This window comes from Taudactylus pleione, unplaced genomic scaffold, assembly GCF_031769625.1.
Source record: "Taudactylus pleione unplaced genomic scaffold, aTauple2 ptg000116l, whole genome shotgun sequence".
Taxonomy (NCBI): domain Eukaryota; kingdom Metazoa; phylum Chordata; class Amphibia; order Anura; family Myobatrachidae; genus Taudactylus; species Taudactylus pleione.
This window is the reverse complement of record NW_028284518.1, coordinates 18,599,384-18,671,472: the sequence shown is the minus strand read 5'-3', so window position 1 is coordinate 18,671,472 and position 72,089 is coordinate 18,599,384. Positions and strand designations below refer to the sequence as shown.

The following is a 72,089-nucleotide window of genomic DNA, read 5'->3' as shown; positions in this document are numbered from 1 at the left end:
TCCCACATGTGTATTCAAGAGAACCATCCTAACTGCCATCATTCCCTCCGTGTGGGGAATCACAGTATACAACGACGATACATCGAGACTGGCCAAAAAACCATTATGTATTAAAGGTAAAGACCTCAATTTAGTAATCAGATCTTGTGTATCCCTAAGGTAGCTGTCAGTCCTAATGACACATTTCTGGAGAAAGCTGTCAAGATACTGGGCAATTGGAGAAAACAAAGAATTGCGTGCCGAAATTATCGGACGTCCAGGCGGATGATCAAGGGATTTATGGATCTTGGGCAGTAAATACAAAATCGGACATATCGGATATTCCGTTGTCAAAAAGCCAAAAACAGCTTCATTAATCCAACCATTCTTTAACGCACCATCCAAGACCAAATCCAATCTGTTTTTAAAACCCACTATCGGGTCACCAATTAACAATCGATAAGTACCAGTATCTGACAACTGTCTCCTTACTTCAGCGTCATAATCAGTAGTGTTAAGCACAACCACTGCCCCGCCTTTATCCGCTGTTCTAATCGTAATTTGCTCATTTTTACTGAGATCGCGTAAAGCGATTCTTTCAGCTAAAGGCAGATTGTGTCTCACTCTTTGTTGTACACTGAGAGATTCTTGTATACTTTGATCCAATAACCTAGAAAACGTTTTAATGCTAGGGTTTTGCGATGGTGGATCGAACGTGCTCTTCCTTTTAAATACATTACATTGTGTACTAGTATTCTCATTAAATCTCTCCTTCAATCTCAATTTCCGGTTCATTTTATATTTGTCAATACTCCACCTAAAATCGTTATGATAGGTGGTGGGGACAAACGATAAACCCTTCGATAGAAGGTTCATCTCATCTATATTCAATTTATAAGAAGACAAATTTATGGCCGAATTTTTTGCGTTTTCGTCGGTTTTCTCCCTCCCTTTGTATTTGCCCCGCCTCGGGTGGGGCCTTCTGCGTTTAAAGCAATGTCAAACTGGGAGCGAGTATTAACCCGTGGTAAGGGTGGTTTAGTGTTGGTTTGCGTGTCAGAGGAGTCCCTATCAGAGGAAGTATAGCTATCAAGTTGAAAATGGGGATTTCTAGATCTTATATTTCTAAATCTATAGGTCTGGTTATCAGTACCTGTCAACCATCGATAGACACGATGTTCCTGATAGTCCCTACTAACTTTTTCAAGTTTAACCCGCTTGAAGGCTATCAAATCTTTCTGATATTTATCTAGTTGTACTTTTAATTTATCAATCCACTGCTCTGAGATATCACCCTGCAAAGTTGTCACTATATTAGGTTTAATGCTTGCAATTTCACCTCTGACTTTTTTTTAAATCTACTCCAACCTCTTCAATCACCAACAAAAGCAAATCAAAGGAGCACTTATTAAGTACTGTACACCATTTACTACAAAATATGGGGTTATTTCTTCCAATCGTGGGAATATTCTTTATTCTAAAACCACGAGGGATCTGCTTTTTTCGAAAGTAATCAGATAAAAATTGCCCATGGAGTAATAGATCTATTTCTCTTTTCTCTAAGTGTAAAAGTTTGTGGAAAAGGTCAAGAGCACTCTCAGCAGGCAATTTACTGAAATCATTAACCCCAAATAGCACACGCTCAGCATCCTCATCTGTCAGAACCAATTGATCATGTTCAGCACTAAATAACAATTCGGCAGAAACCAAATTTTCCATATGTTTAGCAAAACTACAGTCACCGCTATGGCTGGCTATGGCAAAAAAAAAATTAGCAGCAAAAAAAGAAAAAATATAGAAAAAGAAAAACAAACATGAAAAAATCCTTTTTTTTTTTTTAAAAAAAACCACACGAATGTTCTTTAGATGCATATACTCCTTGTTGAAAAAAAACTTTGATTTATAAATCACAAGTCTTGAAAATATCCAAAATGTAACAAACACTACGGGTGCAGGACAATGCAAAAAATTTTTAAAGTCCAGTATTAGTCCACACTCACGTCTGAAAATCCAATTGCTGGGGTAGCCACCCAAAAGGGATCACCTGTATCCCTGCATACAAAAAATGAACAAAGGGGGTGCACTCACCAGTCTTCTAAAATGAGTTTTTATTTCATCTTTTTAAAAAAAAATTTACAGCATCATAGTAAAGCTCCGACGTTTCGGTCCTAGCCATGGACCTTTGTCAAGGTACAATTCCAAGTAGTACTTTGCATCAATATATACCTGAGTCCAATTAAGAGACTCCTCCCTCACAATCATGTGAGTACAAACAATACAAACATATAGAGACATGAAGACATCATTTGTAATTGTGCAATAATACCAATCAAAGACTAACTAAAAAATGAAAAGTAATGAAAAAAAACATGTTAACAGACACATATATAAAAACAAACCTTAATATATATATAATATATAGCAAAATATATATAAACACAGTACTGTGCAGTATTTTTTCCACACCTGCCTAAAACTTTTGCAGAGTAAGAATGCTTTCAAAAAATATGTGTTAATAGTTTTTTTTTTTTCAATAACAAAATGCAAAGTGAATGAACAGAAGAGAAATTCAAATCAATATTTGGTTTGACCACCCTTTGCCTTCAAAACCGCATCAATTCTTCTAGGTACACTTGCACACAGTTTTTGAAGGAACTTGGCAGGGAGGTTGTTCCAAACAACTTGGAGGCCTAACCACAGATCTTCTGTGGCTGTAGGCTTGCTCAAATCCTTCTGTCTCTGTCTCTCAAATCTCTTCATGTAATCCTAGACAGATTCAATGATGTTGAGATCAGAGCTCTATGGGGGCCATATCATCACTTTCGGGACTACTTTTTCTTCTTTACGGTGAAGATAGGTCTTAATGACATTGGCTTTGTGCTTGGGGTCATTGTCCTGCTGCAGAATATATTTGTACCTGCCTGTATTTCTCAGCATTGAGGACACCATTAATCTTGACCAAATTCCCAACTCCATTTGCTGAAATACAGCACCAAACTTGCATGGAACCTCCACCATGCTTCACTGTTGCCTGCAGACGCTCATTATTGTACCACTCTCCAGTCCTTCGGCGAACAAACTGCCTTCTGATACAGCTAAATATTTAAAATTTCTACTTCAGGGTCCATAGGGTATCCACAGGATACCTTGGGGTATAGGTGTGACGTCAGTCGCAGGGCACCAAAGAGTTAAGCTTTCAGCCTCCCAGGATGCACTAGGTCCCCCTCCTATACCCCGCCCCCGAGCCAAGGCACCTCAGTTTAGTTTGGTGCCCGGCCGGAGTCGGGTGCACCTGTTGGAGTGGGGGCTAGAAGAGCCCCTGAAGCTTTTTCTTCATGCAGCTGTGGCTGCACATCTGGATGAACAGCATGGACAGTCAGTCCTGACGTCCATGCTGTCTTCCCTACACCCCGCCGGAACCAGAACGCCGGTACTGATCCGGGGATGCTGGTGGGCATCTGGGGTCATGGCTAGCGGTGACCCCAGATGTTCCGGACCATGGCCGGATTCAAGGGGGACAGAGGTAAGCAGCGGGGTCCCACAGTGGGTCCCCACTGATCACATGGTCCTAAGTCCCCAGGCAGGGGGCTCCCTGGGGACTGGCTGCAGCGTGGAGCCAGGCGACCAACCTGCGCTTCCACTACCCCCTGGGACAGCGGACCGCAGCAGAGCGGTAGCGCTGTGGCGTCCCAGGGGTTAAATGCATGCCAGGGGAGCGCGCCTTCCCTGTCTCACAGCCGGCGCCTCCCCCGCTGCACACAGCCCTCTCTGCACTGTGCTGACTGGCCCTGTGTCAGCGCTCCTCCCCCAGGCCAGCCTTCTCTCTGCTCCTCGGCGGCCATCTTTTCAGAAGCATGGTGAACGCTGCTGGAAGCCTGCATTGGAAGCATCGTGGTCTGGGTCCCCCCGCATACCTCTCCTCCGCTGTGGTAAGGTCTGTGTATGCAGCGCTGTGTCCTACCAGGCCCTGTGTCTGTGTAGTTGAGTGATCAGTGCTGTTAGTGCAGGAATTGATTTTCTTTGCATTGTATGTGACTGTGCTAGCGCTGCTGCCTGTAACTTTTCTTCTCTAAACTGTCAGCTTTATTACTGTCCCTGTTCTTTCTGCTAAGCCCTTGCGGTGCTGCAGGGTGGTCTCTCGCCTATTTAATATATAATTGGTGAGAGGGGTCACATACGTGGTGCCATCATGTCTGAAAGTGATTTTCCCCTCTGGCTACAGTGTACCACGTGTAAAGTACTGTTAGCGGAGGGGGAGGGTAGCGTGGAGGGCCTTTGCCGGCAGTGTTTGTCCATGGCGCGGCCTCTTACGGTTACAGCACCGGTACAGGAGCCGCCCTGGGCTTGTTTCGCTCAGGCGCTAACAGCTTTAGTGGGCCAGTTAGCTCCGCAGCCCGCGTTTACTCCGATGGGTTTGTCCCAGCAGTCTGTGGTGTCATCACCCATGCAGGGTTTCCCACGACAATTGGTGGTACCCCACAGTCTCCCTATTTCCCCGCTCCCGGTTTCTCAGGAGCCAGCGAGGGTTAACTCCCTGACGAGTTCTGTACAGCACTTGTCGGATGTGTTGCAAGGGGAGTCTGTGATGCGGCCTCATAAACGGCTGGTGGCGTCTCTGTCCGCTCCTTATGAGGATGACGAGGGGACGTCTGATGATGGGGAGATTCTGGATCCTTACGATCAGGAACCTCTCCATACTAAGGACGCTGATGCTAAGTCCAAAGTATATATTCCTGGACTTATTCAGGCGGTCCGCACAGCCTTGGTGATTGAGGACGAAGTTCCCCCAGCGGCTAAGTCTAAGTATGCCTTTTTCAAAGACGTGAAGGGCGATGCCACAGTCTTTCCTCTTTCGGGTCAGTTGGTGGACCATTTAGAGGAGGCGTGGAAACAGCCTGGCAAAAGATACCTGCCGCAGCGACGCCTGGCGGTGGCTTAACCGTTCGCGGATAATTATTTTGCTAAGTGGGAATCCCCTCCACAGGTGGATTCTCACGTGACCCGTCTTGTCCGTAGTGCCACATTGCCGATGCCATCCATGTCCTCCCTTAAGGATGCTACGGACCGCAAGGTGGAAATCTGCCTGAAGTCCGCTTATTCCCTTGCGGGTTGGCAGCACGACCGGCTATGGCCATTTGCTGGGTTGCCAGAGCGATGGAGCGCTGGGCGGATTCATTAGAGGCTTCTTTTGATTCCGACTGTCCGGCCGAAAAGGCGGAGTTGATTGGCAATCTCCATGATTCGGCCACCTACATCAACGAGGCGGCTCTAGACATTAGTACTCTGGTGTCTAGAATTTCTTCAGCAGCGGTAGCTGCTCGTCGCACCTTGTGGCTGCGATCCTGGAAGGCGGATGCAGATTCCAAGAAGGGTCTGGAAGCGTTGCCGTTTACCGGAGAAGTTCTCTTCGGTCCGGATCTGGATAAGATTGTGGCCATGCTGGTGGCAGCCAAATCGGCTTGTCTCCCGTCGGCCGCTGCTCCTTCTGGTTCTGGACCATCGTCCTTTCGGTCATCTAGGGCCCAGGGCAGGCCCAAACCACAGTCGTTTCCTCATCAGGCTGGCCCTAGGAAATCGGTCAAGCCCCGGAAGCAGGCATGGAGTACCAGACGTCCGGCCCCCAAGCCAGATGACAAGCCTGCGGCCTGACGGTCCGGGCCTCCCTTTGGGGGATCCCAGGGTGGGAGGCCGCCTGCTGCAGTTCGCCCAGTGTTGGTCGGTCACTACGACAGACACTTGGGTTCTGGAGGTGGTCTCCCACGGGTACGCCCTCTCCTTCCGGCACAGACCCCCGGCTCGATTCTTCACCACGGGTCTACCAACAGACCGAAACAAGGCTACGGAGCTGCGGAAGGTATTGCACACTATGCTCCAGGCTGGAGTTATAGTGCCTGTTCCATTCTCCCAGAGGGGCCAGGGTTTCTATTCAAATCTTTTTTTGGTACAGAAACCCAATGGGTCGTATCGTCCGATTCTCAACCTCAAAGCACTCAACAAGTCTTTGCGGGTACCGAAGTTTCGGATGGAGACCCTAGGTCCATCATTCTGGCACTGGAACCTGGGGACTACATGGTGTCATTGGACATACAGGACGCTTACCTGCATGTCCCTATTCTTTTGCGCCATCAACAGTTCCTCGGGTTTGCAATCCACAGCGACCACTTCCAGTTTCGGGCGTTATCTTTTGGCCTGGCGACAGCACCACGTGTTTTCACCAAGGTGATGGCGGTCATGGCGGCTTCTCTGCGGCTGCAGGGAGTCCGCATGTTGCCATACTTGGACGACCTGTTATTGGTGGCGGGATCTCCAGAGCTCCTGTTACGCCACTTGGACCTGACCATTGCCCTGCTGCAACGACATGGCTTGCTAATCAACTGGCAGAAGTCCACTCTAATCCCATCTCGGAGGATTCTGCATCTTGGAGCCTTATTGGACTCGGGACAGCAAAAGATCTTCGTGACGGAGGAAAAGATCTCTGCTTTACAGTCAAGGGTGCGCAGTTGTCTGCACAGCCGCCGGGTGTCTCTACACTCGGCGATGAGGTTACTGGGCTCCATGGTGTCGGTGTTCGACATGGTGGAATATGCCCAGTTTCACTCCAGACCTCTGCAGCACCTGATCCTGTCAAAGTGGAACGGGCTGCCTCAGTCTCTGAAGTCCCAGACGATTGTGTTCACCCCGGAGGTTCGCCTGTCCCTTGCTTGGTGGTTACAGACGACCCACCTCAGCGAGGGACGTCCGTTCTGGGTTCCAACTTGGGTCCTGTTGACAACGGATGCCAGTCTTCGGGACTGGGGAGCAGTTTCGGGTCCACATCTGTTCCAGGGCAGGTGGACACCGACAGAAGCGGAGCTTCCAATCAATATCTTGGAACTCCGTGCGGTCTTCAATGCTCTCCAGCAGGCACATCGGTTTCTCCAGGGTCACCCGGTACAGGTCCAGTCGGACAACGCTACCACCGTGGCCTACATAAACAGGCAAGGAGGAACCTGAAGCCGGGCGGCTCTCGTAGAGGTGTCTCGGATCCTGGTTTGGGCGGAGCGCAATCTTCCGGCCATATCAGCGGTCTTCATCCCGGGAGTGCTCAATTGGGAGGCGGACTTTCTAAGTCGCCAGGACGTTCATCCGGGGGAATGGTCCCTGCACCCGGATGTTTTTCAACTACTGGTGGGCAGATGGGGTCTTCCAGAAATCGACCTCATGGCGTCCCGGCACAACAACAAGTTGCCGGTGTACGGGTCTCGCACAAGAGACGAAGGGGCGTCTCTGGTGGATGCTCTGTCCGTCCGATGGACGTTCCGGTTCGCATACCTGTTCCCTCCGGTCTCCCTTCTTCCACAGGTAATCCGGAAATTCAAACAGGAAGGAGGGACGCTCCTGTTGATAGCTCCCGCGTGGCCCAGACGGCACTGGTTCTCAGACCTTCAGGGTCTGTCCGTGGACAGTCCTCTGCGTTTGCCGCTACGACCGGACCTCCTGTCTCAGGGTCCTTGTCGTCACCCGGACCTGACTCGGCTGTCTTTGACGGCGTGGCTGTTGAGACGGCCATGCTGAGGTCTCGGGGGTTTTCCAGCTCTGTGGTGCGTACCATGTTGCGAGCTCGGAAACCGTCTTCCGCGAGGATATACCATCGCGTGTGGCATACGTTCTTCCAGTGGTGTCGACCGAGAGGTTATGCACCGCGGGAGTTTCGTCTGTCTCGGATTCTCGCCTTCCTGCAAGCGGGACTAGATCATGGGCTTCGCCTTGCTTCTTTGAAGGTACAGGTTTCGGCCCTGTCTGTCTGGTTTCACCGTAGGATTGCTATAATCCCGGATGTGCGCACCTTTATGCAAGGTGTTGTCCGCATTCAGCCGCCCTTTGTTCCACCTGTGGCGCCTTGGGATTTGGCTGTGGTTCTGAGGGCTCTCCAAGGACCGCCGTTTGAACCACTGGGATCAGTGGATCTTAAATGGCTAACAGCTAAGACTGTTTTCCTTCTGGCTATTGCTTCGGCCAGACGTGTTTCTGAGTTAGGGGCTCTTTCTTGTAGACCCCCTTTCTTGGTTTTTCATGGGAACAGGGCAGTACTCTGCGCTCGGCCCGACTTTCTTCCCAAAGTTGTTTCCCAGTTTCATGTTAACGAGGAAATCGTTGTTCCGGCCTTTAACTCACCGGGTCTTTCCGTGGGTGAGGCCTCTTTGGATGTTGTGCGGGCCTTAAGGACTTATGTTGACCGCACTTCTTCGTTTAGGAAGTCGGACGCTTTGTTTGTCCTCTATGGCTTCCGTAAAAAGGGTTGGCCTGCTTCAAAGCAACCTTTGGCAGCCTGGATCTGTATGGCTATTTCTGAAGCTTATCTTCATGAAGGCCTACCGGTTCCTCCTTCTCTGAAGGCTCATTCCACTAGGTCTGTGGGTCCTTCGTGGGCCGCTCGACGTGGTGCCTCTGCAGTCCAGATCTGCAAGGCTGCTACGTGGTCCTCTGTCCATACCTTCGTGAGGTATTACAGGTTTGACACCTTCGCCTCTCAGGATGCTTCCTTCGGGCGGCGGATTCTCCTTTCTGCACAGGAGCGTCCCCACCCTTAAAGGATACTGCTTTGGGACATCCCCAAGGTATCCTGTGGATACCCTATGGACCCTGAAGTAGAAAATATGAGATATGGTAAGAACTTACCCTTGTTATCTCTATTTCTATGAAGTCCATAGGGTTCCACAGGACTCCCGCCCTGTCGCACCTGTGCTGCAGATGGGCTTTGCTCTGGTCACCGGTTTTCCGTCTCCCTCTGGTGAGAATGTGATTCTTGTATGTGTCCAGATCTTTGTTCTCTCTCTTCCTTCTCCTCCTCCAGCCTATGGCTTGGTAACTAACTGAGGTGCCTTGGCTCGGGGGCGGGGTATAGGAGGGGGACCTAGTGCATCCTGGGAGGCTGAAAGCTTAACTCTTTGGTGCCCTGCGACTGACGTCACACCTATACCCCAAGGTATCCTGTGGAACCCTATGGACTTCGTAGAAATAGAGATAACAAGGGTAAGTTCTTACCATATCTCATATTTTTGACTCATCAGTCAAGAGCACCTGCTGGTATTTTTCTGCACCCCAGTTCCTATGTTTACACACTGTCACGCTGGGAGGCGGGTTTCTGAAAGCTGAGGCCTGAGGCTGTGGGAGGAAACGGAGGCGAGGGGCCTGAATGTACGACCTCGCAATGCACGGGTCTTGGTCGTTGGCGAGACCTAGTCAAAGGTGCGGAATCTAACCCACGAGATGGTGTTCGCCAGTGACCCTACCAATTGGGATATGGGCTTGAGCTGCACCTCGTAAGCAGGTCGCGGTCCTTTGACTAGGTGATGAAAGCCTGCGGGAAAAAGGAGAGACGAACACTCGTGGCCCAAAGGGTCGGTGCCAGTAAGAGGCACGTAAGGACAGGGGTGGAACCCCTATTTCGGGATACTGTACTTGAGGTACAAGGAAGTGTGCACTACGGACACATTCTACTGGGTTGCCGGTCAGAAGGAGTGCACCGCAATACTGTAGCACGTAGGTAGGGACCACAGAGTCCAGTACGAGGTGGGTAGTGGTGCTGGGGCCAGCCAGAGATGATGACACTGGAGAGGTGGGTACGTATACTACACTCAGGCTGTGATGGTAAAGCACTGGTGAAATGGATAGTATACTGCACACAGGCGGCGGTGGTAACGCACTGGTGGAATGGAGGTATACTGCACACAGGCAAGGTGGTAACGCACTGATGAGATGAACAATATAACTGCACACAGGCTGAGGTGGTAAAGCACTGGTGAAATGGACGATATAGCTGCACACAGGCTGAGGTGGTAAAGCACTGGTGAGATGGACAATATAGCTGCACACAGGCTGAGGTGGTAAAGCACTGGTGAGATGGACGATATAGCTGCACACAGGCTGAGGTGGTAAAGCACTGGTGAGATAGACGATATAGCTGCACACAGGCTGAGGTGGTAAAGCACTGGTGAGATGGACGATATAGCTGCACACGGGCTGAGGTGGTAAAGCACTGGTGAGATGGACGATATAGCTGCACACAGGGATAGATCACTGGAAGCAAGGGAACCTGGAACGAGAGACCACTAGTAACACTAGCAGCGACAATGGTTGTTCAGGCAACTACCTGATACACAGGAGCCGGATGTATACCCCTGGAAGCCACTGATTGGTCCACAGCGTCAGCTGACCGGCCAGACTGTCAGGGAAGGAAGGTCAGTCAGAGAAGGAAGTATCATGGCGGCGCCCATGACGGAGACTCCGAACCCCGCACACCAGGCCGCCCGACACCAGCATCAGGGAGAATGCTCAGCACCTCCCACGTTGCCGCACCAGCCGCCCGACTGCCCGGGAAGTCAGAGGAAGCCGGCGGGACGGTAAGGGATGGCCGATCCCCGGCTGAACGCTGACACACACATAGTTGAGTCACGTGGCCTTATTTCCATGTTGAAGGTATGGCTTTTTGGCCGCAATTCTTCCATGAAGACCATTTCTGGCCAGACTTCTCCAAAGAGTAGATGAGTGTACCTGGGTCCCACTGGTTTCTGCCAGTTCTGAGCTGATTGCACTGCTGGACGATTTTGAAGAGAAGTAAGCATAATGTGTCTTTCATCTGATGCACAAAGTTTCCTTGGCCGACCACTGCATCTACGGTCCTCAACATTGCTTGTTTCTTTGTGCTTCTTCAAAAGAGCTTGAAAAGCACATCTCAAAACCCCAGTCTGCTTTGAAATCTAGCAGAGACCTTGCTGATGCAGTATAACTACCTTCTATCTTGTTGCCGTCATCAGTCTTGCCAAGGTGTATGACCTGTGACCTAAAACGGTCTTCCACAACCTCACCTTTGTAGCAGAGTTTGGCTGTTTCTCACCATGTTTTAAGCCTCCTGCGCAGCTGTTATTGTTTCAGTTAATGACTGTGTTTCAACCTACATATGAAAATGATGATCATTATCTCCTGTTTGGTATGATTGGGTAATCATACACCTGACTATAATCCTACAAAATCCCTGACTTTGTGCAAATGTACCTAGAACTGATGCTGTTTTGAAGACAAAGGGTGGTCACACCAAATATTGATTTGATTTTGATTTATTTTCTGTTCATTCACTTTGCATTTTGTTACTTGATACAAATAAACTATTAACACTTTTATTTTTTAAAGCATTCTTATTTTGTAGCATGTTTTCTCAGGATGCTTTACTGTTTGCATGACACACAACTGATGGTAGCGCTCACCTTTTCTTCTCCAGACAAGCGTTTTTCCAGATGCCCCAATCAAACTGAAAGGGATTCATTAGAGAAAATAACTTTACCCCAGTCCTCAGCAGTCCAATCCCTGTACATTTTGCAGAATATCTTTCTGTCCCTGATGTTTTTCCTGGAGAGAAGTGGCTTCTTTGCTGCCCTTCTTTACACCAGACCATCCTCCAGAAGTCTTCGTCCTGTGTCATGCCAACAGTAAAGCATCATGAGACCATTAATGTGTGGGGTTTCTTCTCAGCCAAGGGAGTGGGATCACTCACAATTTAGCCTAAGAACACAGCCTTGAATAAAGAATTGTACCAAAACATCCAAGAGCAACTTCTCCCAACCATCCAAGAACAGTTTGGTGATGAACAATGCCTTTTCCAGCATGATGGAGCACCTTGTCATAAGGCAAAAGTGATAACTAAGTGGCTCGGGGAACCAAACACCAAAATTTTGGGTCCATGGCCAGGAAACTCCCAAGACCTTAATCCCATTGAGAACTTGTGGTCAATCCTCAAAAGGCGGATGGACAAACGAAAACCCACAAATTCGGACAAACGAAAACCCACAAATTCGGACAAACTCCAAGCATTGATTAGGCAAGAATGGGCAGCCATCAGTCAGAATGTGGCCCAGAATTTGATTGACAGCATGCCGGGGCAAATTGCAGAGTTCTTGAAAAAGAAGGGTCAACACTGCAAATATTGATTCTTTGCATAAACTTAATGTAATTGTCAATAAAATCCTTTGACACTTATGAAATACTTGTAATTTTACTTCAGTATACCATAGTAACATCATTCTCAAAACTCTTGGCCATGGTTGTATGTAAACAAGACAAGAAGGCGCTGATAGTGTAGTATTTTCAAAACCTGTTCAGTTATTATGGTAAGTATTGTGCATACATTAAATAAGAATATTTAAGCTTATCTCAATTCCACTTTGATCCAAAGTATGATGATGTAAGACCCAATACTCCATTAAAGCCTCCAATATCAGAATACAGCCCAGCACCAAAAACAAGATAAGAAAAAACTCATAGGGTAGTATGTATCGACTTTATCAAAAAAGTAAGGATTAAAAAAACGTACATGAAAACCACTTGACACAATGCATGTAAACAAATATGAATCGCCCAACCCGGGATCTGGGTAGTCCAACCAAAATGGTACCGAATTCTGGGAACTCCAGACAGCTGTGGTATTTCTTCAATGGGTGCAAGCTTTGGAAAACCGTGAGCAGAAACCTCCAATGCATTTAGTTTGAACCAAACTTCCTCAGGGATCTATATATTATATATATAATGCAAACAGTCAGCTCTCTCTATTACATTTGATGGTTGCATTTGTCTGCAAAATGGCTTTGCCATTCATTATGAGAATTTTTCTGGAAAATACACAAGCACAGTAAAAATCATAATTTATCTACAGGACTCATTGAATGTGCCTCTTATTACTGTATAGTCGGACATTTCAGATATTTGCAATAAGTATTCTCAGAGGATGTACAGTACACAGAAGGATTAATTTTGCTAGACATGAAAACTTTAATTTCAATAATTTTTCTTCCATGTTTGAGCTATCTGACAGTAATACATTTTAAACTGGTGGTATGAAGCATTAAGAAGTAATAATGAGTGTGAGAACTAAAGTATGATCATTGTAGTCCTGAGAAATGGTCTGTGGCATCATGAAACCACAGGATGTCTAGAAGCTTTCAGTGCTCCTGATTGTCTCAATGTTTCCGCACACATTTAAAGGCAATCTACCAGCTTGCGAGCGGGTCTGAATCAGGCCCTATGTACCTATGTATGAGTGCATCTGGTATATGTATTTAGCTATGAACCTATGTATGTGTGCATCTGGTACATGTAAATGTGTGTCTGTATGCATATACCTATGTATATATGTACCTATGTATGTATAATGTAACTATGTACCTATGTATGAGTGCATCTGATATATGTAAATGTGTCTGTATGCATGTACCTATGTATGTACTGTATGTGTGCATGTACCTATGTATATCTGGTATATGTATGTACCTATGTATGTGTGCATCTGGTATATGTAAACATGTGTATGTATGCATGCATGTACCTATGTCTATTTGGTATATGGATGTGTCCATCTGGTATATGTGTGTGTATGTATGTATATGTGCATCTAGTATCTGTATATGAGTATGTATGTACCTACTGTATGCATCTGGTATTTGTATGTGTATGTATCATACTTGCCAACTCTCCCTCATTGTCAGGGAGACTCCCTGAAATAGTAGCAATCTCCCTGAACAGCCTAGTAATCTCCCTGATCGCACCATACCCCCATTATGAACTGTTATATACAGGTTGAGTCTCCCATATCCAAAATGCTTGGGACCAGGGGTATTTTGGATAACGGAATATTCCGTATTTTGGAATAATTGCATATCATAATAAAATATCTTGGGAATGGGACCCCAACATACACACAGAATGCATTTATGTGCTATATACACCTTATACACACAGCCTGCAGGTCATTTTATACAATATTTTCAATAATTTTGTGACTCAAGCAAAGTTTGTGTACAGAAATGAAATTCATTTATGTTTCATATACACCTTATACACACACAGCCTGAAGGTAATTTTATACAATATTTTTAATAATTTGCGCCTTAGACAAAGTTTGTGTACATTGAACCAGCAAAAATCAAAGGTTTCATTATCTCAGCCATGCCAAAATAATTCCGTATTTCGGAATATTTGGATATCGGAGACTCAACCTGTGTATGTGTGCATGTATATATGTATATATATATATATATATATATATATATATATATATATATATATATATTAGGGATGTGCAGGCTCGGATAGGTTCGAGTTTGCACGTGGAGTTCGGATTTTTCCCTCCAAAAAAACGGAACTCAGAACGAGGCAAAACGTCATCTTACATGGACGAACATCATCATTCCTGGTCTTTTGTCCAGGAATGATGATGTTCGTCCATGTAAGATGACGTTTTGCCTCGTTCTGAGTTCCGTTTTTTTGGAGGGAAAAATCCGAACTCCACGTGCAAACTCGAACCTATCCGAGCCTGCACATCCCTAATATATATATATATATATATATTAAAAAACAAACACATATATAGAGTACATTCAATTGGGATAGTTTGTATAATTTCCCTGCATTGGTTATAACTTATAAGGCACAATGATCCATCCATTTGTGCCTTAGACAAAGTTTGTGTACATTGAACCATCAAAAACCAAAGGTTTCATTATCTCAGTCATGCCAAAATAATTCCGTATTTCGGAATATTTGGATATCAGAGACTGCTTTGGGGCTCGTTTAAATTTGGATGTAAGTCAATTTTATAACACACCTCTCAGATGTAGCAGTACACGTCCACTTTACTGCCGTGCTCATATGTGTTGCTTACACAATCTCCCTGACATGCTTTTTCAAAAGTAGGCAAGTATGGTATGTATGTACCTGTGTAAATGTGTATCTGATATCTGTATATCAGTGTGTATGTACAGTATGTACTTACTGTATGTATCTGTATTTGTGTATGTGCCTATAAATATACTGTATATCTATATGTGAGTGTATGTAATAAAGCATGTACAGTATAAAGAAACAAGAGGCAGCATGTGTTCTCCTAGAAATGGGAATATACAGTCAGGTCCATAAATATTGGGACATTGACAGAATTTTCAGATTTTGGCCTCTATTCACCACCACAATGGTTTTGAAATGAAACAAACAAGATGTGCTTTAACTGCAGACTTTCAGATTTAATTTGAGGGTAATTACATCCAAATCGGGTGAACGGTGTAGGAATTACAACAGTTTCAATATGTGCCTCCCATTTTTTAAGTGGCCAAAAGTAATGGGACTATCAACTCAAAAGCTATTTCATGGACAGGTGTGGGCTATTCCCTCATTATTTCATTATCAATTAAGCAGGTAAAAGGTCTGGAGTTGATTCTAGGTGTGACATTTGCATTTGGAATCAGTTGCTGTCAACTCTCAATATGAGATCCAAAGAGCTGTCACTATCAGTGAAGCAAGCCATCATTAGGCTGAAAAATCTAAACAAACCCATCAGAGAGATAGCAAAAACATTAGGTGTGGCCAAATCAACTGTTTGGAACATTCTTTAAAAGAAAGAAGGCACTGGAGAGCTCAGCAACACCAAAAGACCCGGAAGACCACCGAAAACAACTGTGGTGGATGATAAAATAATTATTTCCCTGGTGAAGAAAAACCCCTTCACAACAGTTGGCCAAATCAAGAACACTCTCCAGGAGGTAGATGTATATGTGTCAAAGTCAACAATCAAGAGAAGACTTCACAAGAGTGAATATAGAGGGTTCACCACAAGATGCAAACCATTGGTGAGCCACAAAAACAGGAAAACCAGATTAGAGTTTGCCAAACAACATCTAAAAATGTCATTACAGTTCTGGAACAACATCCTATGGACAGATGAGGCAAAGATCAACTTGTACCAGAGTGATGGGAAGAGAAGAGAAGGAAAGGAACTGCTCATGATCCAAAACATACCACCTCATCAGTGAAGCATGGTGGTGGTAGTGTCATCGCGTGGGCATGTATTGCTGCCAATGGAACTGGTTCCCTTGTATTTATTGATGATGTGACTGCTGACAAAAGCAGCAGAATGAATTCTGAAGTGTTTCGGGCAATATTATATACTCATATTCAGTCAAATGCTTCAGAACTCATTGGACTGCGCTTCACAGTGCAGATGGACAATGACCCGAAGCATACTGCAAAAGCAACCAAAGAGTTTTTTAAGGCTAAAAAGTGGAATGTTATGCAATGGCCAAGTCAATCCCCTGACCTGAATCCGATTGAGCATGCATTTCACTTGATGAAGACAAAACTGAAGGGAAAATGCCCCAAGAACAAGCAGGAACTGAAGACATTTGCAGTAGAGGCCTGGCAGAGCATCACCAGGGATGAAACCCAGCGTCTGGTGATGTCTATGCGTTCCAGACTTCAGGCTGTAATTGCCTGCAAAGGATTTGCAACAAAGTATTAAAAAGTGAAAGTTAGATTTAGGATTGTTTAGTTTGTCCCATTACTTTTGGCCCCTTAAAAAGTGGGAGGCACATATAGAAACCATTGTAATTCCTACACCGTTCACCTGATGTGGATGTAATTACCCTCAAATTATATCTGAAAGTCTGCAGTTAAAGCACATCTTGTTCGTTTCATTTCAAAGCCATTGTGGTGGTGAATAGAGGCCAAAATATGAAAATTCTGTCAATGTCCCAATATTTATGGACCTGACTGTATATGTATATGTGAATTTCTATGTATATGACTGTACAGTATGTACCTATGTATCTGTGTATATTTTCATCCCTATGTATGTTAGGGTCTTTATGTGTGTGTTTATGTATATGAGTATATGTATACCTATGTAATAATGCATGTACAGCATAAATAAATAAAAGGCAGTATGTTTTCCACTCTAAAAGGGAATATACATGTATATGAGTGTATGTGTGTGTATCTATGCATAGTTCTATGTACCTATATATATGACTTACGTTTATGTATGTATGTATATGACTGTCTGTTACAGCCCCAACCTCATAATTGGTGACCTCTCTGATGGACGGGGACGTGGCACCACTTTCCTGTCATTCTGGCCCTGCCCCCTGCAGTTTAAAGCTACAATTTGCTGCAGTTTACAGTCGGTGGGGCCAGAATGACAGGTTTCAATGCGTCATTCATGTCATCCCAACTCCCAGCCACCGCCTTCAGTCAGGAAGTGGCTGACACCAGGAGACAGGCTAACTCTGTCAGGAGACCGGGAGAGCCCCCAAATTCAGGACTCACCAGGACCTTCCGGAAGGGTTGGAAAGTATGCCCTACATGCTCTCTAGTGGTCCTTGTTTGCCCATTGAAAGCTCAAACCTGCTTCTTTCTGCTGAGGGCACTCACGACTTGAGCTTGCATATGACCATTGTTATTCCATTGGCAATCTTATCAGGGAGAATGCACTATTCCATCTCACATTTTTTATCTCATATTTATGAGCTGATACTGAGGACTACGATTGTGAACACTGCACTAATTCTAATGTTTCCTGTGATTGCCATTGACGGTAGGGTGGCACCAATATTTGTTATTCTGCTGGCAGTCTGTCTCTTTGTGCTAAGTATGTTGCCATCCATAGATATGCAGAAGGGATGTGTGGCACATACTAACTGTTTTATGGTTGTGGGGGGCGCGTGACAACAGCACATACTGGGGAAAGCAGGGGCAGTTGAGTGAAGCTTTGCCTAGGGTGCCTAGAAACCTAGCACCTACTGATACATGCTGACTTCCTGGCTGCCCCCTACATGAGGGGGCAACAAGGTCGGCGCTGCAGAGGTCATGGTGGCGGCAGTGGTGCGGGGGCGTGCCTCCCCCTTGCTATTCAATGCTGAGATTTGCATGTTTACTACAAAATATAGCTGAAGTCAACAAGATAGAACGTGTGTTATAACTTAATGTTCAGTACACACTTTCTTTAAATTTAAAAACAGTTTGGAGTAAAAGACTACATCTAATTGAGAAGCCAATTTCTCAAAGACTAAGAAATGTATGAGGCTATTAAAAGTGCTGCTTTATTTACTGGCAAGGGGACTAATGGGGAGTCCTTCATTTAAACCCACCCCCCTCTACTGTAAGAGCTGCTTACACACCACACGTCTGACATGCAGTCTCACTACCAAGTTCCCAATGCCAGTGGGGATCCAACCTTAGGTATATATAATAAGCTGAGGGCCTTGTGTGCATATACATTGTATAAAACAGAAACATCACTTTATAGCAACCACAAAACATACATAACACTTTTCACACATATAGATATATGCACACGCAAGGATTCTCTCATTTAAACAATTGTATTTATTTTTCTGCACAATTAGTAATTTCACAATGCAAATAGCTGTCAGTTGCAGAATTCTTATGACAAGTGTAGGATTCATCTAGGGAAACTTATGAGGTCCTGAAGAGTTCAACATATGAAATACATTTATGACACACACATATTTTAACATATCTTAACTTCTTACATGGGTCACTCTGCCAATAAAATATACATATATTATGGTGACATAAACATTTTAAGTGATCATTCTTTCTCAGTAAACATGAGATACTGTAACACATGGGTGCTGAATGAGGGTACAGAGAAACTGGGCCAAATCTGACAAAGAAACAAGTGTTCATGCTCCCGTCAGCACCACACTACTGTACCTTACATGCTGCCTGGGTTTCACAATGTGGCATGGCCACACCCACACATACCTGGGTCTGGCATTCCCTTAGCCGCCATGTAAGAACACAGTTTGCTCTATTGCAGAAAGATAGAGGAAGACTAGTGATTATTGGGTCATGTTCCCACCTATTTACACTCTAGTACATAAAGGGCCTACATTACAGCAAGGAGTCATTCCAGTTAGATAGTGCAGTTTTGCAGAAGTTGGTTGGATTTATAACGTGTGAACAGATATAAAGTTGGGAAAGGAGTCTATACTATGACCTCTAAATCGCAGTGTTAAAATTAGGGTGGGGCGCATGACACATCGCATTCAGTTTACGATGCATCCCGCCGCTGTTTGCATGAATGCCTGGTGTTCATTATGCTGTTATGCATGAAACAGTGTGCAAAGAAGCGCTAAATCATTAAGAGTGGTCCTGCTAATGAGAGACTTCCGGGTCAATGATCCAGAAGTCCCTCTGGCAGTGGCGTCACAAGGGGGGTGTGGGCCGCACCCGGGTGTCACCCGCCGTTGAGTGACACCAAGGTGTAGAGCCGGGTGCTGCAATGTGGTATTAAGTGACACTGTGAGGTAATCGGCACTACACATAGGCAAGTCCGCACCTCCTGCACCCCCCTGGCCCTCCCAGTAAAAAGCACGGGAGTCGGGACCACGTCCCGTTCCCGCATGGCCTCCCCCCTGTCCGCGAGACTACACTCCTTTTCGGCGGCACTCGGCTTCACCGCGAGCACAGTATCCCTCCCCGCACCAGGTGACACCACGGGGAGGGACGCCACTGCCCTCTCGTATCCTGTGCAGAATGACAGCACTCTCCCAATAGAAGGCCATAGGCTTTTATAGGGCAACACCATCTGAATATGGCATTACCCACTGCATCCAAGCCTAGGAATGCAACGCATACATTACATTACAGTATAGTGGGACCACAATCATAGTGTTGTGGATGTGGCAAACTGGGGTGCACTATCCAGGGATATTTGGGAAGTTGCCTAATTATTTCAGATACTGGTATTGTGGTCCATTACATATTTGTACTTTATCATGAGGTATTAGGAATGAATAATGAAATGTTATGTGTAATAAGAAATGGTAGATCATGTTTCATTAGACAACTTTAACATTTAGAATTACTGTGACTAAAATAAATAACTGTTGTTATCATTTTACCCCCAGCATCCCTTTATAACCTTCACATCATAATTAGCAGCATACAATATAAGTAAATGAGGTCACATGTACTATTATTTCTAAAAAAAATATATATATATTTTTCCCTGAGCTTCTAATATTTGATATACAACATAATATAAGGTCACGTAACAACATATTCTAGGCATATCATGAACTCCTGCATCTTCAGGCTTTATTGTTAACATGTATTATTACAAAGAAAATAATATTTTAATATTATTTAGATTGTAAATTACTGTACAGTAGGAGTACAGGTGAGCTTTACAGAACTAAAAAGCTTGGTCACCCATGACAGAAATGGGCACCTTCTGGCAAGCCTGGATCTGTGGATAGCCCGCATAGGCCCAGCCCAAGGCTACATAGTGGCAGGCAGCCTGCTTCTTCTTTCATCATTTTAGCACATTTTGCTTTATATCTTTTTTAATAATGTATAAACTGATCAATTAATAACTGGGGGAATACATGTATTTCTTCAGTGTAGAAGCATACTTGCCACTCTCCCTCATTGTCAGGGAGACTCCCTGAAAAATGTAGCATTCTCCCTGATTGCACCTTACCCCCATTAAGAAGCTGTTATTTAAAAATAAAAATAAAAACAGAGATATACTGTATACATTCAAATGGGATAATTAGTATAATGCATACTTGCCTACTCTCCAAGGAGTTGTGGGAGGCTCCTGATTTTTGTCAGGTAACCCCCCGCACCCCAGAAACAGTAGGCAAATCTCTCGCATCCCGCCCATTCCTAGTGAAGTGGGCAGGATGGAGAGATTTTCAGAGACGTTTGTGGGTCTGTATGGAGGGGAATGGCTAAATGGGGTGAATTGTGTCATTTAGCCCCGCCTCCTCCTCGCGGAACCGCGAATCGCAGGTGTTTCCTGTAAAGGGGCAGGGCTTAAAGCCGGCTATTGTCTAGCCCCGCCCCCCCGAAGATGAAAGAAGCAAGTCCTTGCCGGCTGCTTCCGGAATGCTGCCCTGAAAATTCGGTAAGTATGGTATAATGTCCTTGCATTGGATATAAGGCACAATGGCCCTCATTCAGAGCCGGACGCTCTGAGCAGAGCGCTCGCTCTGAATGAAGGCCGTCCTCCATAAAAATGGAGCGTCCTCCTGGATGCTCGTATAGCTGTGGGTCACCACCCACAGCACATACGAGCGTGCAGGATGATGGTCGCGATGGTCTTGACCATCGCGACCATCGCCAGTGCGACCAGAAGCCTGTGGTCGGGTTTTTCGACCACAAACCCTGGAGTGATTTTGGCTCTATCAGAGCCAAAATCACTCCCACTGACATCACTAGTGATGTCAGTGGGGCCGGCTTCTGACGGTAGGCGTTCCCTTGGGAATGCCTCCGTCTGGCAGGCACGCCCCCGGCACGCCCACCAAAGGGGGCGTGCTGTCAGTCAACATCGACAGCACGCCCCCTTTGATCAGACACAACGAGCGAAGGAAAGTCCTTCGCTCGTCGCGTCTGGCGCACGCATACGACGGAGCTCCCTCCATCGTGCGCATGCGCAGTGCACACCATCGACCCACTTGCGAGTGGGTCTGAATGAGGCCCAATGATCCCTATGGCTACATCCATTTCCTAAAAAGTATCAGTGCGTTTTCATGAACAAATAGATCTTACTAACTGCTTTGGGGCTTGTTTACATTTGTATGTAAGGTAATTTTATGACACGTCTCTCAGATGTAGCAATACATGTCCACTTTAATACGCTCTCATAGGCGGTGCTTTCACAATCTCCCTGAAATGCTTTTTCAAAAGTAGGCAAGTATGATAGAAGTGATGTGGAGAAGATCGAGGCCATGGATATTTATCGCAATGGGAATGAAGATGCACAAAGTTAAATCCAGGCCTCCTATTTGGTTTTATATTAATGATGCCCACTATTAAAAAAAGAAAATGAAATAATGATATGGATAATTAATATGCATTAGTTTCCAGCTACAAATAAGCAGGTTCCAACAGCATTCTGTAGCTGACATAAGGTCTAATGCAGAGAGAGCACTCCCACAGCACAGCTGATATAGGGGCTGAAGCAGAGACCACTCCAACAGCACAGCTGACATACAGTGCCTTGCAAAAGTATTCACCCCCCCCATTGGCTTTTTACCTTTTTTGTTACATTACAACCTGTAATTTGTTTATTTTTTTAATCTGAATTTTATGTGATGGATCTGCACAAAATAGTCTAATTTGGTGAAGTGAAATGAGAAAAATATATATAAAAAAGAATCTTTATAAATAAAATTCTGAAAATTGCCATGTGCATATGTAATCACCCCCTTTGCTATGAAGCCCCTCAAAAGTTCTGGTGCAACCAATTACCTTCAGAAGTCACATAATTAGTGAAATGAAGTCCATCTGTGTGATATCTAAATGTCACATGATCTGTCAGTATAAACACACCTTTTCTGAAAGGCCCCAGAGGTTGCAACACCACTAAGCAAGAGATCTCACACATGAAGACCAAGGAGTTCTCCAAACAAGTCAGGGACAAAGTTTTTGAGAAGTACAATTCTGGGAACATACTACCACAACAAACCTGCCAAGAGGGCTGCCAAAACTCGCAGACCGGGTAAGGAGGGCATTAATTAGAGAGGCAGCACAGAGACCAAAGGTAACCCTGAAGGAGCTACAGAGTTCCACAACAAAGACTGGTGTATCTGTGCATGTGACCACAATAAGCCGTACACTCCATAGAGCTGGGCTTTATGGAAGAGTGGCCAGAAAAAAGCCATTACTTTTAAGAAGACACTATTTGAGTTTGCCAAAAGGCATGTGGGCGACTCCCCAAATGTATGGAGGAAGGTGCTCTGGTCAGATGAGACTAAAATTGAACTTTTCGGCCACCAAGGAAAACGCTATGTCTGGCACAAACCCAACACATCCAATCACACCAAGAACACCATCCTCACTGTGAAACATGGTCATGGCAGCATCATGCTGTGGGGATGTGTTTCAGTAGCGGGGACTGGGAAACTGAGTCGAGGGAAAAATGGATGGTGCTAAATACAGGGATATTCTTGAGCAAAACTTGTTTCAGTTTGCCTGTGATTTGAGACTGGGACAGAGGTTCACCTTCCAGCAGGACAATGACCTGAAGCATACTGCTAAAGCAACACTGGTTTAAGGGGAAACATTTAAATGTGTTGGAATGGCCTAGTCAAAACCCAGATCTCAATCCAATTGAGAATCTGTGGTCAGACTTGAAGATTGCTGTTCACAAGCGGAAACCATCCAACATGAAGGAGCTGGAGCAGTTTTGCCTTGAGGAATGGGCAAAATTCCCATGGCAAGATGTGGCAAGCTCATAGAGAGTTGTAATTGCCGCAAAAGGTGGCTCGACAAAGTACTGACTTTAGGGGGGTGAATAGTTATGCACACTGAAGTTTTCTGTTATGTTGTCATAAATGTTGTTTGATTCACAATATAAAAAAAACCTAACATCACAGTTGTAGGCATGTTTTGTGAATGAAATGATGCACACCTTCAAACAATCCATTTTATTTCCAGGTTGTGAAGCAACAAAACATGCAAAGGGGGGCGGGTAAATACTTTTGCAAGGCACTGTAGGGGCTGAAGCAGAGAGAGCACTCCCACAGCACAGCTGACATAGGGTCTGAAGCAGAAAGAGCACTCCAACAGCACAGCTGACATAGGGGCTGATGCAGAGAGAGCACTCCCACAGCACAGCTGCCATAGGGTCTGACGCAGAGAGAGCACTCCCACAGCACAACTGCCATAGGGGCTGATGCAGAGGGCCTCTGACAGCACAGAAGGCATAGGGTCTGACGCAGAGAAAGCACTCCTACAGCACAGCTGACATAGGGGCTGATGCAGAGAGAGCACTCCTACAGCACAACTGCCATAGGGCCTGATGCAGAGGGCCTCTGACAGCACAGAAGGCATAGGGTCTGACGCAGAGAGAGGACTCCAACAGCACAGCTGACATAAAGGCTGATGCAGAGAGAGCACTCCCACAGCACAGCTGACATAGGGTCTGACGCAGAGAGAGCACTCCAACAGCACAGCTGACATAGGGTCTGACGCAGAGAGAGCACTCCCACAGCACAGCTGACATAGGAGCTGACACAGAGAGAGCACTCCAACAGCACAGCTGACATAGGGTCTGACACAGAGAGAGCACTCCAACAGAACAGCTGACATAAGGGCTAATGCAGAGAGAGACCTCCAACAGCACAGCTGACATAGGGGCTGACGCAGAGCGAGCACTCCAACAGCACAGCTGACATAAAGGCTGACGAAGAGAGAGCACTCCCACAGCACAGCTGACATAGGAGCTGACACAGAGAGAGCACTCCAACAGCACAGCTGATATAGGGTCTGACACAGAGAGAGCACTCCAACAGCACAGCTGCCATAGGGTCTGACGCAGATAGAGCACTCCAACAGCACAGCTGACATAAAGACTGACGCAGAGAGAGCACTCCCACAGCACAGCTGACATAGGGTCTGACGCAGAGCGAGCACTCCCACAGCACAGCTGACATAAAGGCTGACGCAGAGAGAGCACTCCAACAGCACAGCTGACATAGGGTCTGACGCAGAGAGAGCATTCCCACAGCACAGCTGACATAGGGGCTGACGCAGAGAGAGCACTCCCACAGCACAGCTGACATAGGGTCTGACGCAGAGAGAGCACTCCCACAGCACAGCTGACATAAAGGCTGACGCAGAGAGAGCACTCCAACAGCACAGCTGACATAGGGTCTGACGCAGAGAGAGCACTCCCACAGCACAGCTGACATAGGGGCTGACGCAGAGAGAGCACTCCAACAGCACAGCTGACATAAGGGCTAATGCAGAGAGAGCACTCCAACAGCACAGCTGACATAGGGTCTGACGCAGAGAGAGCACTCCAACAGCACAGCTGACATAAGGGCTAATGCAGAGAGAGCACTCCCACAGCACAGCTGACATAGGGTCTGACGCAGAGAGAGCACTCCCACAGCACAGCTGACATAGGGTCTGACGCAGAGAGAGCACTCCAACAGCACAGCTGACATAGGGTCTGACGCAGAGAGAGCACTCCCACAGCACAGCTGACATAAAGGCTGACGCAGAGAGAGCACTCCAACAACACAGCTGACATAGGGTCTGAAGCAGAGAGAGCACTCCAACAGCACAGCTGACATAAAGGCTGACACAGAGCGAGCACTCCAACAGCACAGCTGACATAGTGTCTGATGCAGAGAGAGCACTCCCACAGCACAGCTGCCATAGGGCCTGATGCAGAGAGAGCACTCTGACAGCACAGAAGGTATAGGGGATGACGCAGAGAGGGCACTCCCACAGCACAGCTGCCATAGGGCCTGATGCAGAGAGCACTACGTTGGTTTGTGTACAGTACCTTTAGTGAAATCGCTAATCACATGACCAGAAAACAGACGTACACACAATCGCCTGGGCAGATCATCTGCATGTGGAGAAGTGGAGCAACTGAAAATAAGGGGCTTTTTAACTTATGCCAAGTACAATAAGGGCATGTTTGTGTGCTTGTAAGCACATGATGATCCTCAACCAGATGCATATACACTATGTCTGATAAAAAGCCGTACGATGAAGACCTGCATTAGCACTAGTGATTGGCTGCATGTGAATGTACTGCTGACACTGATCAGTGCTTTTTTCGCGATCAGGCATACTGTATATATTGCTTTATATGTGTGCGTGCGTGTGTGTATATGTGTGTGCGTGCGTGCGTGCGTGTGTTTAACTTTTAGCTAAATGTTTAATGCACAAAACGGAGAGTTGTTTATGCTGTATTAGAGAGGGTTGGTTATTTGCTTTATTAATGCATAATAGCGAATGCATATTTCACAAACAAAACCAATGGTAAATCAGATGTGACGTATGCCTGGCCTAAACTGGGCACTTGAGACATGTACAGAATCAGATCAGCATATGGCCAGAAATACACTCATTTTTAAATGATGTACATTTACCAGCACTGCATCAGCCCCAAAGTTCTCAGTAAAAAAAAGTGTAAACTAAAAGAGCAAACAGTATAGGTAATAACATATTTTCATTGTTGTTTGAAGTATAGACAACTAATTGTGAGATATTATATCCCAAAAGGTTACATCTGTGAGATGCATATTTGTAAACCTAGCAAATGTATTTAAGAAATCATAACAAGGCAGAGGACTGAAACCCTTCATGTCAGTGTGGTGTGCGGAGCTGGGGATTGCCCAAATTATAGCATTATTTACACAAATAAAACAAATAAAAATAACTTTCATAGTAGCATGTTTTAAAAGGCACATAGATTATTGAATGATATTTTATAATCATTTATTAATATCTCAATAAGAAAATTTAATATATGAACACATGACCAGTTGATATTTGGGGGTTAATCCAATTAGGTGTAAATTTGCGAATGCGAGTTTGTATCATGAGGCTCACAAACATCGTATGAATGTGCGCACCCAAGAAATGCGAGATCCAATTATAAATGGTAATGCATAGTAGCCATGGCGAGGATGCGCGACTTTTCTACAAAATGTCACCTGGGAGAAGTGTGTGGAATAATTGGGAAACCACCCTGGACCCCAAAAAAGAGGCAGTCATACAGAAGGCTGCTAGTGGACATAAGGAACGTACAGGAGGTTTTTAAAAGGTGTCGAATGGCTGATTTTTGCAGTTTTTGTTATTGGTTGAGTCATTTTTCAGTGTTTTTATACAAGTTTCTAAAAATTTGGATTAAACACTTTTATCTCTAATTTACAATTTCAAAAACCTATCTCCCATCGAGATAACACCTCCACATACCTGTCCCACATCATTTACACCTTCACATACCTGTCCCACATCATTTACACTTCCACATACCTGTCTCACATCATTTACACCTTCACATACCTGTCCCACATCATTTACACCTCCACATACCTGTCCCACATCATTCACACCTCCACCTACCTGTCCCACATCATTTACACATCCACGTACCTGTCCCTCGACATTTACACCTCCACATACCGGTCCCTCATTATTTACACCTTCACGTACCTGTCCCACATAATTTACACCTCCACGTACCTGTCTCACATCATTTACACCTTCACATACCTGTCCAACATCATTTACACCTTCACATACCTGTCCCACATCATTTACACCTCCACATACCTGTCCCACATCATTCACACCTCCACCTACCTGTCCCACATCATTTACACCTCCACATACCTGTCCCACATCATTCACACCTCCACCTACCTGTCCCACATCATTTACACATCCACGTACCTGTCCCTCGTCATTTACACCTCCACATACCGGTCCCTCATTATTTACACCTCCACATACCTGTCCCACATCATTTACACCTCCACATACCTGTCCCACATCATTTACACCTCCACGTACCTGTCCCACATCATTAGCACCTCCACATACCTGTCCACATCATTTACACTTCCACATACCTGTCTCACATCATTTACACCTTCACATACCTGTCCCACATCATTTACACCTCCACATATCTGTCCCACATCATTCACACCTCCACATACCTGTCCCACATCATTTACACCTTCACATACCTGTCCCACATCATTTACACCTCCACGTACCTGTCCCACATTATTAGCACCTCCACATACCTGTCCACATAATTTACACTTCCACATACCTGTCTCACATCATTTACACCTTCACATACCTGTCCCACGTCACTTACACCTCCACATACCTGTCCCACATCGTTTACACCTCCACATACCTGTCCCACATAATTTACACCTCCACATACCTATCCCACATCATTTACACCTCCACATAGCTGTCCCACATAATTTACACCTCCACATACCTGTCCCACATCATTTACACCTCCATATACCTGTCCCACATCATTTACACCTCCACGTAACTGTCCCACATCATTTACACCTTCAAATACATGTCCCACATCATTTACACCTCCACGTACCTGTCCCACATCATTAGCACCTCCACATACCTGTCCCACGTCACTTACACCTCCACATACCTGTCCCACATCGTTTACACCTCCACATACCTATCCCACATCGTTTACACCTCCACATACCTGTCCCACATAATTTACACCTCCACATACCTGTCCCACATCATTTACACCTCCATATACCTGTCCCACATAATTTACACCTCTACATACATATCCCACATCATTTGCACCTCCACATACCTGTCCCACATCATTTACACCTCCACATACCTGTCCCACATCATTTACACCTCCACATACCTACCCACATAATTTATACCTCCCAATACATGTACCACATTATTTACACCTCTACATACCTGTCCCACATCATTTACACCTCCACATACCTGCCCCACATCATGCACACCTCCACATACCTGTCCCACATCATTTACACCTCCACATACCTGCCCCACATCATGCACACCTCCACATACCTGTCCCACATCATTTACACCTCCACATACCTGTCCCACATCATGTACACCTCCACATACTGTACATATCCCACATAATTTGCACCTCCACATACCTGTCCCACATCACTTAACCCATTATTGAACTTGAAAACTGACATTTCTTTATTGGCCAAATTATGCTATTTAAAGAACCCCTCAAGTGCATGTATTATTCATTAGGCAGAGGTTCTTCACTGTGTCCTGCAATTTTTTACCTAAAATAAAGATTTTCCCTACTATTTAATCTGCTCAGCAGCTGCGCACAAAAAACTGCAAATTTCCTCTGAAAAGCAATGCGATTTGGAATTGGATTGCAAATGTAATTGCAAATGTAATTCGCAAGCTGTGAGAACGGCTCACAGGACCAGGGACACCGACAGCCGCGCTGGGTCTGGGGGAAGAAGGGGGCGTGACCATGTCCCCTTTGAAGACGGGGAGGGGGTCGCTGTGAGTTCCTCAGCCCGGTGCATAGCCAGTGGGGGGCGCGATCAGTGTGATCGGTCTCCCCACAGGCATAGGAGACTGCTGTGGCTTCTACTTAGAAGCTGTGAGCAGTCTCCCAGTGCAGCCCCAGCAAACAGCAGCGTGTGCTGGGCTGCTTTAATGTAATAGTAAGGGGGGCAGCACCGGACCCCTCCAGCAAGCCCAGGCCCAGGTAATTAGTACCCGCTGCCCTTCCCCCTCTCGGCGCCCCTGCACAGGACCCAACTCCCACCTAATGGAATTGACCCCTTGGTATGTGTCTGCTGATTTCCTAAATTGGGCTCCTTGTATTGCAACATTTACCGCTTATTATCTCTTTTTGAAATTGTTTAGAAGATGGGACATAGCTGGTGTAATTAGATATTAGCATGCCATGCAACTGGATCTGTCCAGAACTGCATTGTGGACAGATCCAGTTGCATGGCATGGTAATACCTAATTACCCCAGTTATGTCCCATCTTGTAACCAATTTCATAAAGAGATAATAAGCGGTAAATGTTGCAGTGCAAAGGATATACGAGTGTTTGCAAGGGGAAAATAGGTGCATTGCCCCTTTAAATCCTTAATTTCATTTTTTTCTTTTAATCTAGTTTCAAAGCGCATGTAAACAATAATATGTTGTGAATGGATTACAATCTGTAGCCAATCTGAGTTGTAGTCACATTTTTGTCTGGCTATATTATCATGAATATATGTGTCAGTTTGATACTAATTTACATATTTATTTTATACAAATACCTTTTATACAAAAATATATATATATAAAAATAATGTTTGATAACAAGTGACCCAAAACATCATTAGTTTTATAAGAACGTTTCTCAGAAAAAAAATGGAAGCTTTAGCTTTGTTCTGTTCCCCGCCAAAGAAAAGTCTATTGCAGCATATCAGCAATGGACGGTGTTCATGTCAGCGCTGGGCTCGTATAAATGGCACTGCTCTACTTATCAGCAAGTGGTCTTCATTCTTGGAGTGGGATATGGCGAATTGGCCGATGATAATCTTCTGAGCTGCTAATGAGATCTGAAAATTCATATCCTCTCATAAAATGTCCTCCATTTTGTTCTGCAAAACCAATTAGCTGCCTGGCAAACACGGGCTCAATCTAGAAATCAAATAAAGTATTTACTGCGTCAGCCGTACAGATGTGAATACTTACTCCCCACAATAGTTTAGAGGTGCAGCTTAGCAGCATCAGTTATATGTGCAAATGTTGCATCACTGTAGTCTATTTTAAAATGTAATGTAATAAAGTGTCATATGCACAAGAGAGACAACAGTGTTGCATTTTATATATATATATTAAACAAATACAGTAAATTCAGTGCGCAAATCATTCAATCAATCAATGCATAAACACATATAATACTGTGAAGTATGTGGCCTCCCTTCTTTCTTGCCTCTATTCACCACCACAATGGTTTTGAAATGAAACAAACAAGATGTGCTTTAACTGCAGACTTTCAGATTTAATTTGAGGGTAATTACATCCAAATCGGGTGAACGGTGTAGGAATTACAACAGTTTCAATATGTGCCTCCCACTTTTTAAGGGACCAAAAGTAATGGGACTATCAACTCAAAAGTTATTTCTGGACAGGTGTGAGCTATTCCCTCGTTATTTCATTATCAATGAAGCAGGTAAAAGGTCTGGAGTTGATTCTAGGTGTGACATTTGCATTTGGAATCAGTTGCTATCAACTCACAATATGAGATCCAAAGAGCTGTCACTATCAGTGAAGCAAGCCATCATTAGGCTGAAAAATCAAAACAAACCCATCAGAGAGATAGCAAAAACATTAGGTGTGGCCAAATCAACTGTTTGGAACATTCTTAAAAAGAAAGAACGCATCGGAGAGCTTAACAACACCAAAAGACCCGGAAGACCACGGAAAACAACTGTGGTGGATGACAAAATAATTATTTCCCTGGTGAAGAAAAACCCCTTCACAACAGTTGGCCAAATCAAGAACACTCTCCAGGAGGTAGATGTATATGTGTCAAAGACAACAATCAAGAGAAGACTTCACAAGAGTGAATATAGAGGGTTCACCACAAGAAGCAAACCATTGGTGAGCCACAAAAACAGGAAGACCAGATTAGAGTTTGCCAAACAACATCTAAAAAAGCCATTACAGTTCTGGAACAACATCCTATGGACAGATGAGACAAAGATCAACTTGTACCAGAGTGATGGGAAGAGAAGAGAAGGAAAGGAACTGCTCATGATCCAAAACATACCACCTCATCAGTGAAGCATGGTGGTGGTAGTGTCATGGCGTGGGCATGTATGGCTGCCAATGGAACTGGTTCCCTTGTATTTATTGATGATGTGACTGCTGACAAATGCAGCAGAATGAATTCTGAAGTGTTTCGGGCAATATTATATGCTCATATTCAGTCAAATACTTCAGAACTCGTTGGACGGCGCTTCACAGTGCAGATGGACAATGACCCGAAGCATACTGCAAAAGCAAACAAAGAGTTTTTTAAGGCTAAAAAGTGGAATGTTATGCAATGGCCAAGTCAATCCCCTGACCTGAATCCGATTGAGCATGCATTTCACTTGATGAAGACAAAACTGAATGGAAAATGCCCCAAGAACAATCAGGAACTGAAGATATTTGCAGTAGAGGCCTGGCAGAGCATCACCAGGGATGAAACCCAGCGTCTGGTGATGTCTATGCGTTCCAGACTTCAGGCTGTAATTGCCTGCAAAGGATTTGCAACAAAGTATTAAAAAGTGAAAGTTAGATTTAGAATTGTTTAGTTTGTCCCATTACTTTTGGCCCCTTAAAATGTGGGAGGCACATATAGAAACCGTTGTAATTCCTACACCGTTCACCTGATTTGGATGTAATCACCCTCAAATTAAATCTGAAAGTCTGCAGTTAAAGCACATCTTGTTTGTTTCATTTCAAAGCCATTGTGGTGGTGAATAGAGGCCAAAATATGAAAATTCTGTCAATGTCCCAATATTTATGGACCTGACTGTATATATATATATATATATATATATAATTATATATATAAGACAATTACACCACATATCTCACTTACTACACAACAAACCCAGAGGGATTTTGTTTCTTGTAGCTGCCAGGATGGAAATGACAAATTATACTTCAAACAGTTGGCTGTAACCTGACATAATATATACAAGATGCTAATGAAGTACTAGAGTGGTCCATACTCCAACAACCAATCAGAACAGATAATGCTGCTGGTGTCATAATATCTGTATCTTTACACCAGGTTAAAATAATGGTAAAATAAATGGCTCATAAGAAGCGTATCTATGGATGGGACCAAGTCTAATTAGGTTGTATCTCTAGCGGATATTCTGCACTTACTTGTACTTGCCCTCACTTTAACAAAGTTACACTTACTTACTCCTATTCTGCCTCTAGGCGTAAGGGACTGCAGGTCTAATATACATTAAAGCCTAATTATGGACATTTTCGTTTGCATACACAGTATTGACATGTTAAATAAACTTACATGAGCTGTAATCAGTTTCCTTCCTCTCTGAGCATCAGGAAATTCTTCCCCAAAACACAAAATAATCTGAAATCTTGGAACCGGACGTCCATGGTGAGCAAATGCCTGTAATTCTGGTAAATTCAGAAAAATAAGTAATCACATTATATACAGCATGATGACGTCTTGGCAACTAAATGCTTAGGGTGGCCTCCCACACCTTGTTGCAGTGTGCTTTGCTTGAACTGCCTTGGAAGATTTGTGGCTCAACTTGAGCTGGTGGACCTCGTTGTGTGTGGAGCTGATGCAGACAACCCCAGTCAATTTGGGGTGTTCAGATAAGCTGTATTTTAATTATGAACAGTGTATAAAATTGCTACAGATTAGGGATGCTAACTATGGAGTTGAGGAGATGTATGTATGTATGAAAACTATTTTCCTGCATCCTTACCTGCCAAGCATCTCGAGTTCATGGGGAAATTTATTTGAGGGCTCTGGGCTGCATTGTCCCGATCGCCAGGCAATTGGACATATGCAAGGCAGGGGTGAATGGGTACCATACCCATTTGACACTGATCCATGCAGCAGTGAAAGAGTGGTAGGAGGGGGTGTGAAGGGTGTTAATATGCTGTCTAGCACTTTTGAGACACCTATCTCGATCAGCTCACATCCAATGTTAGAAAGCATCCCCATCTATACAATGTCAGAGAAGTTTGGAGGGCTAAGTGGCTAGAGCACTGTCTGAGCCAGTGCTTTCTCTAGGCACAATAGCAGCTTGCTACACCACAGAAAGCAACACTAAAACATTGAAGTAAGACCATTACTGGAGTTTTTACACCGGAAAATGTGATCAACAGTACATATATACAGTATACTATATACAATATCAGTATGAAAACATTAGCATGCATAAGATTACCTATGAGAATTTTATACATGAAGACCATGTACTTTTCATTCCAGAAAAATTGCTGTTAGCTTTTATTAATATTAGACATACTTATGTGAGAATACAATAGGGTTATTCTCTGTGTGACGTACAGGACATTTGCATACATATAAGTATGTGAACTGTTTCTATACCACAATTTTTTTTCTGAGTCCCGTCCATCATGCAGAGTTTTTAAAAATTCCGGGAGGAACGATTTACTGCAGTGAAAATGTTCTGGTGTATATTTTCTACTAGCAAAGTATTTAAGACTTGGGCACCAGAAAAATAATAATTGTGGTATAGAAGCAGTTCACGTACAGCATGATGTCCCGGGACTTGAATGTCCCATTCAGCACACAGAGATTCACCCAATATTAGATATACAAACTACCTAACAAAAATGGAAACCAACATTTTGTGTGCTATATTTTAGTCATTTTTAACACATTTTCTTTAAATGTAGCTCAGTGTCTCTTTGCTATCACCATGACTACGATTGGCAGAAGTGTCATACAAAGCAGTGCACCATGGGAACTAGCGTCAGACTGACATATGATCAAGGCGACGGGGAAAAACACGTATCGTCTTTTTGGCACAGGAGATCGCACTCAAAAGTTCTCTGCTCACACCAAGCACATCCCTCTTCTTTTTAATTTACTGTTCTCTCATCCAAGAAGCACCTGAGTCCCTGCAATGGCTTTAATATCAGAGACCATCTAACTTCCATTATCGACAGCTGAACCAACCACTTAATCTGTTTTTCCTTCAGAATGTCGACAATGACAAATAAGATAGAGGTATGTCGAATCTGGCATGCCAACATGTTTGTAATGCAATGTAAAGCATCATAAGCATGTCTGCTTTAAAACTAAGGGGTCTATGTAGCAAGCAGTGGAGAAGCGAACCAGTGAAAAAGTTGCCAATAGCAACCAATCGGCTTTGAAGTAGCATTTATCAAGTACAGTCTATAAAATAATAAGTAGGAGCTGATTGGTTGCTATGGGCAACTTCTCCACTGGTCCACTTCTTCACACTTATCACTGCTCGATAAATAGATCCCTAAAGGTTTGAAACAGCAACGTGCACTCTTCCATCACATTATTATATAGAAACATGCGTTCGCTTCCCCATTCCACATAATGCTGTTCCACACTTAGAGCCATAACTAGACTTTTTGGTGCCCTGTGTCAGAAAGAGCATTGGCACAAGCCCCCCTATATTTCAAATAGGGATATAAGGCACGCACCCGAAAAAAGGACCAGGGCCAGGGAAGAGATGGGGGAGGCCAGGAGATGCTGGGGATAAAAGAAGAGGAAGCTACAAGTGAGAATGATAATAAACAGAAAATTGACAGGCCCAAACAGCACCCCCTGCCCTGCAGTGACCTGTGCTATGGCACAGATCGTACCACCCTAGCTACTCCCCTGTCCACACTCTGGGGCTGAAGCACAGTTGGACACTAGCATACACAACTATAGATGACATTCAGTCATCTCCAGTTGTGACTGAAGGGGCATAATGGTTCTGTAACAGCACGCTCTCATGTAATCTTAGTTCAGAAAGGGCGTGTTGATGGAATTGTGGGCTCTGCCGAGTTGTGCATACATGTAAATATACATATTTTCAAATCATTCTTTTGCACTGATAGTGGTGATGGCTATGAATCCAAGCACAAGGATAGGGGCGTCCGGCCACAGAGATGCGTACAACTCAGCATTCAGGAATATATACGGATTTAGGTCCTGATTCAGAGGCGCTCGCTATTTGCGAGCGCTCGCTCTGAATCAGGACGGATTTAAAGAAAAAAAAATCTGCCTCCAGGCTGCTCGTATAGCTGTGGGTGACCACCCACAGCTTGTGCGGGCAGCCTGGCCCTGGTCGCGATTATCACGACCATCAGGCTTGTGACGAGACCCTTGTGGTAGGGTCTCGTCCACCGCAAGCCCCAGTGAGCTTCATGCTCTAATAGAGCAGGAAGTTCACTACTGACATCACGTGTCAGTAGTAAATTATTTATTCCTTCGGGAACGCCTCCACTTGTGCAGCCAAACCCCCCCCTCCCCCCCCGACCCGCCTACAACACGGGGCGAGATGTCAATCAACATTGACAGCCGCCCCGCCTTGTAGCGAGCCCTGGAGCGAGTGATTTCTCATGATGCTGCCCGACCATCGACTCGCTTGCGAGCAATATGCACTCGCGAGTGGGTCTGGATCAGGCCCTTAGCCCCATGCACGCAATGCAGGAGCAATTACCGCCAGCTTTTGTTCAACTATGCATTAGTCCTTCTATCTGTAGCTTCTCTTTTCCTGGGATTTATTGTCTTTGAATACAGCTGGATGGAAAATGGCCAATTTATTCAGCTGTGATGTGTGGTTGGGATAGGACCGAAAACACTTATAGGCAAACTAAAACATACAAGTTGTGTGTATAATGCTGAATACGTTTTTTCAAATATCGCTATAGGTCACTATGAAGCCTATGCCCATAGAATGCATGACATAATGGATATATTCATTTTTCATAACTATATTCCAACTACATTGGGCAGCACAGACAATGTAATGGTTAGCATTACTGCCTCACAGCACTGAGGTCATGGGTTCAATTCCCCCTATGGCCCTAACTGTGTGGTGTTTGTATATTCTCCCTATGCTTGTGTGGGCTTCCTCCTGGTACTCCGGTTTCCTCCCACACTCTAAAAATGTACTGGTAGGTTAATTGGCTTCTAACAAAAATTAACCCTAGTGTGTATGTGTGTGAGCATGTTATGTGAATTATAGATTGTAAGCTCCATGGGGGCAGGGACTGATGTGAATGGCCAAATATTCTCTGTAAAGTGCTGCGGAATATGTGTGCACTATATAAATAACTGGTAATAAATAAATAAATAATTTAAGGAACAATCAGCCAATAAGTGACATCCCTCTTGGAACACGATTCTTTTCATACCGCATGGAACAGAACATATTGGAGAGTCGGGGAAGCTCAAAGCACAGGTTTCATAGTTCTCAAGCATCCCTTTTTGTGCCTCATTGTACCCATCCTTAAAACCAAACCAGATTATTGATATTACATTTTTCATTACGTATATAAAATAATAATGTAAGTAATGTACCTGTTAAAAACTGCTGAGTATCAAATAATTTGCATGGCAGGTCTCGTTCTAGCTTATTGGGACGGTCACTGTACATAGACAAAGGTCCCTCCCAGTATATTCTGCTTTGGCACAGTCTCTTGGCGTATATTCCATCAGAAGCCATCCATAGAATAACACCTCGTTCCAAGTGACTCAGCAGCTTCTCAATGTTTTTCCGCAGACTATTATCTTCAGGGTAAGGAAACAGGATTTGATCTAGACGACTTATTTCCAAGCACTGTCCATGTGAAATCCTGCATCCTTCCGGGTTGGATGTTGTTCGCTCGCCAACCAGGGTATCACGGTAATATAGGCTGATGTGAAACCGGCAGTCTATATGTAAGACAATATCACATATAAACAGACATCCTAACAACCTTTTTACTGTACTGTTAAAAATGACTTATCTAAAATTATTTATTTTAAATTATTGCCTCTTCGGAAACACGGACTAACTCGCCGGATCACACCCCTGGCTGCATCATGCAGGCAATTAGATAAGGCACACAGAGTCAAGAAGACAGACCACTGTGTAGTAAAAAAATCTCTTGAGAAAGACAGCACTGATGAGCTCATACTAAAGGCCCCCATACACGTGCGATATGCACCTTGCGACGCATTGGCCGATCCGATGGCCGACATATTGGGTGATCCCCACACACGGTCCGCCCAATATGCTGGCACCCCCTTCCCACACCCGCATAGCGCTGCATGGGATCGTACATCGCATCCTCAGATCAAATGAACATGCAGTAAGATCTGAAGGTGTAATGTACGACCCCACGGGAGCGCGCACTGGCCAATATCATGCCCACACACGGTACCATATAGTCAGGGGCGCCGAGAGGGGGGGCGGGTACTAATTACTCGAGCCCGGGCTTGCTGGAGGGGCCTGGGTCCGGCACTGCTCCCCCCCCACTTACATCACAGCAGCCCAGCACACTCTGCTGTGTGCCGGGCTGCACTGGGAGACTGCTCGCAGCTGCTAATAAGCAGTCACAGCAGTCTCCTTTGTCTGTGGGGGGAGCAATCAAGCTGATCACGCCTCCCGCGATTAGGCCACGCCCCCTTTTTTACCGGGGCCCGGCGCAGCTCTTGGCGGGTCTGTAGCCGATCCGACGTACCAATATGTCGGATCGGCTGCTATATCGCACCGTGTATGGGCAGCATAACTGTTACAATCCACACAATCCAGTCACAATGCACCATTATGTAAATACCTGCAAAACAGCCACAGGCAATTTGAAATAGGAAGTTGTGGGGTGGGGGAAGCATCATGGATTTGTGTTGCATTTCACTGGAGGCATGGGAACAGTTGTAAATAAATAGTAAAGTTGCAAATAAGGAATAAATAAACATTGCCTGTGACTTCCTAACTTATAATAATTAAAAGTGTTACAGTCACTAAAAGATGTTATAGTCACTAATTTAATTTCTATAGACTCTTGCCTCCATATATGCTACTCATTTTCCTAATGTGTAAAACATGTTAACAGCTTTTAGAAGCAACTTGTTATAGTGTATCTGCTTGTAAATGGTCCAAAAATAAATGAATGAATTATTCATGGTTACAGTGAAAACCACATATATGACAAGACACCATGGGACTGGCTAATAAGTGACAATCATTTCAGCTCACCTGACAATGCAATGGCCTCTCCGCACCGTATACTTGGCTCTATTGGAAGGCCAGGAGTTTGGGACTCTGATGGTGGGCAGGCGTAAAATGATCCAGTAACTTGATAGCCTGATTAATAAAAATAATGACATTTCTCATTGATTTTAATTGTATGATTAGAATAAATTATACATTTATTGCACACATCAGTGGTTTCCAAACTGTGCGTCGTGGCACCCTGGGGTGCCTCGGGACATTTGCAGGGGTGCCTCATGTTGGTGGTCCAGCACCAAATCAAAGTATTTATGGTCAATGTAATGTAAATATGTGGACAAACAGAAGCACAAACCTGTCCACCACCACCACATAACTGACCCTAAAGATGACAGATAAGCACAATTTACTTCACTTTACTACTTTACCAAATATTTTTCTGAATTTATCAATATCCAATTTTTGGCTTAGGGGTGCCGTGATAATAATGCTGATACTCTAGGACGCAGTGATTCAAAAAAGTTTGGGAACCACTGGCATACATAATATTATAAAACAAAACAAAAACCAGCACAATATATTTGACTTAGCAGACTGCCTAAAGAGCACAACATTCTCACACATCATGAGTATCTAGCACTTATGTTGGGATGTGGTTACCCAATAAGCCTACAGGCACAATGAATAACGTCTGTTCTTAGTGCACACCTATAGTATGTGAATCATACAGTATTCATTCATGACTTTTAAGTAAAACAGTTTAGAAAATCTTCTGATAATCTCATCGTAAATGTTTCCTATTTTGACATGAATATTACCCTTGTTTGCATATCAGCAAACTTTACTTTTGCTGCATTTAAGAAATGGAACATGCAATATACTGTCTTGGACCACTACAGTCCCGTTCATGTCATACAGTAGCTACTATATAGGATTATTACATACAGTTTTGCAATTTAAATACTCCCATATAAATATTTACTGATAAAACCCAAGTAATATGAGGAAAAATAAACATTTTGTGGTTACTGGTCAGTCAATATTGAAAAAAACGGACATTTTAGAGACGAATCAAATATGCATTTGCAGCACATATGGCTCTTGAACATGATAACTACAGGGTGTCTCACTCACTATTGGCCCCAAAGTTTTTCTTATAATTATTAAAGTAATTGACGTAATTTTGTGAAATTTGACACTGCGCCACTTCATGTCTGTGGGTTACGTGCACATATAAACCGGTACACAGCTGAGCAACACTTAGCTATTGTCCAGACGTACTCGAAAACTGAGTCAATAAAGGTTCATATCGGCACATAACACACAGATATGGTGAATGCGGGTGCCTCAGTACACAACACCACTGTCAGAATACCTACTGACCAGGAATACCTACTGAACAGGGCCGGATTTAGGTCTGTGGGGGCCAAACATAGTAGTGCCCCCTATGCCCCCTATGCAATTCTCCCATTAGTAATACCCCCAGTAGTTATGCCCAAGTAGTAATGCCCTTTGTGGTAGTGTCCCCAATAGTAATGTTCCCTGTATAAATACCCCCAGTAGTAATACCACTGTAGTTGTTCCGCCCCAGTAGTCATGCCCCCCTGTGTGTACCCAATAGTAATGCCCCCTGTATAAATGCCCTCAGTAGTAATAGCCCTGTAGTTGTGCCCCCAGTAGTAATGGCCCCAGGAGTCATGCCCCCTGTGGTAGTGGCCCCAGTAGTAATGCCCCCTGTAGTAGCACCCTCTGTATAAATGTCCCCAGTAGTAATGCCCCTGTATTAGTGCCCCTAATAGTAATGCTCCCTCTGTAGTAGTGCCTCCAGTAGTAGTGCCCTAGTAGTAATGCCCTGCCTTAAAGTAGTAGAGCCCCCAATAGTAATGCCCCCAGAAGTGGTGCCCCAATAGTAATGCCCCCCGGGTTATGCCCCTAAAAGTAATGCTCCCAAGTAGTAATGCACAACCCCCCCCCGAGTAATGCCCCCAGGAGTAATGCCCCCGTACAAAAGCCGCTTGCACTAAAAAAAAAAGCTAATACTTACCTTAAGCTCCGCTGCCGTCCACGTCCAGTCCGCTTGGCTGCTCCTCTGCACCATGACGTCTCTCCCATAGTGCACTGCGTGAGCCGGAGAGACGGGGAGAGAGCTGGGCGCCCGTTGGTTACAATCTTAGCAGGCGTCTGGCAAATGATGCCTCCCTGCGGCTACGGGGTTAGGTTGGCCAGAGGAGGCGGAACTGGTCCTGTCTCCTCCGGTTCACTTTAACCCCGATGGGTGTGGGGGCCCCTTCAGGTGTGGGGGCCCAGGGGGGCCCCCTGTCGCCTCCCCATTAATCCAGCCCTGCTACTGACTAGCAGTGGTGGCTCCAGATGTGGGGCTACAGTGGGGAACCACACCAACTGCCATCCTCACTGCCATCCTCACTGGCATCCTCACTGGCAGTTGGTGTGGCTCCACTATTTGAATTTTGGACTGCGCTGCTGACTAGGGTGGTGCACAGTTGGCCTTCACTTCGCGCATGTGTGAACAGCTGGCCTGGATGCTAATGGTGAACACTTTCAACACTTGCTATGACTTTCTCATATTTCTCATAGACCAAGGTATCACATTTCACTAAATTATGTCAATTACTTTAAAAGTTATAAGTAAAACTTTGGGGCCAATAGCGAATGAACCACCCTGTATATAGTAACTGGTATTTTGCACTCTCAGACTAACATTTCAACTGGCTACTTAATTTACTAATCTTTTCCCCAGCATTGGACATGGGCACATCTTCCGTCATAAACTGGCAGATACAAACAGCAGAAACCTGACATTTTGTACCAAAGGTGCATACACACGGGGCCAATCATTTTTACGATAACAATATTGTTCAACGATATATCGTGCATATCGTTCAGTGTTTATGCAGTGAACGACCAACGATGCGTGCTCCCACCGGTCGTTAATGATATCCTTTTGTCGTCCATACATGCAGGCCAATCTGACGATATCGTCAGTAATTGCCTGTTCAGAGATGTGACAGGATGACTTCACTGAAAGATATTTTTCAGTGTGTGCACCCAATATCGTTTGTCCTGCACTACAGAACTTCAAGGGAAATCTTTCACCAAAATCATTCATACAGCACATCGTGCCGTGTGTATGTGGCTTTAGTGGCGGTACAGCACCACTATCTGTAAAAATGTTTGAATAATAAGCCATACCCCCCCCCCTTCATGTTAATTCTTTGAAATGCTTGTGCCTGAAGCTGTTTTTTATGTGAATTTGCATCTGATAGTTTACCAAGGAGTTTGTACCCATATCTAATGTGGTGAAAAGTGTATGTAGATTTAGCAGCCAGTTGAATGTTAGAAAGACTGCGCAAAATATCATATCAATATCATGTTACTTAGTATGTGCTATAGATGATGATTTGATTTGTCTCTAGACATTTTCATTTCCATTTTGTTTTTTTTGTTTCAATATTGATTAAATACACTAAAAATGTCTGTATTTCTGCATATTATTTCCTAACCTCTGATTCATATTTGATATGATATTGCCCAAATCTGCAGAGGGTGACTGCATGTAAATAATGGGCTTTGTCCACTTGAAAAAAAAAAGTCTTTTAAGTGAGGTTCTTTACTACAACCTAAAAGACGGTATTTTACCACTCATAAACCCAGATGCAGGAAGGCAAATGGCGTTAGAGAGCATTGCGTTCTGGCACTGTCTCCTCTCTCTACCATACATGCTGGGCACTGGGACCCAGAGTCAGCCAGGGGACGCAACCTCTGACCTGATGACATCATCGCTGGGATACTGCTCATGTTCAGCTGATGCAACGAACTTAGGGCCTGATTCAGCACGGATCGCACAGCTGCGTTTGTACGCACCCGCTAGCTGCAAAAATATGGTAATAAATGCAATCGCATGGCAACTGCAGCACTATACCAAGACGCCCGTCACCGTGTAAAGCCGTCCACTTCCCATGACATGCATCCTCAAGTCAGCAAAAACATTGGTAACATCGAGTAACATCGGAACCATTCGCACAGTTTTGTTTGACCTGACCCTACCTCACAACCTGCTAAACTTCCTGTCGCCATCTAGACCTCTGCCAGCGTATACAATCGCAGGGGCTTAATTATGCAAGCCCTTGTAACGGCGTTCAAACACACAGGCACGTCCGTGTTCTGACGACTACTCCCCCTCTCCACCCCAAAACTGTCACTTCATGTCAATCACTATGCGTGCTATCTGCAATCGCTTCCCGATCACAGAGCACGGTTCGTGCACGAGCACAAACATCGACCGTCTGCGTGCGATTACAGCCATGCAATCCAACATGAATAAGGCCCTTAGCTCCTGAGGTGAGACATCTACTTGTAAATACCACTGTTAACCTCTGCAATACCGCTATTCTGCTTACTGCTCTGTTACTGCTCATACCACTCTGTTACCCAGCTTCCTGGTCAAGGGCTCTCTGTGTGGCCTAACAGTCACTTTCACGTTCTGCCTGACACCTATTGTGACCATCACCCCAATAGGCTATAACAATAAATGGAAGGTTAGATGAGGTGTCGCTCTGCACATATTTGGTATGATTCTGAGTAATACACAAAGTAGCCATATTTGTGGGAAGCTGCAGAAACCAGATTTGCTACCTTATGCTAATGCCATGGGATCTGTGGTGCTTCAAGCGGGAAGCACAGAAGTATACCTGCACTCCCACAAGACGGATCTCTTGTGTGTGACCACAGCATTGCCGTCCAGTTGTCGCCCAGAATCACCCATTTCATGCAAAGAGAGATCTGGCCAAGATCTGCCCACACAGCATCGACCAGAGATATGTTAAATTGTGTAAATTAGCTTCAGTTTGCTAAATCTCGCCATTTGCGGCCGTGTAAGTAGCTGTGTCTGACATAAATGAGCCCCATTATCAGATGCAATGTTCCGTATTACAAACAGCTTGTGTTGTATAAAAGGGTATTAGCAGCTACAGTACATACTATGGAGGACTGAGTTTATCCAGATTTACCGATATAGTACAATGCTGCTATTTAACATTTTATTTCTACTTGCTTTACATGAGATCAGCATGGCTTATTAACCCTATGAGTGCTTTGAATTCTCTTGGAATCATATGGTCATGGGACTACATTTCTGATTAATGGAAAGAAATATACCTCATAATTTCTATATTTGTTTTTTTTAGTGTTCTGTAATGCTTGCGTTTTGTTATATAGGCTTTTTTTTCATCATATCTGTTTTATAATAGTTTATTTTTATTAGTGATTCATGTGTTGATTAATATTATTATCAGACCTATTGGGTATCTTTGGGCCTGATTCAGACCCGCTCGCGAGTGCTGAGCGCTCGCAAGCTGGTCGATGGTGCCCAAGTGCGCATGCGCATGACGGAGGCAGCTCCATCGTACGCATGCGCGAGACCCGAATAACGACAGCCGTCGTTATGGGTCTCGCACCAAAGGGGGCGCGTGCTGTCGATGGTGATTGACAGCACGCCCCCTTTGGTGGGCGTGCCGGGGGCGTGGCTGCCCAGACGAACGCCTACCGTCTGGGGCCGGCCCCACTGATATCACTAGTGATGTCAGTGGGAGTGCTTTTGGCTCTGATAGAGCCAAAATCACTCCTGGGCTTGCGGCAGCGAGACCCTACCGCAGGGTCACATCGCAAGCCCGATGGTCGCGATGGTCTTGACCATCGCGACCATCATTTTGGCCGCTCGCTATAGCTGTGGGTGGTCACCTACAGCTATGCGAGCGGCCAGGAGGCAACTCCAAAATGAAGGAGGGACGGCCCTGATTCAGAGCGAGCGCTCTGTCAGAGCGTCCGGCTCTGAATCAGGGCCTTAGTGCACCACTCAATCTCCTCATATATTGGGAATTGCCTTTCCCCTTGCAGTTCTTATGCTGTGTTGTCAATTTGACACATATTGTGAGCAAGCGCCTAAACTTTTTTTGTGATTTCTATTATAAGCCCATTAGATCATCTAATTATGGCCCTCATTCAGACCCACTCGCGAGCGGCTGACTGCTCGCAAGTGGGTCGATGGTCCCCACTGCGCATGCGCACGACGGAGGGAGCTCCGTCGTGCGCATGCGCGAGACCCGACGAGCGAAGGACTTTCCTTCGCTCGAAGTGTCTCATCAAAGGGGGCGTGCTGTCGATGGTGACTGACAGCACGCCCCCTTTGGTGGGCGTGCCGGGGGCGTGCCTGCCAGACGGAGGCGTTCCCAAGGGAACGCCTACCGTCTGAAACCGGCCCCACTGACATCACTAGTGATGTCAGTGGGAGTGATTTTGGCTCTGATAGAGCCAAAATCACTCCTGGCCTTGCGGTTGAAAAACCCAACCGCAGGCTTTTGCTCGCAGTTTCGATGGTCGCGATGGTCAAGACGATCGCGACCATCATTTTGCACGCTCGTATATGCTGTGGGTGGTGACCCACAGCTATACGAGCATCCAGGAGGACGCTCCATATTAATGGAGGTGGGCCCTGATTCAGAGCGAGCGCTCTGGTCAGAGCGTCCGGCTCTGAATCAGGGCCTATACTCAGCAATTACCATCATATTATACTTAATAATAATCTGCGTACTATGCCCATCAATAACCAGCATGGTATACTCCTAAATGACAATCATATTCTACTGAACAATGAACATCAGCAAGTCATACCAAGCAATAACCTACATATTACACTATACAACAACTAGAATGTTATATTCAGCATTACCCGCAATGTTAACAGCATCTATGCACAGTAACACAAATGTAGCTTTCTATCTGACCTGCCTTTTTTCACAACTTTATATCACTATATTACCATTTTCAGACCTTCAGACAACACAGAGTAGCCAATCAGAAAAGTTAATAACAAAACAACTGTATGCTTAAAACTAGGGTTACGGCGCGTATCCACTAGCCGATAAAATCATTCATTATATTGTGCAATGGACATTGAGCTCACACTGAACAATATATCGTTCAGTGCCGGTACCCTTCCTCATCCCCGAACCTGCACAACCTGATGATTTCGTCAGGTTGGACAGCAGGTTTGGGCGATGAGCGACGTCATAAATGACCAGCGGGAGCGCGCATCGCTGGTCGTTGACGTTGTATCCACTGGGCGATATAATGAACGATTGAACGATAATGATATCGTTATCATTCAATCATTCATTTTATCGGCTAGTGGATACGCGCCTTTAGTCTTAGATTCATATCATATGCATGCAGACTTTTTTCTGATCATGTGCAGTGGAAAATGTATATTAGGCAAACTGATGTTAATGCTGGGAGAATTAGATGTTTTCCATTGAAATTAAAAGAGTGTGGGGCATATGTATCAAAGCTTGAAGCGAGATAAAATTGTGAGATATATATCACCAACCAATCAGCTTCTAACTTACATTTTGCAGGCTGTGTTTAAGAAATGATAGTTTGGAGCTGATTGGTTGGTGATAAATATTTCACAATTTTCTCTCACATCAAGTTTTCATACATATGCCCCTGTCTATTGATTGGTTTCTCTTTTCATAAAAGATACACGTGTTCAAGTTCCTTTATATCAGGGATGGAGAACCTCAGGCCGGAATCATTTGGTCTGGCCATGTGAGCTTTTTCTGCTAGCCTCATCTGGCTAGCAGGGTGCCTAGAATGGCATCCTGCAGCCAGAATATATGCAGCAGTGCCACCTGGAGCATCCTTCGGACGCTTCAGAAGGTCACACTGCTGTCCTTACGGCTCCCAGGAGCATCCTCAGAACACTCCGGGCATTGCTGTAATCACTGGCGATTGTGGCCTGCCCCTGTGTGACATCACACGAAGGGTGTGTGGCCTGCATCGGGCCCACGAATAATAATATATATATCAAAATGACCCTCGACAGAAAAAAGGTTCCCCACCCCTGCTTTTATGCACCTCTGATGAATTTACAAGGAAATGCGTTAGTTGGTCTTTTGTACACTCATATGTTCAACTACTATTATTTTAATTCATAAATTGTATTCCACTTGGATCTGTATAGGCTAACACTGATTATTCAAGATGACATTACATTTAAAAGACAAAATTTGGACGGTTGTTTCTTATTGATAACATACTTCATGCTATTGGACAACTAGCAGGCATTTGTTTAACAAGGAAACATGAGGATAATTGCAGCACTACACTCCAGATTCTGGGCCTGATTCAGAGCCGCTCTTAAGCGGCCGCTCGTTCGCTCTGAGCGATGTTCGCACAACTGCGCATGCGTATGGGTCATAATGCGCATGCGCAAACCAGTCATTGCGGCCGGAAATCGAGCACTCGCAAAACAGCGAGGGACTGCTAATTTGAGTGACAGAATGTACCGTTTGTGGGTGGTAACAGGGGAAGGTGCTTGAAAACGAGGGAGTGGAGATCCGAACGCAGGCGTGCCTAACGGTAAAAAGGACGTTTAATGGGAGTGCATAATTAGTAAAGGAGCGTCATAAACCACGTCACTTGGTTGTCTTTTAGCCTGAACTGCTCGCAGTGATTGCGGTAGGAAAAACCTACCACAAGCACTGCGAGCAGTTCAGATGCCTTTCGATGTACCCGATTAAACAAATAAATACCAGAGATGACGTGTGATGCGTACGGCAAAGGGGCGTCTTTACAAAATAGTGAGCGCATTTTTCGTTCGCTCGCTCAGACATAGAGGCGTCAACAAACCACAATGAGCGAGCGCATAATTTAAATAGCCGGCCCCTTTTTTTGAACGACCGTCCGCAAATAGCGTCCGGGTCTGAATCAGGCCCTCTGTGTGCTGCATGATTCTGGTTCTGTATGCAGGAGGATAGTAGGCTACTTTCCGTCAGCGAGTGTCAAGATTACCGAACATGCTGTGGAAATTTGGGCCATCAATTCCTTTGAAAATTGTTAATTCAATTCTTATCATCATTCCCCTTACTGTTACATAGAATGATATCGCTGTAATGATTGGAATCTCTGTAGGTTGTTTTTTTTTAGAATGTGGTAGTGGGAGATTTTGCATAACCAAGTCAAATGTATATTATTATATTAATATTTTTATACTGTATTGGGTAGGACTCCTTATATTATAATATAATATATATCATTATAATTGTAGATTATATATTAATTATATATATTTTAAAAAATTATTAATTTTCTGTCAGCATTAATTGATTTATTTTATGTAAGCATTAGATCATCAATTTGCAGTGACAGGAGAGATTCACTGCACATAATCCACTGGGGATGCAATCCTTATGTTGACAGTTTACAATGTCGACAGTTATGATGTTGATGTTGTTGAAATGTCGACAGGGAACATGTCAACATCTGCAGAATGTCGACATGTTCACAATGTCAACATGTGAAATATCAGCATTTACAATGGACTGGAGGGTTAGGGTTAGGCTGCAGCAGCAGAGGGTTACAGTTAGGCTAAGGGCGTGGAGGGTTAGGCAGTAAGAGGAGGGTTAGGGATCAGGATTAGTCAGAAGTCACCATCAGGTGACCGTTGGACCCGAAAAACACAGCTGGAGTTGATAGACCTGTTGATTCAGGTAAGTCATCGCTAGACCACCTGGAACGTTTTGTTGACATTCTAATAATAGCGACTTAATGAATTTCAACAACATGATAATATGCTGCATGTCAACATTATAAATGTCAACAAAATATACCAAACCATCCAAAATGTCAACACTGATATAATGTTGACATGTTCAAAATGTCTACAGTATTTTAGCCTTAAACTAACCATAATCCTAATTGCAGCATAACCCTAAACATAGCCTAACCATAACCGCATGTGTTGACATTGTTACTGTCGAGATTCACATAAACATTTTGAACATATAATGTCGACATTCTAAACATGATGACGTTCAGAACATGTTGATATTTATTGTCAGCATTCTGAATGCCGACATATTGACTGGAACCTGTGGTATATATGGAGCTTGATTTAGTGTTTGGAGCAAATCAACTGAAGGAGAAATTTGCCCCTTGGCAAAACCACTGGCAGATTTAGGATTGGCAGATTTAAAATGTGCAGAGACATTTAAGATAGGGAGGGGCGCATCCTGGCTTAATTCTAAATAAAAGCATAATAACAAAGCTATCCAGTATTTGTTCTCTACATGCAAAAGTAGCCAGTATTTTCCCTGCACGCAGAAATAAATTGCATTTGCACATTTACACCCATTGCATTGCAACATGGTTTGTTCCTGGAGCAAATTGCTCATTGTTTGCTCCTTTTTCAATTTGCTCCTAACTAAGTGAATCGGACTTACAGTGCTCAATTCAGGTTACTTAAAAAATATCTCATTTTTAGATTTCAGTATTGCTGGGACCAGTAACTTCAAGCAAACTGTTATTAACAGGTTGTTCTGCTTCAATTGATTTGCTCTGATCAACATTAGCAAAGAAGAAATAAGTTGAAGTAGAGCACTTACTGTTATCACAGGAAGTGTTTTGCCATAGGTGACTGCGTGCTGCAAAGGGGACACTTGCACACTGGTAAGGAAGCTCAGGATGTGGTTGTTCTGGTGCATAGTCTCTCCAGCTTCTTTCATGTGACACCATAAAGTGTGGCACCTGTAAAAGGGGAAGATGCAACTTTTACTATTGTTTGCACGCAGCGCAAGGTGTAGTATGCACTATACTGTGGCACTGTCATACTAAGGTACTGTTATACTACTGGACTGTCTCATACTAAGCCAATGTCATACTGAGGTACAGGTATACTATGGTACTGTCTCATATTAAGCCATTGTCATACTAAGGTACAGTATAGCGGGTCGGGTAAGTGCTCCCGTCGGTCAGTATGCAGATGGTAACAATACCGACAGCAGTATCCCAATGGTCACAATCCCAACAGATTCTGAGGCTGATTATTAGTGTTAGGTTTAGGGTTAGGCACTAGGGGAAGGTTTAGGGTTAGGCACTAGGGGTATGCAGTTGGGAAGCCGGCGGACCTAATCCCGACAGCCGGCTTCCTGACTGCTTAATCCCGGCGAGGGCTAAATGACAGGCGTCTAAATCTAGACGCCTGTCATTTTACCGGAGACCGGCGCCCGGCATCCCAATCAAAGGGATGCCGGGCGCCGAGCGCAGATAGCCACGGGGGGGAGGGTTAGGTTTAGGGTTCCCGGGGGAGACTTCGGGCTAGGCACCCCCCCGGGAGGTTAGGTTTAGATTAGGGGAAGGGGGTGCTAGTGTTAGGCACCCCCAGGGGGGACTTAGGGTTAGACACCCCCCGGGAGGTTAGGGTTAGGCTGGGGGGAGGGAGGGTTAGGCACCCCCGGGGGGGAGGTTAGGACACTTTTACTTTACTGGATGGGAAGTGTGTAATTGGCATGTGTGTGGGGAGGGGGGGGTGGTAGACTGACATTTTGCCTAGGGTGCCAGGAAACCTTGCAATGGCCCTGGGCCATACTTGCCTATTTTTGAAAAAGCATTTCAGGGAGATTGTGAAAGCAGCACCTATGAGCGCGGCGGTAAAGTGGGCGTGTACTGCTACATCTGAGGGGCGTGTCATAAAGGTGATTTACATCTAAGTTTAAACGAGACCCAAAGCAGTTAGTAAGATCTATTTGTTGAAGAAAACACACTAATACTTTTCAGAAAATGCATGTAGCCATAGGGATCATTGGCCCTCATTCAGAGCCACTCGCTAGCGGCAGTACACTCGTTCCGAGCGATGGTCGCACATCTGCGCATGCGTACGGTTTTTAGTACGCATGCGCGAACCAGTCAGTGCGGCCGAAAATCATTTGTACGCAATATAGCGAGTGCCTGCTATTTTGAGTGACAGAATGAGGCGTATGTGGGTGGTAACAGGGGAAGGTGCTTGAAAACGGGGAGTGGAGATCCGATCGCAGGCGTGCTTAAAGGTCAAAACGGGCGTTTTATGGGTGTGCATAATTAATACAGCAGCGTCAATGACCACGCCACTTGTTTTTTTTTTAACTCAGAACTGCTCGCAAAATAGCGGTTGAAAAAACCAACCACAAGAATAGCGAGCAGTTCATATCCTGTTCGATGTACTCGATTAATCTAATAAATAGTGGACATGACGTATGGTGCGAGCGGCCAGGGGGCGTTTTTATCAAATAAACGAGCGTATGTTTTGCTCGCTCGTTCAGACTTAGAGGTGTGAACAGACTGCAATGTGCGAACGGATCATTTGCATAGCCGCCCCTTGTTTTTGAACGAACGAACGCAAATAGCTCAGGGAGCATATCGTCTAGTGTGTATGCTACTTATGTCAGATGAACGATTTGCAAACGATTTCAGCCTGTATTAAAATGAATGGAAGTCGTACAAAACTGACTGCAAACACATCAAATGTCAGATATCATTATCTGACAAACGGGAACGCGCATCGTTCATCGTTCATTGTTGCCCACATGTCAGATTTTTCTTTCAGATATGAACAATTGAACGATTTTTAAAATCGTTATCGTTCAGATCTGAAGAAAAATCTGACCGTGTGTATACACCATAAAGGTGCGTACACACTGGGCGATAAAGTGGACGACTGAACGATAAATGATATTGTTATCGTTCAGTCATTCACTATATCGTCCATTGTTTACACCAAAACGATGAACGATAACGACGATGCACGTTCCCGCGGGTCGTTCGTCATTGTCGTTCATCGGGTAAACATGCAAGCCAACCTGACGATTCCGTCAGGTTGCTGCATGTTGGGGAATGGGGGAGAGAGCCGGGCGCTGAACGATATCATTAATTATATCGTTCAGCGGGTGTGCTCAATGTCATGAACGACATTGAGCACACCATGCCAGGGACAACACTACACGATATCGCTCAGGGAGCATATTGTCTAGTGTGTATTCTCTCTAAGACTATCCTTAAGCTGCATACACACAGAACGATCTGTACCACCAATGACTTGAAAGATATCTTTCAAAGATGTCTTTCAAAGATATCGTTCATCGATATTGTTCATAGATCGATCATACAGAAGATAGTGAGGGGCACATATCTGTCAGTGAGTCATCCTGCAACTTCTCTGAACAGGGAAAATTGACGATATCGTCCAAGTTGGCCTGCATGCATGGATGATGAAAGATATCTTTATCGTCCATGCGGAACGCGCATCGTTGGTCGTTGGTCGATCGTTCACTGCCGAAAAATGAACGATATGAATGATATATCGTTCAACGATTTCGTTATCGTACATATCGTTCAGGAAAATCGTCCCGTGTGTATGCAGCATTACATAGAACTGAGGATCGCGTAGGACTGAGGTTACCAAAAGGTAAAAAAAGGGCAGACTAGATGGGCCAAGTGGTTCTTATTTGCCATCAAATTCTATGTTTCTAACCAGGAGTATTACGCTAAATAGAATTACAGTGTCTGTTTTAAACAGAATTAATGTCATCGGCACTGTGTGGGAAATTTACTAAAGTGAGAGTTTGTAGAAGTGGAGATGTTGCCCATAGCAACCAATCAGATTCTAGCTTTTATCTTCTAGAAGGTGCTATGTAAATGTTAAGTAGAATCTGATTAGTTGCTATGGACAACATATCAATTTCTAAAAACACTCACTTTAAATTTACCCCTATCTCTTGTGGCTTTTAAAGTACATTTTATAAGTATTCCTATCAGTGCTGAAGATAACTTTTCATTCATTTAGCTAGCAATCCAGTGCTGACCGAGAGATGAGCAGACAGTGTACTTGGTAATGGATTTGATGGATCTGTAGATCCATGTTTCAATGAGCTCTTCTCCTTCTCTAATACACTGAGGGCCTGATTCAAACACGCTCGCAAGCGGTCAAAGGCCGGGCAGTGCAAACTGCGCGTGCGCGAGCCCCAGAGCGAGCGAGAAATCACTTGATCGGGCGCTCGGATCCAAAAGGGGCGGCTGTTGATGTTGATCGACAGCTAGCCCCGTTTGGTAGGCGGGTCGGGCAGGGAGGTGGCTGGCCAAACGGAGGCGTTCCTGAATGAACGCCTGCCATTTTGGGGGGCGGCCCCACTGACATCACGAGTGATGTCAGTGGTGAGCTTCCGGCTCTATTAGAGCCGGAAACTCACTGGAGCTTGCGGCAGACGAGACCCTACCACAAGGGTCTCGTCGCAAGCCCCGATGGTGGCGACCATCGCGACCATCACCTGGCCGCTTGCTAAAGCTGTGGGTGGTCACCCACAGCTTAGCGAGCTGCCAGGAGGCTGGACTGAAAAAAGAAAAAACGCCCTTCAGACCTGCGAGCTGCCTCCGGTAGCGAGCGGGTCTGAATCAGGGCCTGAATGAGCTCAACGTGAAGCCCTCTTATGCCTATGTAGGTGCTTTTATGCTGATAGTCTGAAACTAAAATAAGCAGATAGACCTAGCCACACTTTCTGACCTTGCTCCAATTTTTACATTGCCTGTAGCATACAGATGTGTTGAAGCCTGGAATATAAGTAGATTGTATACTATGTTGCCCAGATGCTTTGAGGCAAGTTACAAAACATACTGCTAATGCTCTGTACAAGCAAGGACAATGTGACAGGTTGTGAGTCATGCAGTAACTAGCGTAGTTTTAAAACTTCCACTTTGACAGGCCCATCATTTGTGCATGCCTGGTGAGCCTACAGTTGTCTGTCAATCACATGTACTGTTCTGATTGGATAACAAGGTGAGCAAAGTGTGCAGCCACTACCAAATGTAATAATGATACAACATGTAAGTTAATTACGGTGATAGGACTTATAGGCAAAATGCTTTTTATTTTACACCTCATTACGTAATCTACCTGAGAGTGTGGCTGTAAAGAAGTGTAAGCTTGTGGTACAGCAAACGGATGGTTCACAATTAGCTGGTTATCTTCTGAGCCAAGCGGTTTTATTCCTGCAATATTTAAAATATAGCAGTTATACTACAGAATAGTCCACAGGTAACCCTTCAAACACAGAGGACAGCATTATAAATTGCAGAAACAATCAATGAAGAAAGAATGTGAAAAATATATCCTCTCTATTCTAGGTAAATTGCATCCATGCCTTAGTGGGCAGTACATATTGGCATTGAAAATAGGGTTTTTTCAAGCCTGATGGGGGAGATGTACTAAGCCTTGGAGAGTGATAAAGTGGAGAGTGATAAACTACCAACCAATCAGCTCCTAACTGTCATTTTGTCAAACACAGCCTGTAAACTGAGAGGAGCTGATTGGTTGGTACTTTATCACTCTCCACTTTACCACTCTCTAAGGCTTAGTACGTCTCCCATAGAGTTTATAGACAGCTGTATACAGTACATGTATGTAAGTAGATGATTTACAGCAGCCTAAAACATTCACTGCAGCCATCCGATGAAACATTCTCCTTTTTGGGTAAGGTATGACAGCATATGTAGCAGCTAATAAATGGTGTTCAAGCATAGAACAGTAACAATTTATACATATAGTTGTATAGTGATGACGTTTCCTTTCACATGATACAGATGTCACCCCTAATCCTGTGATACAGATGTCACCCCTGTTCCTGTGATACAGATGTCACCCCTATTCATGTGATACAGATGTCACCCCTGTTCCTGTGATACAGATGTCACCCATATTCCTGTGATACAGATGTCACCCTCCTTCCTGTAATACAGATGTACCCCTATTCCTGTAATACAGATGTACCCCTATTCCTGTGATACAGATGACCCCTATTCCTGTGATACAGATGTCACCCCATTCCTGTAATACAGATGTACCTCTATTCCTGTGATACAGATGTCACCCCTATTCCTGTGATACAGATGTCACCCCTATTCCTGTGATACAGATGTACCCCTATTCCTGTGATACAGATGTCACCCCTATTCCTGTGATACATATGTACCCCTATTCCTGTGATACAGATGTCACCCTCCTTCCTGTAATACAGATGTACCTCTATTCCTGTGATACAGATGTCACCCCTAATCCTGTGATACAGATGTCACCCCTATTCATGTGATACAGATGTCACCCCTGTTCCTGTGATACAGATGTCACCCCTATTCCTGTGACACAGATGTCACCCCTATTCCTGTGATACAGATGTACCCCTATTCCTGTGATACAGATGTCACCCCATTCCTGTGATACATATGTACCCCTATTCCTGTGATACAGATGTTACCTCTATTCCTGTGATACAGATGTCACCCCATTCCTGATACAGATGGACCCCTATTCCTGTGATACAGATGTCACCCCATTACTGTAATACAGATGTCACCCCTATTCCTGTGATACAGATATTACCTCTATTCCTGTGATACAGATGTCACCCCATTCCTGATACAGATGTACCCCTATTCCTGTGATACAGATGTCACCCTCCTTCCTGTAATACAGATGTACATCTATTCCTGTGATACAGATGTCACCCCTATTCCTGTGATACAGATGTACCCCTATTCCTGTGATACAGATGTTACCCCTATTCCTGTGCTACAGATGTCACCCCATTCCTGATACAGATGTACCCCTATTCCTGTGATACAGATGTTACCCCTATTCCTGTAATACAGATGTCACCCTCCTTCCTGTAATACAGATGTACCCCTATTCCTGTAATACAGATGTACCTCTATTCCTGTGATACAGATGTCACCCCTATTCCTGTGATACAGATGTTACCCCTATTCCTGTAATACAGATGTCACCCCATTCCTGATACAGATGTCACCCCTATTCCTGTGATACAGATGTCACCCATATTCCGGTGATACAGATGTCACCCCATTCCTGATACAGATGTACCCCTATTCCTGTGATACAGATGTCACCCCATTACTGTAATACAGATGTCACCCTCCTTCCTGTAATACAGATGTACCCCTATTCCTGTAATACAGATGTACCCCTATTCCTGTGATACAGATGACCCCTATTCTTGTGATACAGATGTCACCCCATTCCTGTAATACAGATGTACCCCTATTCCTGTGATACAGATGTCACCCCTATTCATGTGATACAGATGTCACCCCTATTCCTGTGATACAGATGTCACCCATATTCCTGTGATACAGATGTCACCCCATTCCTGTGATACAGATGTACCCCTATTCCTGTGATACAGATGTCACCCCATTCCTGTGATACAGATGTCACCCCTATTCCTGTGATACAGATGTCACCCCATTCCTGTGATACAGATGTACCCCTTTTCCTGTGATACAGATGTCACCCCATTCCTGTGATACAGATGTACCCCTATTCCTGTGATACAGATGTCACCCCTATTCCTGTGATACAGATGTCACCCCATTCCTGTGATACAGATGTACCCCTATTCCTGTGATACAGATGAATGCATTTAGCATGATTTGTCTTCAAGTTTATCAGTGATTTAAACATCATCATGTTGGTAATTTGTATGGAAACTGGAAATGTAAAATGAATCAGATGAATATGTATTTGGCTGGCTAGATTGTCAGCTAAAATACTAATGGGCTGATAGTGGTACACAGCCTTGGAACATCAAACATCTTGTGTAGGCCAAATCACAGCTTGCTATTATACATGGATACATGGTCCTTTGTTGGTGTTTGTAATAGCAGAAGGCATCTAAAAAATTACAATAAAAGAGATTTACTGTAACAGCTGGGGACTGTGTGAGTGGAATTGAATGAACTATTGTCATTTATATCTGCTCTTGCTAAAAACACTTGAAAGAATTGATATGTTATAATAGAAAATATATTCAACCTTTAAAACATTTAGCAATTCTTCCATGGTTTGCTGGGACTTTTGTTAGGAAAACATCCCTTGTACCAGACAATGTTTCTTTGCTATGAGCCTCTTATGACCACGTAAAGAGGAACATATTGGAGGAAGGATACCTTACCTTTCTTTGATCCTTCGGGAATGATTTTGTACACCTTATATGGGTCTGATATATCCAGCTGACTCCTCTCGACTAGCTCTTCAAAGTCATTACTCTTGTTTAAAGCACAGCGGAGTCTTGTCTTCCACGTGGGAGGGTCTGGTTTGTCAAAGCCCTCTCTGTATTTGCCTTTAAAAAGTGCCCAAGCCTGTGGAGTGGTATAAATGTGCACTGTGATCTCAGGAGGCACTTGCAATAAAAAGACAGCAATCACTACAGAGAAATAGCAATACAACTGTTCAATAACAGACACTAACGACTTGCTATCTTACTTGATATGGCACCCTCTGCACTCCTTCTTATTTGCTTTGTTTTTGTTTTAAATAATATGTATCTATGTAGTCAGCATCCTACTATACGGGATGCCGATGGTCTAATTATCAGCGCCGGAATCCCGACAGCAGTATTCCAACCGATGGAATCCCGAAGGTAAGTATCGAGAGTTAGGGGAGGGTTAGGTTTAGGGTTATGGGTTAGGAACTAGGGGGAGGGTTAGAGTTAGGCACTAACAGAGGAGGGTTAGGTTTCGGGTGCAGAGAGGGGAGGTTAGGGTTAGGCACTAGGGGGGAGGTTAGGGTTAGGCATCAGAGAGGGAGGGTTAGGGGTAGGGGTAATGGTTAGAGGTAGGAGACTTACCTTTTAGTGTCAGTATTCTGACAGCTGGGATCCCATACCCAACCCATCTATAACATATGTATCTGAAAGTATTTGACCTAATCCAAAGCACCTGCTATACACATTGTTCATTTGCTCCTCATTTGAATGCATCCAAAATTTTGTACTGGGTGGGAATTGAAGAACATGTACTCAATCAGAACATAAGAATGTTGACGGCCATACGAGATAAGCTACTGTGCAGATAGATCATAGCAGAACCTATAAATAAGCGAGAAAATAGTATACAGTGTTGAAAGAGGAGCATGCTACTTTGCAGACTCCAGTCTTCCTGCCCCTCCAGGGAGGATTCATGCCCTGTTCCAAGATGGCTACTGAAATCACTACTGAGCATGCGCAGGGGCCATCTTGTCTTTACTGTGTAGAGTAACATGGTGGGTTACAGAAGTCTCTTGCTTAGCTCTAAAAGAGAACACGGTTAATACCTGCTTATATACCAGCTGTTCCAGATCCCTGCACCGCTACCTGTTTGCAGCATACACTCACTGGCTGGTGAGCTGTATAGAACTCCGCTCTGCTCAAGCTCCTCTCTATTACCAGTGTGCATGTAATAGTGAGTATGGCTGTACCTACTATACTTCAATAAACCAACACCACTGGTTAAGTAACTGGGCTGTTCATAGTTTGAGTAAGCTGCTGGTGTTATTGCAGTATCAACACCTGCACACACATCATTTCCAACATATGGTTCTTTCTGATGTTTATTGCACTGCATTAAATCTAACAATTAGATAAAGGTTTATTTTTCATGTCTAGTAGTATACTGGTTGAATAAAGGCTGAATAGTTTCATGCAATGTGGAACTTGTGGATCTTGGTTACAAACTGACAGTAGTTTCACATAATAGATACATATACAGTATGTCTGTGGTCTGTCTAATCCTGACCCAAATTTCCTCTCCCTGCCTTAGTCTCTACTCTCTCTTCCACTTTTTACTTCCCTACCCCATCCCAGCCCGGACCTCAGTTACATATCTAAATTATGTCACTTATTCTTGTTATCAAATATACAACGTCCAACATATATTGGATAATGCATTCCCAGATGTAGCAAACTTTGAATTAACATTTAATGCATCACATACCATTTATTTCAATGGCATGTCATGTGTTAAATGTAAATTTAAAGTTTGCTACATACAGTATATAGCAAGGAACGCAAATGTGCGCACGCACGTACTCGGCCGCTGCGTGTATATGCTAATCAGTGCATATGCACGGCAACCGAAGCACAAGATGCAGACACCCAGCACTACACAATGCCGCCTACTTCCCTTTACTCACAGCCTGAGTAGTCCGCAAGATAGAGGAAACATCGGTAACATCGTGAACCATCAGACCCATACCCAGAGTAGTGGTTGATCTGACCCTCACGCAGACTTTGCTACATCTTCTGCACGCAGTGAGAGCCCAGACTGCGTAGGGTCTCACATTGGCTAATTTATGCAAGCCTCTGCAACGGCGTTGAAACGCACTGGCATGCCTGCGTTCGCACGACCACACCCCATCACCGCCCACAAACGGCATCCCTTGTCAATCAATATTAGAGGTGTCTGTATGCATGCTGCATCTACTCTGCATACCCTTTCCTGATAGCACTGGTTGGTTTACGCATGCGCAGTGGGAAAACATCTGTCGACTGCGTGCGTGCGTGCTCACATTTGCGTTCCTTGCTGAATCAGGCTCAAAGTTATTAGGAGTCACTGAGTGACTGACAATATAAAAGTACAAAGCCTCAGTCATGTAATATAACCAAAGGACTGAAACATATTTTCGATGTTAGAACTAATTATTTAACATAATTTTAATCTAAATTGTTGTAGCCTAACAAAACTGGTATTTTAAGGGTTTTTTTTAACTTTCTGTTTTTAACTTTAACTTTCTACATTTTGGAGTGTTTTTACAATTTCCCAGAAAGTACACCATTTTCCTGTTTTTTTTTTGACAAACATATAATGGCACTATGGCTGTCTAAAATAGATACAATTTCCATAGGTTGTGAAAGCCCATATACAATATACTCTGAGGAGTTATCTTTCTCAGTACATACTTTATAAGACTCTTATTGAATGTTGGTACAGGTTGAGTCTCCTATATCCAAATATTCCGAAATACGGAATTTATTTAGCATGACTGAGATAGTGACACCTTTGCTTTCTGATGGCTCAATGTACACAAACTTTGTTGAAGGCACAAAATGATTAAAAATATTGTATAAAATGACTTGCAGGCTGTGTGTATAAGTTGTATATAAAACTTAAGTGCATTCTGTGCTCAGATTTCGGTCCCATTCCCAAGATCTCTCATTATGATATGCAAATATTCCAAAATACGGAATATTCTGATATCCATAATACCCCTGGTCCCAAGCATTTTGGATATGGGAGACTCAGCCTGTTTGCTGTTCTGTGCTTATCCTAGGTTGCTGACTTAGGGCCTGATCAGAGTTGTATGCTTCTGCACAGCTGCTGCTATGTTGTATGCAGAGGGTGTGCAATAATATGCTAATGCTGCATCTTGTGTGCCGGCTTATGTGATTCACTGCTGTGTCCGAAGGCGGTCATCGGGATACACTGGATGGCCAGGGGCCGACCCCCCCCTGTTTTTTGGAAGGTTGCCTGACGCCGCCTCCAAACGCTGGCTTACTTACAATTCCGATGTTTGAAGAGCTGTGGTTGCGCAGAATCTGTACTGCGCATGTACATATATCTGGTCACAGTGCCCGGATACCGCAGCCTGATGACTGGCTACGGCGTTCGGGCACTGCGAGCAATCTCAAAGAAGGAAATCTGCACATGCGTAGTACAGATCCTGCAAATGCGCAGTTCTGCAAACATCGGAGTTGTACGTAAACCCATTGGGTTTGTGTATAACTTGTAGAGGAAATTTACAGGCGATTTTTGTTACTTAATTAAAATATTTGGGGTTTCATGTGCTATGTTTAACACATTAACATTGGCGAGGTCTGATATGTTGTCATGGTCAATCTCAGTATAAACATTTAGTAATAAAAATGTTACTTGTCTTCCCTTTATTTCTTAAAAACTATGATGTATGTTTTCAATGAATGCTTTGAAGTGAGGTAGATAATAGTATGCTGCGCTGTGTATATGTAAGCAGCTCAGTGTAGTTCGATTTAGTCAAGGTAATAGGATGACTGAGCGCTAAGTACTATTGTTAGTTGGACAAGGTAATAGGATGACTTAGCGCTAAGTACTATTGTTAGTTGGACAAGGTAATAGGATGACTGAGCGCTAAGTACTATTGTTAGTTGGACAAGGTAATAGGATGACTGAGCGCTAAGTACTATTGTTAGTTGGACATGGTAATGGGATGACTGAGCGCTAAGTACTATTGTTAGTTGGACAAGGTAATAGGATGACTGAGCGCTAAGTACTATTGTTAGTTGGACAAGGTAATAGGATGACTTAGCGCTAAGTACTATTGTTAGTTGGACAAGGTAATAGGATGACTGAGCGCTAAGTACTATTGTTAGTTGGACAAGGTAATAGGATGACTTAGCGCTAAGTACTATTCTTAGTTGGACAAGGTAATAGGATGACTGAGCGCTAAGCACTATTGTTAGTTGGACATGGTAATGGGATGACTGAGCGCTAAGTACTATTGTTAGTTGGACATGGTAATGGGATGACTGAGCGCTAAGTACTATTGTTAGTTGGACATGGTAATGGGATGACTGAGCGCTAAGTACTATTGTTAGTTGGACAAGGTAATAGGATGACTGAGCGCTAAGTACTATTGTCAGTTGGACAAGGTAATAGGATGACTGAGCGCTAAGTACTATTGTTAGTTGGACATGGTAATGGGATGACTGAGCGCTAAGTACTATTGTTAGTTGGACAAGGTAATAGGATGACTGAGCGCTAAGTACTATTGTTAGTTGGACAAGGTAATAGGATGACTTAGCGCTAAGTACTATTGTTAGTTGGACAAGGTAATAGGATGACTGAGCGCTAAGTACTATTGTTAGTTGGACAAGGTAATAGGATGACTTAGCGCTAAGTACTATTCTTAGTTGGACAAGGTAATAGGATGACTGAGCGCTAAGCACTATTGTTAGTTGGACATGGTAATGGGATGACTGAGCGCTAAGTACTATTGTTAGTTGGACATGGTAATGAGATGACTGAGCGCTAAGTACTATTGTTAGTTGGACAAGGTAATAGGATGACTGAGCGCTAAGTACTATTGTTAGTGTGGCATGCTCCAGCTGGATCCCCTCAGAGTTTTCTGGACAGCAAAGGAGAAGATCGCATGCTGCAAGAGTCCCAGAGTAACCCACAGGTAGGGGCAGTAGCTAAAATATCTCGATCCCCCCTAATCATCTGGACATTGAATATCATTTCACCTCCTGCTCTAACATTGTTTTTAAAAGAGTTTTGAACATTGGAGTCTCTCTTTTTACCTATCCTAATAGCCTCTTCCCATCCCTGCTTGTCTTGCTGGTGCTTACTGTTTTTATTCATTTAATTATTTATTTTACAGAAAAGAAAGGAGAAAAAAAAAAAAAACATTTTTTTTTTTATTAAAAGCCCTTTTTTTTTTAATTTACTATTTTTAACATAGATCAATAGGAATTAACTAACAATAGTACTTAGCGCTCAGTCATCCTATTACCTTGTCTAAATGCTATGAAGTGGCGAAAAGACATTGCACTCATTTCGGGGGCCATGTTCAGATGGAGATTCTGCGTCTCCATAGGGTTGGTGCAATGTTCGATGCTGCGACTGATGTGTGGCCCATGGTGCATCTTAATACGCCACAGCGGTGGACGTCTCTGTACCATTGGCTGCAGCATTAGCATAAAGACGCAGTCACACTGCAGCAAAGACACATTTATGTGCAGGCCCTCCTTCTCTTTTGCATCTGGTAATTGAGCTGCATATTCCAATATAAAGCCTTATGCTTACAGTACCTAGAAATGGAGACAACTCTGCTGGTAAATGAGTCACCAAAAAGTTCTCTTAGCAAGGACAATCGGTCGTAAATCAGTAAGTGTGGGAGGTGGAAAAAAACTAGGTTTTTTTTTATTTTTCATTTACAATAAAGATATATTACATGTTTTAGGGGGAATTTGGCGTCATCTATTTAATCTATACTATGTTATGTGTGATCATTTTAAAAATGCAAGAAAACATGACTCTTACCATTTTTTCACATTGAATATAAAGTAAACACAGTAGAGCTGTTCCCAACAATTGATACATATACTGTATCTCCTCTGGAAATAAAATGCAATACTACAGTAGTTGCATTCTTTTATATACATTACTATTATTAGTGGTGTTGTGTTACTAATAGCAATATCTATGGGTCATCTTTAGAGTTTAGAGATGAGCAAAATTTTCAAAACTCTACTGTGAAACATTCTCCCCTGACTGTGAAGTTTTGCAATTTGGCTGGTGGAATTTGTTCTTAAGTGTTCCCTGGTCTATTACAACCACACCGCAGAATGAATTGACTAGCATCATCTCAGCTCTATTACTACAAATAGTAAGCAATCTCAGTGTACAAATACAGGGGTCTATTTACTAAGCCTTGAATAGAGATAAAGTGGATGGAGATAAAGTACCAACCAATCAGCTCCTAACTGTTATTTGTCATTTTTTAAACACAGCCTGTAAAGTGACAGTTAGGAGTTGGTTGGCTGGTACTTTATCTCCATCCACTTTATCTGTCTCCAAGGCTTAGTAAATAGGGGTCACAGTATGGAATGACGTTCCAAGACCAGCCCAGCACCAGTGGACTCGAAGGATGTTATGTCAGAATTTTGCACACCAGTATACAGGTTGTTACAGTGCATCTGGAAAGTATTCACAGTGCTTCACTTTTTCCACATTTTGTTATGTTGCAGCCTTATTCCAAAATGGAATAAATTAATTTTTGTCCTCAAACTCCTACACACAATACCTCATAATGACAAAGTGTAAAAAGTTTTTTGGGGATTTTTGAAAATTTTATAAAAAAAAAAAACTAAGAAATCACATGTAAATAAGTATTCACAGCCTTTGCTCAATACTTTGTTGATACACCTTTGGCAGCAATTACAGCCTCAAGTCTTTTTGAATTTGGTCCCACAAGCTTGGCACACCTATCTTTGGGCAGCTTCGCCAATTCCTCTTTGCAGCACCTCTCAAGCTCCATCAGGTTGGATGGGAAGCGTCGGTGCACAGCCATTTTCAGATCTCTCCAGAGATGTTCAATTGGATTCAAGTCTGGGCTCTGGCTGGGCCACTCAAGGACATTCACAGAGTTATCCTGAAACAACGCCTTTGATATCTTGGCTGTGAATACTAAGACTGCTTAGGGTCGTTGTCCTGCTGAAAGATGAACCATCGCCCAAGTCTGAGATCAAGAACGCTCTGGAGCAGGTTTTCATCCAGGATGTCTCTGTACATTGCTGCATTCATCTTCCCTCTATCCTGACTACTCTCCCAGTTCCTGCCACTGAAAAACATCCCCACAGCATGATGCTGCCACCACCATGCTTCACTGTAGGGATGGTATTGGCCTGGTGATGAGCGGTTCTTGGTTTCCTCCAAACAAGGTCTACAGACAATTCCTTGGACTTCATGCTTGGTTTGTGCTCTGACATGCAATCTCAAAAAAACTTTTTACATGTTGTCATTATGGGGTATTTTGTGTAGAATTTTGAGGACAAAATGAATTTATTCCATTTTGGAATAAGGCTGTAACATAACAAAATGTGGAAATAGTGAAGCGCTGTGAATACTTTCTGGATGCACTGTATATATATATATATATATATATATATATATATATATATATATATAACAGACAGAGCCATTTACAGTTGAACAAATTTCTCATTCCATGCTCCTTTTCTATGTTGCATACACTTGAATATGAGATTATTTCAAGAGTTTAATATTTGAGATCACATGTGTGAGTGTGCAGGGAAACATGCTATTAAAAAGGGAATTTACATTCATGCAAATCATTTAACAAGAACCCGCAGCAGCACCTACTGGTGGTGGCCTGTCTGAGGGTACATGCAGTTGTCGCTACAAACTCCATCCCTTCTGTACATCCATACGGCCTAATGTGCAAAGACTGAGAATGGCTACTTTTAGTGCACGTGCATGCTGTAGTGCCAATAAGTCCGTCCTTATGTGCCACCAGCAGTCGCACCATCAAACCCTGCACTAGCCCTATGGCAGGTGCAGTTTCTCAATCTAACCTGCTGTGTGAGCGCAGCCGCTTGCATTGACATGACCGCGACACTCCCATAATACACCCACTGAATGGACCGTTTTGTGTGCATTACTAGCCACCTCCCATTCTGATAACATCTGTGCCGATCACAGCAGCACCTTTGTGTGTACACTCTGCGCCATAGGGTTTACAGAAATATCCGCACATGCGCAGTAGCATATAGTTTCTCAATTACATGATTATCTGCATTGTGTGCAGCTCTGATTCATGCCTGATATGTGCATCAGCTGTCAGAGTTAGTCATTAGCCTGTGACAACACATGTGGAACATCTAATACTGGTTATAAAGTCCTAGTAATATTACCTTAAAGAGGGCTGCGTCTTCTTCTCTATTGTAATCTTGTTTCCCTGCATGTTTCCACGGTATACGGAAGATGGTCCTGTCTTCATTCTCCCACACCAACCCAGTATACTTCCCACTGTCAATCTGGTCTATCAGCCACTGCCTCAATTTTCCATTTCCACAGCTAATTGGTGTCATTCCACACCCTCTGTTTTGGTTCATACCAGATGTACTCTCCTTTTCCACTGCACTAGGATGAAAGAGAAAAAGGATGAATTGGAAAAATGTTTTAATCTATAAACATTAGCAATACCAGCTCCCTTACATGACTGCATTGTTAACATTCCTGGCCACATTCTACTGTAATTTAATTTAATATGGCAGGAAGGATAACCAGGTTGGTCAGTAGTGCCATGAGGGTTAGTGCTGAGGATGATTGCATTCCTGTAATTTAGTTATAAACATTTGTAACCAAACTGCTCACATGTGAAATGACTTAGATGATATTCGCCTAATGGTAGGTATATTAAAGTTATAGTGGGTGTTAATACCGTAAAATTAAGATTGGATCTTAAAACTACAAATGTTATTTGTCTTAAAGGCCTGAATTAGGCCCTTTGTTCCAACTCCGGGTCAGACCCGGAATTTAGGTGGAAAAGGGGTATAAGATTGTCTTAAGCTGGGTACATATTAGCCGATGTGTACCGATGTCACTGGCGTTGGAACCTGGCATGCGGAAAGTGCATACACACTTGCCGATGCTGGGTCATGACGGGGTGAGGAGGGACGTGTCATGCTGCATTCTGCTGCATGATATTGTTAGCGACATCCCCCGTCGGCCCTTCAGTAGGGCCAACGGGCTGTGTTGCTAACGAACCGCAGGAGCGCGCATTTCATGGGTACACACTAGATGAAGTACCTAATATGTTGCTCCAATCCATGGAATCAGACGACATATTGTCTAGTGTGTAGTTGTACCCACCTTTAGAGATCCTGGGACAGATTGGAGCACTCTACATATTGTACATTCACAGAGTTTATACATATTTTAGACACAATATTAGTTGTCCCAAAACAATCTAAGAGCATTATGAAGTACTAGTTATCTTAAAATAATCTATAAGGTTATTTGGGATAATTATTTCTGGAAGCTAATTCCTATTGAACTTGCAAATTTAAATAAATTAAACAACATAATCTATCCATTGATAAATCATGCTTCCAGTTCCCAGGTGCAGTGACTAATATATAACAGGCTGTGGCCTGTGCCTCTTCATGTGTCACCAGACCAGTAACTGAAAACTGAAGCCATCATGTGAGTAAAAATATACAGTATGAGATGTAAGGGAATTTACTGTGGGTGCAGGTAGAACTGTCATGCTTTTTTTCAGCTTTGTTTTTGAGGTAGCATTGTATTCGAATTTCAAGAGAATAGTAGGTAAAGGGGTACATAAGAATAAGGGAGGGCAGAGAATAAATAGGGAAACAGTATAATAATATATAGTTCATAATTGATTACATATCAAGATGAGTAAGAAACAAAAGCTGGGTACACACCATATGACTGTGCCACACAGTGTTGCAGCAAGCGATGTAATGATAGATTGCGTGCGCCGTACACACTGCAAATCCTGTGTATGCTGCATGTAACTATATCACGACGGCCGGGAACGACTGGCATACACACTATGCGATGTGTATGATATATCGTCCTGATCGTATAGTGTGTACCCAGCTGTAGGGGCATATTCAATTAGGTGCAAAAAGTCCCGTACTTTTCGCATGCCGGACTTTTTGCCATGGGAAAAGTATCGCGCTCGTCCCCGCTTATCCCCGTATTCAATTAGAAATCGGCGAAAACAGGACCCGGTTAATTCAGACCCGGTGAAAAGTGTTGGCAGATTTAGGTAATTCCGCCTGACACCCCCCAAAAGATGTACAGACATTGGGGATCACTATAGATACCCCCGAATAGGTCTGCTGAAGGTATTTAATTGGTCTCAATAGCTGCTAATTAGCGTCTTTGCACAAGTGGTGAAGAAAAGCATTTTGCAATTTTTTGTGTGAAAATAAGTAGTCCCAGCAAATTTGGGGTACATGAAAATGGGTACTAGTATATTTTAAAGTTGCTAAAGTGAAGTTTTAAAAAACATAAAAAGTCCACCTGCCGCAACCACCTGCAAACTTAAAAACACCTGGGGCATACAGTACATGGGGGCCCCCCTGGAGTCTATTTCACTAGTTTTTTAGTTTGTCCCCCAACTTTAACTTTGTACTTCTTCACCCCCTTTTTCAAAGTAATTTTTTGGGGTGTTCTTAAGTTTTTTAAAACTTTTTTTTGACACAGTTTACCCTTGGAGGACTGTCCCCCAAAAGTTTGTACCCCAAAACCCTTATTCTGCACTTTTTTTGACAGCTTTCATAGGCAAATCTTTTTCGCCTATTCCAATGCATTGACTTTCCGCACTGGCGAAAAGTCTTTGGAATTGAATACGGGGAAAAGTTTTCGCCTGGCGAAATGACGTCACCGGCGATACTTTTCCACAGAGTCAGAACATATACTGTAGAATGGATCAAGACGACAACAATGTTGTGACTAGAGTGTGGGGAAAAGAGAAGTGGAGGATGTTAGCATAGAACAGAAGGGGAAGGTAAAGGAGAAAAGAGAAAGATGGGAAGAAGACTAGGAGGAGGCTAGACACTAAACCTATGTGCCAAGGAGGAGGTTAAAGAAGATAATTTCTTTATAACTAGGGGGTAGAGCTAGACTCATGGGGGAGATGTACTAAGCCTTGATAAGTGATAAAGTGGAGAGTGATAAAGTATCAACCAATCAACTCCTAGCTGCCATTTTTCAAACACAGCCTGTAAAGTGACAGTTAGGAGCTGATTGGTTGGTACTTTATCACTCTCCACTTTATCACTTTTCAAGGCTTAGTACATCTGCCCCCAGGGGCATATCTATAAAGGGTGCAGAGTGTGCAGTGCCCACACCGCACACCCTGCACCGGGATGTAGTGATGAGACCGGCGGCTACATGGCTGCCGGTCTCAATGCCGACAAGGGTGTAACATAGGCATTGAAATACAATTGTAGTATATGATTGTAGGACAGTTTATTAAAAACAGAGGTTAGTAAGTAGCCATACCATATAGATGGAATAACACTGAAGATGGAACCCGGGTATTTTCAGTATGATATACTGTACGTATACCGGCTATTCCCCAAACCAATGTATGACACTCGTTTCCATGCGTTTCTAAGCACTGTGCCATCTTTTTCAAGTAGAGTGTCAGTGTAAATAGGCTCCGTTAGTAATATAGCTGGTACTTCTGCAACTGCTTCGGTCCCCCCCCCCGGCGCTTGTGTCTTAAATAGACAAGCTGCTGTGCAGTGTGCAGTTGGCGCTCCCTCTTCGGCACAATAGATGAGGTGGCATACAAAGAGTGTTCGCACTGCTTTGGCGATATGTTTAGCACTTAGCAATGTGCTTTTTAGATCTGCCGGTGGCTTGGTGCTTGTGAATAGATGCAGGCTCCAACTAGTTTCGTCCCTGTATGGACTTTTTTAAGGAAAGCGCAAACTTATTTGAAGTAAGCATTCATGAGAGAATCCACAACGCATTATATTCTTCACGAGTTTGGGGTTTTGATTGGGAATTTGAAGTTGATCTATTGGAGTCTTTCTGAAGTGTGGTTTCTTGGAGAGTACCCTTCATGCACCCATTTCCTTTCAAACACCACAACGGGATCTGGAACTTTTTAATGTGTTAGCAATAATACACTATTGGGGCATTGTTTGTTGTTCTTGTTCACATGTATGAGCGGTCCTATTATTGCAGAAAACTGCCATCATTATTTGAAGTTGAAAACATTTGGAGCGCAAGTAAGGTTATTTTTCTTTTCTCTTATTTGTGCAATTTGTTATAAGTTTGGTGACTTATTCTTTACACTTTTGCTGCTCCAAACTGCAGTGCCATTGGTTTAAATAGTTTTTTTATATACATGAGTAGATGTGTGGGTCTCCATCTGTTTGCAATTACGCAAACATGCTCTTACTGTATGTGACCTATGTTAATCCGACTCTCCAGGTGCAAATGAGTGCAAGTGTCAGATTGAAGCAAATGTGTATTGACAACATGCTTCAGATAATCACAACCCCATTCCTGCAATGTGCAGCATCATGCAGAGGTTGATGGGACTTCACACACCCATCCTACCCACTTCACTGAGGAAGTGAGGAGGATCCATGAGGGTGAGCTATACGTCTGGGAGTCTGAGGGAACTAACCAAAATTACAGTGAGGAGTCTCCCAGACAAACTGAAAGAGTAGGCATGTGTGCGGCGTTGTCTTTCATTTTGTGGGGTGAGCCAATATTTATAGTGCTTCTTCCCTTACCACCAACACTAGTGCTGACGGCATTTGTTCAGCCTACAACTGTAAATAGTAGCAAATAGCCTGCCAGTAGTACTCTATAACATACTTTTGGCAGGCACAAAGAACACCTGTCCCTTATAATTAACTAACTCAACTGACATATTTTGATTATAGTCCTATGAAGGTTGTTGGAGTTCAAAAATAAATAACCCCGCAGCCCAAACCACATGGTATGAATGATAATAATATAAGCACGTTGTAAAATATATCATAAACAGATGGTAAGTATACTAAATATATATCCACCAATGTGAATGGAAATTGGCATTGTGCTTTACCCTAGAGATTAAGAGCACACTAGAGAAATGTATTTTGTTTATGTGTATGACAATGCTTCACAGACCACCGCTGCTGCAATGGTGCGTACAAAACATTTACACTCTACAATAAAAGAAAACTTACATACACAAGTACAACAAAACATAAATAAAAACATTAGAAATCAACAAAGGGATGATGAGTAGGTGTGTGGGAAGTTTATGTACAATTTAAAAACAAACCTTTGTGCCAACTTTGTGCTGGGCACAGTGGCGTAACTAGGGCAGGGCGAGCGGGGTTCGTGCCCTGGGCGCCGTTGGACCGGCCACGGTACTGGCCCGCCCGCCCTAGATAGCCAGTGTAGCGCCGACCGCAATGAGTGCGGTCAGCGCTACACATTTGCACAGGACTGGCGCTAGCCTAGCGCCGGTCCTGTGCTGCACGCCTGAGCCCGTTCCCTCCCCCTGAGCGCTTGCCCAATAGCGCTAGGAGGCGGGCTCAGGCTGTGCATAACACACGCATCGCCACCAGCGCTGGCGGCGATGCGTGTGTTAAACAGCAGCCAATGAGAGTCAGATAGACTCTCATTGACTGCTGCAGCACCCACTGCAAGAGCCGGACTTCTGTCCGGCTCCTGCAGTGGGTAATGGGACTGACGTCATGACGTCAGTCCCATAATGCTGAGCGTGCCAGCCCGGGCGGACTGGCGGGCAGGAGTGGCATCGCGGACAGGAGCAGGAGCAGCGTGGAATCAGGTAAGTATATTTTTATATATATTTATTTATTTTTAAACCTATCTGCACAACGGGGGAGGGGTTGGCTACTACTGGGGGGACCTCTACTGGGGGAGGTGTGGCTACTACTGGGGGTGCCATTGGGAGGACCTCTACTGGGGGGGGCTACTCTACTGGGGACTACTACTTGGGGGGGGGACTACCACTGGGGGCATTCTAAAAGGGGCCTATTACTAGAGGCACTGCACTCGAGGGACCACTACTGGGGGCAATAATAGGAAGGGCCACTACAGGGACCACTGGATAGGGGGGGTCACTACTTGGAGCCTGCATCAGGGGGACCACTACTGGGGGCACTGCATGGGAGGGGGGACACTACTGCTGGGGGCACTATATAAGGGGCTTGCTGCTAGGGGCACTGCGGGGACCACTACAGGGGGCACTAGATAGGGGGGATCACTACAGGGTGCCTGTATAAGGGGACCACTACTGGGAAAACTGCATGGGGGGGACTACTGCTGGGGGCACTATATAAAAGGGCACTGCATGGGGGGGACTACTACTGGGGGCACCATATAAAGGGCACTGCATAAGGGGATGCCGCTACTGGGCGTACTGCATTGTGGGGACTGCTACTGGGGGCACTGCATAAGGGGGAACACTACGTGGGGCACTGCATTTGGGGGTGCCACTACTGGGGGTACTGAGTAAGGGGAACTAATTGGGGGCTGTATAAGAGGGACCACTACTGGGGATACTGTATAAGGGGCACTACTATGGGCCTGCATGAGAGGGACCACAATTGCATACTGGGGGTACTGTATAAGGGGTACTACTGGGGTTAAGGTGCATATGGATTGGAATGTTCAGTTTGAAAATAAAGGGGTGTGTCATGTTGACACACCCCATTTTTAAGTGACCACGCCCATTTTTTTTGCTGCGCGCACATTGGGGGGGGGGGGCCTCCCTTTTCAAATTTGCCCTGGGCTCCAAATACCCTAGTTACACCACTGGCTGGGCATCTTACTCTGAGAACTATAGAGACACAAACTACACTGTGTACGGTAGGTGTTGTGCTGCACACTCTAGTTTGATAGAAAAGTGCGATGACGGATACATTCTACAATGAGCATTCTTATCACAAACAGACTGCGCTGCTGAAGTATGATGTACTCATCCATAAACAGAGAACTCTGTATATGGTGCCATAAATAAAGTACAGCTATAATAACAGACAGACCGGGACACAGAGCATATACGCCTGAGAAAGTGGTAAACAGAGGCAGGTACAAATACTGGATGATGATAGTCACCAGCACTAGCGAACCTCTTTTGATCGGTTGTTTGCAGTTTTTTACTACACATTATTTTAATCAAGAATGGTGATTGTAGACATACTATCTGCCTGTCCTTTATTCAACCGTTTATTTCCCTGGGTCAAACACACTACTTTGTGGAAAAGTTTAATGCCATATGATACATTACAGTGATTAGGAACAGTAGTCTCAAACACATATGTACAGTGGCTTGCAAAATTATTCAACCCCCTAAACAAATCAATAGATTTGTCTGCATCACAAATGTCACTTACATAGATTGACACTGTGTAAGTATAACACCACTCCATGGTGGGTTATGGAGGTATCATGTTGGTGGTTGTGTTCTCCGGCAGTCGCTACCTGTAGAGCATACCCAGGGCCGTAGCTAGGGTAGTGCGGCTGGTGCCATCGCACAGGGCACCACAGGTCAGGGGGCGCTGTTTGGGCCTGTCAAATTTCTGTTAATTATCATTCTTGCTTGTAGCTTCCTCTTATTTCATCCCCAGCATCTCCTGGCCTCTCCTATCTCTTCCCTGGCCCTTCCCCATGAGGCCATGGCCTATTTTGGGTGCATTATGTCCCTTTGAAAAATGAGGGCCAATGCTCTTTCTGGCACAGGGCACCAAAAAGTCTAGTTACAGCTCCGAGCATACCTGCATTCATGACATTGAGAATTGTGTGTTCTCTGTATATCTTTGTGCAAGAAAGGATCAAAATACATAAAAATGCCTATAATTTAATGTGTGGACTTAACAAGTAATTATTTGTCTATATACGAAAACCTGCAGAAAAAATATGTATTGAATGTCTAGTTATGATCCATACAATTAATAATGCATACAGTACAGTAATAGTTCACTGAAACATATAATAGCTGGGTGGTAATCGCTTTCGCCATCAACATTACAATGATAATGTGATTTCACATATATACGGTAAATTGGCAAAACTAGCGGCAGTGCAGCCGCTGGCTTGCATCGGGGCCCGCTGTGGTGCAGGGGCCCATAACCACCTGCATCCAACAGTGCCGCTGCACCCGCCGCCAGTGTTCCCCGGGCCCAACAGTATTTCAGTGTAGTGCAGAAAGCAGTGAGAGCGGTCCGCACTACACAGTAACTAACAGACTGTCGCCAGCTGCGGCAGCGGTGTGTTTGTTATAGCAGCCAGTGAGAGTCAGACAGACTCTCATTGGTCCACGGAGGGAGCCGGCTGGACCTCACTCATGAGCTCCGGCTTCCGGCTTCCCCCACAGCGGGTGATAGGACAGACGTCATGACGTCTCTCCCATAGTGCAGAGCAGGTCGGAAAGAGCGGACAGCATCGGTCGCGGCAGGAGTAGGGATTCAAGTAAGGGGGAGCACTACGGGGGGCACTGTATAGGGTGGGTGACCGCTAC

The 72,089-nt window shown here is 44.2% G+C and overlaps 1 protein-coding gene across 1 annotated transcript; it reads right to left on the bottom strand.

The window, feature by feature from the left end:
* Positions 1-29,645: 29,645 nt before the first annotated feature.
* IRF4 (interferon regulatory factor 4) lies at positions 29,646-64,167 on the bottom strand. Its single transcript, XM_088471795.1, has 8 exons — positions 63,967-64,167; positions 55,693-55,879; positions 52,620-52,714; positions 48,304-48,445; positions 37,871-37,978; positions 36,211-36,564; positions 32,185-32,297; positions 29,646-29,789 (listed from the first exon to the last, which is right to left on the bottom strand). Exons 1-8 carry the CDS (start codon positions 64,165-64,167, stop codon positions 29,646-29,648), a joined length of 1,344 nt encoding a protein of 447 aa, XP_088327921.1.
* Between the last annotated feature and the right edge of the window lie 7,922 nt (positions 64,168-72,089).

What these genes read in the sequence shown, in the direction of transcription:
- IRF4 (XM_088471795.1), bottom strand. Translation starts at nt 64,167, where the DNA reads ATGAACCAAAACAGAGGGTGTGGAATGACACCAATTAGCTGTGGAAAT. An exon ending in AAGACGCAGCCCTCTTTAAG is followed by an intron (nt 55,880 to 63,966) that starts GTAATATTACTA and finishes ACCACTCCACAG; the next exon opens with GCTTGGGCACTTTTTAAAGG. An exon ending in CTTTACAGCCACACTCTCAG is followed by an intron (nt 48,446 to 52,619) that starts GTAGATTACGTA and finishes CCCCTTTTACAG; the next exon opens with GTGCCACACTTTATGGTGTC.